Genomic DNA, 72089 nt, shown 5'->3' with positions numbered 1-72089 from the left:
TGCCCTTTGGAATGCTCGCTCCCTCTCTAACAAGTTCCTCTCTGTGCATGACTTCTTTCTCTCTCACTCCCTGCTTCTCTTTGCTATAACTGAGACCTGGCTCACTCAGTCTGACTCTGCTCTGGAAGCTGCCCTCTCCTACGGTGGCCTTTCCTTCTCCCACACTCTGCGCACTGATGGCAAGGGTGGAGGCGTGGGGCTCCTGCTCTCCTCTCTCTGTCGTTACCGAACCCTTCCTATTCCTCTCTCTCTTGCTTTTCCCTCCTTTGAGGCTCACACTGTCCAGATTTTCTCTCCTCTCCCTGTTCATGTGGCGGTCATCTATCGCCCACCTACCTCTACTCATCCCCCTTCTGCCTTTCTCTCTCACTTTGAATCCTGGCTCTCTTTCTTCCTCTCCTCAGACTCCCCTGTTCTTCTCCTTGGGGACTTCAATTGCCACATTGATGACCCCTCTCTCCCTTGGGATTCCCACTTTCTTTCTCTAACCTCTTCTTTTGGCCTTCAACAGTGGACTGCAGCCAGCACCCACAAGGATGGCCACTACTTAGACCTGATTTTCACTAAGAACTTCTCTCTCTCTGATTTCTCCATTTCCCCTTTTCCTCTCTCTGACCATCATCTCATCTCATTCTCTCTATCTCGCTTCTCCCCTTCTCCACCTACCCCCCGGTTCTGCAGAAACCTGTGCTCTATTCACTTACCTGACTTTGAGTCCACTTTACGCTCCTCCCTCTCCTCTCTCAACTCTGCTACAGACCCTGACAACCTGGTCAGGAACTACAACTCTGTCTTGTCCTCCTCTCTTGATCTACATGTCCCACTTTCTCTCTGCCGCACTCGCCCTTCTAACCCTAGACCTTGGCTAAATTCCCATACACGCATGCTGCGTTCCTCCACTCGTTCCTCTGAACGCCTCTGGAGGAAGTCTCACACTCTCGCAGACTTCCTTCACTACAAATTTATGCTATCCTGTTTCAACTCTGCCCTCTCGCAAGCTAAACAAGCCTACTTTTCTGCACTAATCAACATGCACAAGTCTAACCCACGCCGACTGTTCTCTGTCTTTGATACTCTACTCAAACCACCCTCAGCTGCCTCTCCTTCTTCCATCTCCGCTCAGGACTTTGCTGACTATTTTAAGGAAAAGGTGGAATCCATACGGCAGAACATCCCCTTTGTTTCTTCTTCCCATCCTACACCTCTTCCTAACTCTCCTCCTGCCTTCCTTGACTCTTTTTCCACTGTCTCAGAGGAGGATGTGTCGCTGTTGATCGCCACTTCTCCCTCATCCACTTGCCCTCTTGACCCCATTCCCTCCCATCTCCTAAAACCTCTTGCTCCTACTATAATCCCTACGCTCACACACTTTTAACTCCTCCCTCTGCTCTGGAACCTTTCCATCCTCCTTCAAACATGCAATAGTCATACCATTACTCAAAAACAGCAAGCTTGACCCTACCTGTCTTTCTAACTATCGACCTGTCTCCCTCCTGCCTTTTGCCTCAAAACTCCTTGAACGTCTTGTATTCTCTCGCTTGCTCCATTTTCTCAACACCTATTCTCTCCTAGACCCTCTACAATCTGGCTTCCGCACTGCTCACTCCACGGAAACAGCCCTCACTAAAATAACTGACGATCTCCATGCTGCCAAAGACAGAGGTCATTACACTCTGCTCATATTACTCAACCTCTCTGCAGCATTTGATACTGTGGATCACCCTCTTCTCCTTCACATTCTCCATACTCTTGGTATTCGGAACAAAGCTCTATCCTGGATCTCATCCTACCTCTCCCATCGTACTTTCAGTGTCTCTTCTGCTAACACCTCCTCCTCCTCTATTGATCTCTCTGTGGGGGTACCTGTCCTGGGACCTCTTCTCTTTTCTCTGTACACACTCTCTCTAGGTGACCTAATAACATCTTTTGGGTTTAAATATCACCTCTATGCTGACGACACACAAATATACTTTTCAACACCTGACCTTACACCTGCTATACAGACCAAAGTTTCTGAATGTCTCTTTGCTATATCATCCTGGATGGCCCTCCGTCGCCTTAAACTCAACATGGCTAAAACAGAGCTCCTCATACTTCCTCCCAAACCTGGCCCTACTACCTCCTTCCACATTACTGTTGTAACTACGATCATCCACCCAGTAGCCCAAGCACGCTGCATAGGGGTCACACTCGACTCCTCTCTCACATTCGCCCCTCACATTCAAAACATTTCTAAAACTTGTCGCTTTTTCCTCCACAATTTAACAAAGATACGCCCTTTCCTCTGTTGCTTGACTGCTAAAACTCTGACTCAGGCCCTCATTCTCTCCCATCTTGATTACTGTAACCTCCTGCTGTCCGGCCTTCCTGCCTCTCACCTGTCTCCCCTACAATCTATCCTAAATGCTGCTGCCAAAATCACTCTACTTTTTCCTAGATCTGTCTCAGCATCTCCCCTCCTGAAATCCCTCTCCTGGCTTCCAATCAAATCCGGCATCTCACACTCCATTCTTCTCCTCACTTTTAAAGCTTTACACTCTTCTGCCCCTCCTTACATCTCAGCCCTAATTTCTCGCTATGCACCATCCCGACTCTTGCTTTCTGCTCAAGGATGTCTTCTTTCTACCCCCTTTTTATCTAAAGTCCTCTCCCGCCTTAAACTTTTTTCACTGACTGCCCCACACCTCTGGAATGCCCTTCCCCTCAGTACCCGACTAGCACCCTCTCTATCCACCTTTAAGACCCACGTTAAGACACACTTGCTTAAAGAAGCATATGAATAGACACATGATACATAAAGCTTGGCCCCCTGCAGACGCACTTACCAGAACTCCCTCCTACTGTCTCTGTATGTTCTCCCTACCTACCAATTAGAATGTAAGCTCCTCGGGGCAGGGACTCCTCTTCCTTAATGTTATGTTTGTCTAAAGCACTTATTCCCATGATCTGCTATTTATATTATCTGTTATTTATTCGATTACCACATGTATTACAACTGTGAAGCGCTATGTACACTAATGGTGCTATATAAATAAAGACATACAATACAATACAATCGTTTTGGTCCTGCGGTATACAAACCGGGGACCTTTCTTAACACAATCTCTGAGGCTCCCATCCAAAAGCAAAATATTCCAATATTTCCTAATAATTTGTTGGACTTGCTGACTGCACTTATTTTATTGCGTAATTATGAGGGGCACATCCTCGGTGGTTTGATATTTATTACGATTTACATACACTTTGTTAGATAAATGTACTCTTTTATCGGCTGCATCTGCTCTTGGGTCAACCTGCGGGGGGTATAGTAAATCATCCCTGTTGACAGATGCCACTTCCTGAAGGGTGCTAGATAAATTTTTAATGTTGTACCCCCTCTGCTGGAATCGCAGGCTCAACTCCTCAGACTGACGAGTAAAACCCTCATTCGTTGAGCAGTTCCTCCTCAGTCTGAGGAATTGGCCTTTCGGGATACCCTTTATCACTGCAGGAGGGTGGCAGCTGTCTGCTCTTAATAACATGTTCCTAGCATTCGGCTTTCTAAAGACTTCTGTTTGAATTTCTCTATTCATATCAATAAACAACCGAATGTCCAGATAGTCAATGTGATGTTCATTAAAATTGTGAGTGAATATCAAATTATTGTTATTACAATTCATATAATCAAAAAAACTGTGCAACGTGTCTATATCACCTTCCCAAATCATTATGAGGTCATCAATAAACCTCCTGTAAAATGTGATAAACTGTCGATATGGATCGGTGCTCGTGAAAATGAAATGTGATTCCCACCACCCCATAAATAAATTAGCATACACCGGTGCAAAACTCGTGCCCATAGCTGTGCCCTGTTGTTGTAAATAGAATGTGTGATCAAATAAAAAATAATTGTGTGTGAGTAAATAATTAATAGAATCTAAAATGAACGCTGCTTGAAATTGATTGCTATCTGGACCCCCGATGAAATAGTTGACAGCCGCCACCCCCTGATTGTGTTTGATGACTGAGTACAAGGAGGTAACGTCCATGGTTACCCATATGGCATGGGGACCCCAGGTGACTGAACTAAGATTTTTAATAAGGTCCCCCGAGTCCAACAGATAGGAGGGCAAACCCTTCACAAATGGTTGCAAAAACCGATCAATATATCTGGAAAGACCATCTTCCAAAGATCCAATAGACGACACGATTGGTCTCCCCGGGGGGTCGACCAATGTCTTATGGACCTTTGGGAGATGGTAAAATACAGGAATAGTAGGGTATGGATTCCATAAGTAAGCACTTTCTGTTTTACTCAGGACTTGTGTGATTTCTCCCACCTCTAATAATTCTTTGAATGCTGACATAAACCCTTCTGTGCGCTATTTGCTGTTGTTTTGTTGCTGTTACTGGATTCATCTTCATGGCTGGCACGCCACTACTACCTTCCTTGGATTATATAGGAGTGGGTAAGAGACTTTATTTTTGACTGCAATAGTTGAGTACTTGGATGCTATTATTTGTCAGAGTGACTCACAGGTCAATCCATATATATACCCACTCCTTAGACCCAACATTGGAGTTATTATCTACTTAGAATTGTCCTATTGGATGGAGTGTCACTGGGTGGAGCACCCTATTTGTTTTTCTCTTGTTCTTGATACATGCTGACAACAAAGACAACTGCCATACGCCCCACTTCCTAGAAAGTGGTAAACAGGGTAACTTGCGGTGTATGAATTGTTCGGTGTGTAACAGTCTTACTACCGGGGACGTATTTTGTCATCCACATAGTGGTAAAAAAATCACTATCCATAATCGCATAACATGTAGATCTACATTTGTGGTGTATATTATCAGGTGCCCGTGTGGTCTTGTCTATGTAGGCAAGACTACACGCATGCTTAAAGTGAGATACATTGAACACAAAAGTGTGATACGTAAGGGTACGGACCCTACTGTACTGGTACAGCACTGTGTTGAACACAGACACAATGTGGCATCCCTTAGAGTGATGGGGATTGAACACATAGCACCAAGACAGGGATACCCTGATAGAGAAACCTTCTTACTGAGGCGTGAGGCTTATTGTAACCACACACCGCAGACAAGTAATGGCAGGGGTCTTAATGAACAACAAAATTTCAAATGCTTTCTCAACAGGAGGTAGCGGAAGGACTCTGTAAGGCTCTGTGCGTCTCGCCGTGGACCCCTGCGACCCATTATGTACACTATGCTCCTCCAAGGATTGCTGTATATGCATCTATCTATATGTATCATGTATCCTTTCAGGTTCTAATTCTATACGTAATGCTGCTAGCATAAATACAGTTCTCTACCATTTTTTATACACTGCATTAGGTGACACTGTGGTTATATAATTAATTTGTACACTTTATTTAATTATTTTTTCATTAATATATTGTTGTCTCATTACACTTGATTGTTTATGTAAGGGCTCTCCCCCCTGCACGATCATTCAGTCCTCCTTGGGCATCAGGCTGTCTTTTTTCCACTCCAGGGCAGGTCTGATGCCTGGGGCCCGCCCCCCCCCCCATCCCCCGTGAGGGCGTGATGACGTCACCAGGGGAGCCTCGGCTGCCAGTGAGGGGGCGGCTCCCTGAGTTTCCAGCTTCCTGCAGGACAGCCATCTTAGCCTGTTATAGGCATTGGGGAGGCTGTCTCCTCGTGGAGCCCTGGGATCCTCCCCTGGTGGCGCATGACGTCATCACGCCACGTCGCGCTGGCGCTCTGACGTCACGATGGGGGCGTCGACATCCAGGAGCAAGGCAGCAGTGATCGTGGGGGGGTGAGTACCCATTTGTGTATAAATTGTGGTATGTTTAGCATGTTCTGTAGCCCTCTCCTTGATAAAGGCAATCTATTTGCCAAAACGTTGGACCTTTGGTGGCACAATAAACTGCACTTTTAGAAAGACCGTGTGCCTGCTTCCATTCCTTTGCTCGAGTACTTCTGGGATGTCTGGACCTTCCTGGATACAGCGCACCGGCAGATAAGTACCCCCCTCCAGCACCTACCAGCGGTGTGCATGTGCTTCTATATATATCATGGAACTGATGAGCCATATAAGGGAACAGGAAGTACTTTCATGCCCCTAAAAAGATCAAAGAGCCCCTCAAGGGTGAAGCCAAGGGGGCGTTAGCTCCAAGGGTCAGAGAGACATACAGCACTGAGGAGGATCATCCTCCCAAGTCACCGACAGCCAAGTCCAGGACGTCCGGGAGAGCATCCCCTACCTACAGGGCCCGCATGGACCAAGCGGCCCCATCTGCTACAGCTGTGGCCAGAAGGGTCACTTCTAGCGAGACTGTCCAGGACCAAAAAAAACTCCAACTAGAACGTTCCATCCCAAGCCATGATATGCATGGTTCAGACCGCAGAAACAACCTCCCCGCCCTCAGAGTGCACCAGAGGCACAACTGGTTGAAACCTCAGCATCGGACATTTACCGTCGCGTAGGACCGGCTGCCATCATCCATGTCCTTGTGGGCAGCATATACGCCTCGGTCTTTCTGGACACAGGGTCCCAGGTGACCATTGTGTACCGGCCATTCTATAACATACATCTTAAGCATCTGCCCTTGCAGTCGGCCGACAAGATGCAGCTGTGGGGCCTCAGCAATGAGGTGTACCCCATCGATGGCGTGGTGCAGGTTTGGCTGGAAATACCCCAAGTAAACACTGGCAAGTCCCACACCATGGATGTGGAGGCGCTAGTATTCCCTGAGCCTCGGGATCACCCAAATTCTCTACTCATATTCGGAACTAACACCGACATAGTGCGGGCAGTCATCAGAACCTACTTGCAGGACGCTGGCAAACTACCCCTGCCCTAAGGGGAAGAGTGTTGCAAGGTGTCAGCCCAAGATGGGCATGGGATCATCTACACCCTCCGAGCAGGAGTAACGAGATTCCACCAGGGGGAGTAAAGCACATGGCCACAGTGTTTTCTTTTATCCGGGCCGAGACGAGACTGACCACATTTTCTCTCTAGAGAGTACGCCTGAGGATGACACCCACAGAGGCTACAGGTTGGTGCCCGAAGTGCGGGAATGGACTTCCAAGCTGCCGGGAAGGATCAAGGTGTTCGTCCAGAACATTTGTCCTTACCCCATGGCCTTCGATCATGGTCAGAAATAGGGGCGAATATATCCTGTCACTCCAGTCAAAACAATGCCCGCCCAAGCGACCACCGCCACGGTACAAGATCCACTGGCCCGGCTGGCCTTCGACTTTGGGGACTCAACTCTGTCCACCAAGTGGAGGGAGCAGCTGATGGCCAAGTTAGAAGCACGACGAGAAGTATTCTCCACTAGCGAGATGGATGTGGGCTGTAGCCGAAACGCCGAAGACACCATCCGGCCAAGTAATATCACCCCCTCCCGGGAATGGACCCATCACATTGCTCCCCGAGATGTAGAGGACATGAGACGTTTTACAGGAGATGGAGACGGACCAATATACTCTTCCAAGGATTGAAGAACTTCTGAACACGCTGACGGGGTGCCAATGGTTCGGCGTACTGGACCTGAGATCTGGGTACTACCAGGTAACGATGAGTATAGAAGACCAGGAAAAGACAGCGTTCGTGTGTCCCTTGGGCTTCTACCAATTTACCCATATGCCCCAAGATATATGCGGAGCTCCAGCAATGGTTCAACGCCTGATGGAGAAAACCATGGGTGACATTAATCTGTGGGATAGCTTGGTCTACCTGGATGATATCATCGTCTTCGGTAAGACCCTCTAAGAACATAAAGCATGCCTGCTGAAGGTGCTGGATCGGCTGGGCCAGGAAGGACTAAAGCTGTCCTTAGATAAGTGCCGCTTCTGCCGTGTGTCTATGACTTATGTGGGACATATAGTGTATGCGGAAGGGATAGCTACAGACCCTGCCAAAATAGAAGCCATGGTGAACTGGCCCAGACCCTAGAACATTGTGGAACTCCGTTCATTCCTAGGCTTCTACGGCTACTACCACCATTTTGTGGATGGGTATTCAAGTCGAGCCAAAGCTCTTAACCTCCTAAAAATATACCCTGGGAATACCAGGGAAAAGGCCACCTCTGCGAAAACAACATTTGGCGACAAGTGGACGGCCGCCTGAGAAACGGCCTTCAAGGGCCTGAAGAGAAGCTTGATGGATGCACCCATCCTGGCATACACCGACCCCGAGAAGCCCTACATTCTTCATGTAGATGCAAGTCTCAACAGCCTAGGTGCCGTCCTGCACCAGAAATACCCGGCCGGCCTCCGACCAGTGGCCTACGTCAGCCGCAGTTTAAACCCCAGCGAGCAGAATTATCCTATCCACAAGTTGGAATTTGTTCGCTCTCAAGTGGGCAATCGTGGATAAACTCCATGATTACCTGTACGGTGTAGCCTTCGAAGTGCGGACAGATAACAATCCATTGACGTACATCTTGACGTCCACCAAACTGGATGCCACCAGCACAGATGGCTGGCGGCCCTCTCGAACTACAGGTTTACACTGAAGTACAAACCAGGGCCCCGGAATATTGGAGCTGATGCCCTATCCAGAAGACTGGGACTGGGTACCAGCCCTGACGATGACCTCTGGGAGGAAATCCCTGGACCAGGGATGCGAGCTATGTGTAATACCGTGGCTACCGTAGAAGATCAGATGGCCTTATCAGGACTAAGGGTTGCGGATTCCTTGGGATGCCAATCCAAGGCCATTCCCACCGCCTTCTGTGGCCCTGAGGGGATGAACATCACCCCAGATAAGATCATCGCGTGGAAGGATATGGTACAATATCAAATACGAGATCCAGTTGCGTAATGACGCTCCATTGCGCGATGATGTCATAGGCGGAAGTGAATAGACTGTAATGTGTTTTCTGCCTTTCAACACAGGTGGTGATGGGGGTAAGTGATTAATCTAACCATTTATGGGTATTTATAGTTGTTTGCTTGAGTTCACGTGAGGTGTTTGGTCTGAGGAAAGGACCTTGAGTCTTGAAACATTACCTGTTCACTAGCTCTGATGCTTTGAGGATTCGCCATCCTGATGGCCGGAACTTACCTCCTCAGCTTGCTACATCTGGTAATCAAGAATTGCGGCTCCACTACGCACGCGCGGGCGACGCGCGATCAGCCTGCCTCTCCAGATCCGTCCCCAGTCTCCGCCCCCGCTCCGAAGATGGACATGCGCAGTGCGCGAGTGGTGCACAGTCTAGTCGTCCCCCCTTGACGTCAGTGATGCGTATAAGACAGGTTTCCCCCGGACCCGCCTCCAGGCTCCGTTCCCGATGGGCATGCGTGGTGCGAGAGTGGCGCGTGATCGGATCGCCACCTCCTGACGTCGGTGACGTGCACGGGTCGAAGCCTGACCCTGCTTCGTTCACTGGACTCCGCATCTCTCCAACTCTGACCCGGTTTACGTACGACCATCCTGATCTCTCCAACCCTGACTTTGGCAAAGTACCCCAACAATCTGCTACTCTCCAATCCCGACCTGGAGACTTTCCGTACTCCTGACCCAGTTTGCAAGACTAAGCTACATCCTAGGCGCGCCCGCGTGGCTGTGGGTTGGTGTTTCTCAATTCCCTACCTCAGCACCGCGGTCGCGCTTCATTTGTGGTGAGCTACGCATTACAGATGCTTTAAATATAGATTGAAGTTTTTTTAAACTCAACATAAGTCTTGTGTGTGCTACTTGTACCTGGCATGGTGTACCAGTTTTTGGATCCAGTTTTGGGACACCGGGATCATCAGAAGGTGAGCACCATAAGCATAAAATGCTTTATCTATTATTAGCAGTGGTGTGCCACTTATACCCATCTTTTCTCCGAGATCCAGTAGCTGGCATCATCCACCAGGCCGTCCAGCAAAACAAACCTGAAATTCTAAAACGTGCCCCCATTGACACGATACTCATGAGAGAAGTGGACAAATTTGAAATCGACAATAGTCTACTCTATCAGGTTGTGCAGTACCATAACCACCTGGATAGAAGACAACTGGTCCTGCCCAGGAACCTGCAACATATGGTCCTGAAATAACATGAGGAACATGGCCATCTCGGCATAGAGAAGACGTTTGGGTTAATACGAGACCGATTATTTTGGCCACGGATGCGCGAGTCAGTAGAGCGATACTGCCGCCGATGCTCCAGGTGCATCCAACGCAGAACCCTATCCACCAGAGCCACACCAATCAATCACCTGAAGAGCTCGGGTCCTCTGGACCTGGTGTGCATGGATTTCCTGTGCATTGAACCAGATGCCTGAGGCATCAGTAACGTGTTGGTCATCACGGACCATTACACACGCTATTCTCAAGCTTTCCCGACTAAACACAAGAAGGCCATCACAGTGGCAAAGATCCTTTGGGAGCGATACTTTGTGCACTATGGCCTACCCAACCGCCTACATTCAGACCAAGGCAGGGACTTTTAGAGTAAACTCATCAGGGAATTACTCAAACTCCTCAACATCACTAAGTCCCGAATGACCGCGTACCATCCAGAGGGAGACGCTCTACTGGAGCGATTTAACAGAATTTAACAGGACTCTCCTCAATATGCTCGATATCCTGAAAGTTGCTCAGAAAAGTGAGTGGAGCAAGCATGTGGAAACACTGGTACATGCATATAATTGTACCTGCCACCAATCTACAAGATTCTCCCCTTACTTTCTCATGTTCGGTCAAGAAGCTCGGCTTCCAGTAGACGTACATCTGAGAGTGTCAACAGATAGGGTACACAACACGACGCACTTCAGATATGTGCAATGACTCCAGGGAAGCCTGCAAAAGGCTTCTCAACTAGCCGAAAAGTCTTCTTCCCAGCTGAACGCCAACAGTAAAAGGAGCTATGACCATAAGGTAAGACATGCTGGCTTCTGCAAAGCCCTTCTTCCACTTCTTCTGGGACCAGATCATCAGCTACATATGAGAGACTCTCTTCAGTGTGGGACCCTCCAGCTGGACACCACCCAACACGGTGGCGGATTCATCGCTGACCACAACCGTCGCTGGATCAAGGAATCCTATCTTACCTTTGTGGCATTACCGGGTGCTGGAGCACCCGGCAGGTACCTCACCTCGACAAGTGCACCAACTGTACACACATTAGTGGGGTAGCGCTGTCTCACACATTGGGTTGGTCGCTACTTGTGGATACCAAGGTAGTTGGGTGCCCAAGAGGCCCTCAGTGCTTTGGGGACTATTTACCCGGTGTGGACATTGTGGTGGAAGGGCACGGTGAGGGTACGGCCGTGCGCTTCCTAGGTGGTGGGGACTGTATATGGTTACTCTTTTTAAGCATACAGTAAACTGTTATTATCATCAGTGTGTGTATTTCTTATATTATCCTGTGACGGGGTTATCACTTTTAGGATCTCGCAATGGTGGTGGCGCTGGCATCAGAAGGCTCAGATACACCCTAGGCTCCCAGCAGCGGAGGTTCAGGCCTCCTGTGAGCCGCAGGTATCGCACCACACACACAGTGTGCTACATCTGTATAGTCATTACATTACAATTCCTTACATGGGCAATAGAAATAATGTAAATAGTATCTCTAAGGGACCCACAATTAAAGATACAAGAGTAACAATTAGTATCACAAATGAATTATACGTGTCTATCCCTAGGTATTATGACATACCTGTTGTGACGGGAGCTTTGTGACAGGCTATGAATAATACACCACCAAAGATATACCTGGGTTGAACTGAACGAGACTTAGATATGATAAAATATAATTTATTCCTTGAAAAAGGTGAACACACGAGATATACAATTAACAGACAAAATATGGACACTTACTTAAAGGTTAGGACAAGAAAAGCCATCAGGATACAGGATGGGCCATTTCTTCCATAATTCAATTTGAGATGAAGACATCACAGCAATACATGAAGATCATGAAGACACATGAAGACATTTGAGTAAGGACTGACACTGGGTTAAATACCATTTCAAACCCATCTCTTAACCCTAGATGCCGAGTTAGCTAGAAAAAATCTCTTTGAAGCAGATTTTGGCTTCCATTGTAAGTGTGAAGTATCACACTTAAAAACACTCAGTTCCTTGGTTCCTGCCCCCAGTATAAACAATTAGGGCAGTTACCTTTTGATCACTGGCCTATGCTAATTCTTGCAGGATGCCCTTCCTGCCTTATTTAACATAGCAGATGGTGTCTGCATTTTTCAGAGCAGATCCAAAATTCCCATATACACTGTAAATAACTTCATAACTTCAGTTCAGTAGTACTTACTGGCACATGAGGCATATTAATACATTCCATCACGCAATGACGCTCCCAATGAGACTAAATACTACCGTGTAATACTAAAATTAAGAGAGATATTAATATCTGGCTCTTAGTACCGGCTAAACATCATGTGTCTGTAATCCTCATGTGCGAATCAGTCCCACGAATACACATATGTAGCTTTTAGCACGTTCAGCCGAGGACATCTCATAATATTCTTATATTTAATAAGGTCACTCATTCTGTAGCCCCACTCCTAAATCAGGGGCGTTTGGCCAGTCTACCAAATGGAGTGTCTGGCAGGATACTATGGTTTGTAAGTGTGAGTTATAACACTCCCAAACCACTCCAGCTTCCTAAACATTTGGTCGCATTCCTTTGTAGGCAGGCATCTTTGAGGGTAACTTAAACAAAGGGCTAGAATCACTATTCAACTATTAACCCTTGCCCTCCCGGATGGATCCCAGTGTTTGTGTGGTGCAGTCACTGGAACAGAAACAATACATTTTTACAGGGGAATAAACAGTTGGATGGCTGAAGCTAGGCAAAACCACATTACTGGACCCCAGTCCAGTTAACCCCTTGCTTCCCAGGTGAGAGTAGAGGGTGGTCAAATGGGGTGTAACCCCTTTAATCCCGGGCCAAATCCCCTCTCTCTTGACACCTGTGCAATAGTTCACTGGTATGAATGTTTTGGGAGGTAATTCGGTCTATTTGCACTCCTCATTACTATGAACATAACAGCTCATATTTTTATATTAGCACGTGATTACTAATAAATGTATTGTATCTAATATTAATAGGTCACTGCTCTCAGAGAGACAGGATTATTTCTAGACCAATAACCAATTTATATGAATTTCAGGTATATTAATGGCACTGACGAGGGGGTTTGTTTTAGCACTCTGGGAGTTTTCTTTTTGTCTAGTTTCTTTATTAATATAGCTTGATTGAATGTTTGGTTAATGCCCAATAACAAATTATAATCCCAAATAAATAAATGGTAGAATTCCAAGAAATTAGGTGTTCTGAGATGAATATTAAATAATCTATATATATAATTCTGAAAAATTGTTTGTCTGTGGGTTGTTGCTGATTGGTTGACTGTGGCTCACACTCTGATTGGCCTGCGGGGTGGGGTTACGTCACAAACAGGGCTACACACGCCCTCACCCTCACAGCCTCCTCACACCGCACAGCCTCCGAGAGCCTACCCACACACCCTGCAGCCACATCAGTGACCGCTCCCACTGCCGCCTCACACCCTAGCGGGACCGGGAGCACAAGGTACCATACACATGCCGCCTCTTACCCACCCGTACGCACCCGCCGCCTCTCACCCGCACGCACCCACCGCACACCCACCTGCCAACTCGGCTCTTCTCCTCCTCACCCCGCGGGCCCCGTACTTTACAAACTCGTCAGGGCCCACCGGGGATGGGGGGGGGGGGAGGGAAGGAGTGCCGGGGACCGGGGTGTACCCATGGGCCGATGAACTGTGCGGGGGTGTCTGGAGCTGTGCAGAAGGGGGGGGTGACCGGAGCTATGCAGAGGGGGGTGACCGGAGCTATGCAGAGGGGGGTGGAGCTGTGCAAAGGGGGGAGGGGATGTCTGCAGCTGTGCAGGGGGGCTGCGCCAGAGCTGTGCAGAGGGGGAGGGGGCGGAGCTGTGCAGGGGGGGACAGATTCAGGTGAACGGGGGGGAAAGAGAAAGAGGGGGAGACAGAGAGGGGAATGGGGAGATAGAGAGAGAGAGAGAGAGAGGGGAGCAGGAAAATTAAATCCTGGGCAACGCCGGGTGTATATCAACTAGTAACCAATATTTGGGGAAAAAATAATTTGTTTATATAGGAATATAGAGAATAAAGGAAAGACCAGAAAGACAAAACACAACACAAAGTATATTAAAACATTTTTATTGAACGTATACATGAAACTGTTGTGCACAGCACATTCGTATAAAAATAGAAGCATTACATTTTAGAAACAAATGACTGGATATTTCTATTTTCCTACAAATTTACAATCTCAATTATAAATCAGTACTGATCCAAAATATGAGGTATATTTTCTTGGTAAGAAAATTATTAAATGGCACCATTTGGTGTGCAAGAAAAGTGGAATTGAAAATAAATAATGAGGTATACAAAGGACCCTCTGCTTTCTCAAGTTTGGGGGTTCATAAGCTATTTGATGCCAGAGCTGCAACACATTGGTTTGTTATTCCTATGTCTGCTGCAAATGTTACATTAAGTATCAGTTGGGACAGCGTTCAATGCATCTCTGGCATCCACGGGGTTCATTAAGGAAACAATACTCCAGACACAGCACATGCTCATCATGGGGTATTTTTGACATCTATTATTATTATTTATTTATTTTACCCAAAGTATTAATTTTCAAAATAAATATAAAATATTCCATGGTAATCGCTAGACAATTATTCATTCCAAACCATCAAATAAATATAAATCTATTATTTGTCACTAAAGCAAACAGTCCAGTCTTCTGTTAAAAACGAAAATGATTGTAATTATTATTATTATTATTATGAAATAACAGTCTCTGGAACTTCCAAGGACCAAAATCCTTAATATTTGAGGTTCTGAACCATAAATTGGCATTTTACTGGAACAATTACTGATTTTTATCAGAGTATTCGCTGAATTGCATGGGGTCAATCAGTGTTACTTGGGAGGAGCGCAGGGTCTGTGTATTTGGGAGGAGCGCGGGGTCTGTGTATTTGGGAGGAGCGCGGGGTCTGTGTATTTGGGAGGAGCGCAGGGTCTGTGTATTTGGGAGGACCGCGGGGTCTGTATTTGGGAGGAGCGCAGGGGTCTGTGTATTTGGGAGGAGCTTGGGGGGTCTGTGTATTTGGGAGGAGCGCGGGGGGTCTGTGTATTTGGGAGGAGAGTGAAGTCTGTATTTGTTTTCTATAAAAGTGTATGTCTGCAATAAGGTCATGTAAAAATACCCACATCAACTGGCTGTGCAGCTATTTCCTTGGTAGAGCTGCATACAGAACATAGATGACACTGGAATTGACTAATTATGCCCTTGATTCCCAAGAGTCATTTTGTTAAGGCAAACCTGACCTTTAGTCTCTGCTGTATATTTTTAGTATGGCTAAATAAGCTGGGCATATTGAATGGCTTACAGGCATACAGATAAATGTACAGATCTGGGAGAATTCTGTACAAGCAGCAGAATATCCTTCATTTATTTGAATTGTACATTAATATAAATGAAATATGAATGAATATTGTTGAGGTATGTTTAGATTATTATTATTGTAAACCCATACTTTATACTCATTATAACATTTTATACCATATACTTAAGTGAAAAAGTTAATAAATGTTATAATATTGACAAATATACAATTTTTAACAAGATTTGCATTAGATTTTGGTAACTCACATGAAAATCTGTTAATAGCGCGTCTTAATAACACGCCTTAAAGTTTGACCAAAGCGCGTGTGCCGTGTATGGGAAAACACAGGTAACGTAACGATGGTGGTTTTGCTAACAGACTTTATTTATGCATATGATTAGCTTTGCGGATCCCCGTAAAATGAAGGAAAAATGTCTATGACCTAATTACATAACAGTTATTTGCCCTCATTTTGCACACTTCTGAGGATCTACCCCTAAGATACTGTAGCTTAGGCTCATGTTTAATATGCTGTATGATGTAAATCTTTCTCCTTTCTTAATATAACTTTCATTCTTTTTATTTCCTCCAATTTCCTATAATTTCTATCTCTTTGAGGAACAGGGTTATTCTGCCTGTAAATCTCTATGAACACAAAACATTGATACAGTATATAAGACAAATATAATTACTTCTAATGTCTGTGTTTAGATTGCGCAGGACACATGATGTTGTAGAATTCCACCTGTTGCGATAACTACATTCCGGAGCTTTCTTGCTAACCCAAGGTCATGGGACCATAGAAAGACAGACATGCTTTTTTTTAATACCATTACCAAGTATTTGAGACTGCGCAGCAGAGTACAAGAAAGGCCAGCATTGGCCTAACATGACCCTAATGTCATTGAATTGGTATCCCTGCTATTTCTGTGTCTGCTGAAAATGTTGAGACATGGACAGAGGATAGGACCTGACTCCTGAGTGATCCTTGTCGGTGTTATTGCTACATAGTACTTAAGAAGATTATTAAATCTAAAAGAGGTTTTAAAACAACCAAGACATATTTTCCATCTTTTTCCCAACATCATAAACACAATGTAAATGGGAATGCATTAATATGGAGCCATCTGCTGAAGGTGGAAATGTTCTCTGCGGGAGAGGTTGCCATCTTCATGCATTGTCACCTTTATGTGACTGGGGGAAATAACACTTATTTATTTATAAAATGTGTTACCAGGAAGTAAAACATTGAGAGTTACCTCTCGTGTTCACGGATGTCCTGGGCAGAGTTATGGTGGCAGATACATGGTTACATTAAGTGAACAAAGGTTTTACATTCAATGTACAGACATTTTATAGACTGTTAGAGATAATGATTATGAGCGTTGGTAACAGTTAGAGACTAGATTAAAATGTGACACAGCTTTTACAGCATGCTACGAGAGCCTGTTTCAATTACTACTCTCCACACTCATTATATTCAAATGATAAATTGGAACAAACGGAAAATCAGGTTTCTGCCAAATAGTACTTGTTCAAGAAACAATTTACTTATAGTTTCAAATTTGTTACTCAGCTCAGCTTACCCCGAATCATTGTTACTTTACCTCTCACCATACACATAGCTTCACCGTCACCTTTTCTAATCTAATTTAGACTTTGCACCTATTAAAACATTTCAGAAATTCACCTCTCGCTGCACTAAGTGATGTTGTGCATCTCTAAGTATTCTCTCACTTCTTTGTTAAATTCTCCCATGTGCAATATTAGGGCAATATTGGTGCATTAAACAGCACCAGACTTATTAAAGTTTTTTTTTAAACTTTAAATGGGATATTTATCTCTGATTCATCCGGTACGGCGACTTTGCACCATTCCGGGCAGTTTGATAGATAGTGCCAGTAGTGAAAATCCTTCATTCTCCATTCTAAACACGCCTAACTACCTTCTATTCTCGTACATTACAATCTGATTCTAAAATGTTATTTGTGGCAAATTCATAATATGGTGTTTCATAAAATTAGATTATTTCTTTAAATCCTTATTGCCAAACATTTGATTTTTTTCCATTTTGTGAAATCCCTCTTTCTTTCTCCTAAATCAAGCAGCTTACTTCCCCCGTCCATTCTATTCGAACTAATTCTCCCTTTTGTGTTTTATTTATTCAGACCTGTGCTGTGAGTAAAATAATTCAGTGGAATGGTATTCCTTCCATGTGCTTTTTGCTAAACAAATTTCTAAATTCCTGGAGTTACTTGTTATACCAATGACAGCTGTAAACTTCTCTGTACTATGTATAGAGCGTAAAAATAAACTTCGCAATTATATCCCAGTACTTGGAAGTCTGAACTTTTCTCTCATCTACTGCAGCCCTGGACCCGCTGCATCAGCATGGTCACTAATAACAGACTTCCAAATCTATTACATACATATGCAGGGGACTTTAATATCTTGTAATCACAATCCTACTTTCAGACTGAATACAGTAGTACTTTTACATTCTAAAGCATTTTAAAATACAGTATACTTCTAAGATAGTTATGCATGTGGCTCTGGCGGGAAATCCTGGCAGCATGCTTTTGCATAATATCTGGGTCTGTCTGGTAAGTTCCAACGAGAAAATGGAAAGTGTGCAACGTTATAATTATCACAGGCCTATTACATGTGACTAGGCTAAAAGTTATGTGTCTAAGTTCACAGAGTGACTAGTAACTGAATGCACAATGAAGGCCGATGCCTCCGCCAGTACACCCCATCTCCTCCATCCATAACATACTGATATACAGTATTAAGCCAACTATATATATATATATATCTCCAAACTGCATCAGCAACTTCTAGTTAACAGGTAAGTAAGAAGGTTACATCACGTCCCTATACCACGTCCTAAATGAGTCTTTAAAATAGTATGGAAAGTTCAGACGTAGGCTAACATTGTTCCCAATGATATATAATAATAATCATAATCTGATGCATTTGGCAATTGCCATTACCCCATTAATGTCACCGCCCTGGATCCCCCTGCTTCAGGACATACTTACCTCCTTATGGGGTGCCAGTAGCAGCTACGCAGGATTAAAGGCCCTAGTCACGCAGGCCAATACGAAGCTGCAAGGAATGACATCACAGCTTCCAACTGGCCCACGTGACACTGAAATGGTAAGCCGCCATTTCAATAGCCCCACACAGTCCAGCAGGAGCTGCTAGCCGCAACCCTTATGGAGGCAGGTATCTTGGGTTGCATGGGGTCCACAGAGCTGAAATTAACATAGTTCAACTGCAAAGACCCCCTACTTAATACCTATAACTATAAAATGTAATTAAAAAAGGAATGCAGCATTGCTGCTTTAAGAAGGAGGCCCCAGCTGTGCTGCCGCAGCCACGGTTACTGCGCACAAGTCCCAGAGTGAGGCCTGCGCTGCCGCAGCCACGGTTACTCCGCACAAGTCCCAGAGTGAGACCTGCGCGCGCTAATTAATGACATACAAAACAAGGTACAAATGCGCTCAGCAGACTCTACCCCATTTTGCAGCACAGAGCAGCTTTAAATGGATTAAAGGAAGACTACCATATTAAAAAACAAAGCGTGGCTTAGTGGAGCCGTCCCTCCTACTTGTTTGTTTTTTTAGCTCCCATTTTATTTACAGGGCGGGAACTGGGAGTCCGCCTAGGCAAAATGCCCGACTTTCAGCTCTGAGAATGCCCCCGCGCCCTGGTTTCTGAGATAAATACAGAGGTTAAAGCTCCCTCAGAGGAAAGAAAATGTCTGCCAAGTCTCGGGGGAAACACAACGCTGCAGTCCCATCACTTTGTGCTGCCTATCGGCTCACCAATGAAATCCCCACTAAGAACCAGGAACTAATACCAGGAACTTCACTAGTAAGTATTTCGTGAGCCGGGATACTTAAAATAGCGCCATTCAGCTCCGGAGGACGCCCGCTTCCGAACTTGTAAAATAAATAGATATTAGGGTGGATTTCTCCTTTAATAAATAGCACGAAGCCTTATATCATTTCAATGTTCCCAATTATACATTCAAGTGTAATAGTGCACCGTCAATCTCCACATTTTCACCAAAAAGGATCACTGATCTGTAAAGTACTATTAGTATTGCCACAAGTACTATTATTAAGGCCACTAGTACTAATAGTAATGCCACTAGTACCAATAGTAAAACCACTAGTACCAATGGTAATGTCACTAGTACTAGTAATGCCACTAGTACTAATAGTAATGTCACTAGTACTAATAGTAATGCCATTATAACAAATAGTCATGTCACTAGTTCTAGTAATGTCACTAGTACTAATAGCAATGTCACTAGTACTATAGTTATGCCACTAGCATGAATAATAATGCCACTAACACTAATAGTAATATCACTAGCACTAATAGTAATATCACTAGCACTAATAGTAATATCACTAGCACTAATAGTAATATCACTAGCACTAATAGTAATATCACTAGTACTGATAGTCATGCCACTTGTACCATTAATAATGCCGCTAGTTCTAGTAATGTCACCTTGACTGTCAGGCCCTGTTCTGGACGCCGTTGCACTCCGGTATCCGGGCAGAGTTCACCCCCACTGTGTTCACTAGGCAGGTACAGGCATTCCCCGCCAAGTGGGCCTTAGGTGGGCTGCTCTGGTCGGTATCCCCCCGTCCGGTTTCTTTTAACGTACACCTCACCTGACAGGGCACTGTTTTATGTTACAGTTGCACGGATTTCTTATTTATTTGTATTATAGTTTTTATGGAAAATAGCTGAAGCGCTCAAATGCAGGTATATCTCAAAATGATAATAAGCCAGACCACTGTACCAGGGTACTAACAATTGATATAGTACCTATTGTGTCATATAATGGGTACTATCCTCCTGAAGACAGGTGGTGTGTGGTGCAACCCACTCACCATCTGTCTCATCGGCAGGTTCCCCTGAAAGATATGCAAATACTCACATTCTGGTAGGGCAGGCAGGCAGGCTGTGCAGCTACTCAATGCAATACAGGGAAAAGGGAGACCAAAAAGCGCACCAGCACAAACGGAGCAGGAAGAAACCAGGACAAAAAAATGATTAAAAGGGCACTTTAATGTGGCAAAAGACCCACATTAAAGTGCCCTTTTAATCATTTTTTTGTCCTGGTTTCTTCCTGCTCCGTTTGTGCTGGTGCGCTTTTTGGTCTCCCTTTTCCCTGTATTATAGTTTTTAGCCTGTCCTGTTCTGGTCGGTCTTTAGGATCAACCAGATGTTTGCATCATTTTGATTTGCTGGCTTGGCCAGTCATTTATGTTTAAGGCTTTAAAAATAGTACTAATAATACCACTAGTAATGCCACTAGTACTAATAATACCACTAGTAATGCCACTAGTACTAATAATACCACTAGTAATGCCACTAGTACTAATAATGCCACTAGTAATGCCACAAGTACTAATAATACCACTAGTAATGCCACTAGTACTAATAATACCACTAGTAATGCCACTAGTACTAATACCACTAGTAATGCCACTAGTACTAATAATACCACTAGTACTAATAATACCACTAGTACTAATAATACCACTAGTAATGCCACTAGTACTAATAATACCACTAGTAATGCCACTAGTACTAATAATACCACTAGTAATGCCACTCCTGTATCTTAATAAGATCTTAAAGTAGTAACATTCTAGCCATTTCTTTTTATGAACAATTCCAGAACTAGGAGGCTCCCCTGATTAAAAATTACTTTGATCTTTCCTACAATAGTTCACTGATTTGCAAGAATTTTACTTCTTAAAGCAGGAACTTCCAGAAGCCTATATAGGGTTAACGCTTATACAGTAATATTAGTATGAAAAATGATCTCCAGCTTTGGAGGTTACTGGGAGAGCTTAGTGTTAACCTCCCGAGACTTAATATTTCAGACGCTTATATCTCCTGATTGGAGCATCAGATTTTAATATTGAAAACAGTATTGTAAAGAATAATTCAAGTGATTAGAGAGCCTGGCTTCTTTAAGGGGCTAAGGAGTTATGGTGAGCCACTCAAATGGTAAAATGTATTTTATTTCAGAGGAACCCCTATATAACGGTGGCAGTGTTGCTGGGGCCACTTTATATTTAAAGAGAAGCCCAAACAGTACAAATTGAAATCATGAAATCACTACAGAAAAAAAACCAACACTGGAAGTAACAGAGACCCACTGCTTCAGGAACCTCAAAAATAACAAGCATCTGGTCAGATTACTCTCTTAGTGTTGGGAGTAGGTCTAACTCAAAAAAAGACTTGTCCCTTTAAGAAGTATCATATATTTTGATATACTGAAGACTGCAACAATTCACAGCTGGAACACTTCCAGGAATAGGATATGTGCAGTAGAGGCGCTGGGACGATTTCACTGTGTTTTAAAAAAAAAAATATATAGGTTTTTATGGTAGTTTCCCTTTAAGAATATCTTACAATTCCTGTCTCAATATTACAAATATACAATGATAAAAAAAACTTTCCCTACATAGGATTCTAGTGCTACCAGAAGGGGTTAACCGAACCGCTCTCTAAAAACAGAGACAAATAATGACAATAACTTAATATGCAGATATTATTTTGTATATGTTGCATTAGGCAAACTAAAACATCTCTTATTTTTATTTTAGCTAAAATCATTTAGTGATGATCAAACAAAAATACTGTATGCCTAGAAAACCCAGATTTTGCTTACAATGTGCAATAATAATAATAATAATAATAACAGCATGTTCTTGTATAGCGCTGCTAGTTTTACATAGCGCTTTACAGAGACATTTTGCAGGCACAGGTCCCTGCCCCGTAGAGCTTAGAATCTATGTTTTTGGTGCCTGAGGCACAGGGAGATAAGGTGACTGCCCAAGGTCACAAGGAGCCGGCACCGGGAATTGAATCATATTCTCTATCTCTGACCATTCTTACAAAGTTTGAGGCTCCATGACGTTGCTTAACAAGTTTTTTTTTACATTTGACACAGATGCCAAAAGGAAAATAGTGCAGTGTATCAAAGAAAAGTTCTCTGTGTGTGGATACCTGTGGGACTGTTCATTACAGGGGCTCCTGCCACCCGCCTCTTCCCCAGATGGGAAGCAGTGGGTTCCCGGAGATAAACAGCATTCATTTCAGCTGTGGTTACCCACTGCTTCCGAGATGCTTACCAAGAAAGGTGCCACCGGTGCTTCCTGGTCACTAAAATTCCCCACATTACATGGACCAATCGGAAGCAGCCGCCACAGGTAACATGGCAATCACATGGGCCAATCGGAAGCACCCGCCACAGGTAACATGGCAATCACATGGGCCAATCGGAAGCACCCGCCACAGGTAACATGGCAATCACATGGGCCAATCGGAAGCACCCGCCACAGGTAACATGGCAGTTTCTTTTTGGCTTGTGTAAAGCAGGTGTTTTGAAGCACCATTTTGTTTCCCCTGTTGGCATGCTACCTGCAGCACCTTCCTCAGTATTTATCTCACAAACCCGGGGGTCCCAAGAGCTGAGATTAACGAGATTCAGCTCCAAGGATACACTGCTTTCAATATACAGTATATAAAAAAAGATAAAGGGGCAGAGGGTTAAAAAAAATTGCACAATGGGGACTGCCCCTTTAAAGTGCAGATTATTTAAATAGTGACCTGATCTGCACTTTTTAACCCCAATATATCCCTATGAATTATATTAAGACATTTTACATTTGTTATAGATCAGCTTAATCCCCTCAACACTATGCTGGTCTCACATGGTATTGGGGTAACCCCCAAACTCCAACATGAGAAGGCAGGCCGATCTCTCAGAGGTACGTGTTGTTGGATGATTGCATAGCATAACTGCCAAGCAGCTTGAATTGATACAGTACATCGTTAGACCAATGGGTAACTCCTAAAACAGGGAATCCGAGCGCCAGTCCTGCAGAACCTCAAACAGGTCAGGTTTCAAAGATATCCCACGTCACCACAGGTGGCTCAGTCAAAATGAGTGAGCCACTGATAGAGTCACCTGTGCTCAAGTGGGGATATCACTAAACCCGGCCTGTTAGGGTATATGAGGACTGGAGTAACCCATGCCCTAAAGGATGGAAATGATGGGTTTGATTGCACGTAATAAAGCAAACTGTGCAGTATGGCAGTATGGCTGTGTGGCAGTATGGCAGTATGGCTGTGTGGCAGTATGGCAGTATGGCTGTGCGGCAGTATGGCAGTGCAGCAGTATGGCAGTGCGGCAGTGCAGCAGTATGGCAGTGCAGCAGTATGGCAGTGCGGCAGTATGGCAGTGCGGCAGTATGGCAGTATGGCAGTGCGGCAGTATGGCAGTGCAGCAGTATGGCAGTGCAGTATGGCAGTGCAGCAGTATGGCAGTATGGCAGTGCGGCAGTATGGCAGTATGGCAGTATGGCAGTGCGGCAGTGCGGCAGTATGGCAGTATGGCAGTGCGGCAGTGCGGCAGTGCGGCAGTATGGCAGTGCAGCAGTATGGCAGTGCGAGGTCAGAACACACGTCTTGTGTTGCACCCAGTGTTGTTATTACCCCAGTACAGTGAATTACATACTGTAGCTCATCATTTTGATAAGTTAAATTGAATTATTTTCTCCACATTATTATCAGAATGCATATAGCTTCCTTTGGAGAATGTCATCCTTAAACGTTTCATATTATATAACATACATGCACATACTGTTTTAGAAGTAAAACAGACAGTTGTGTTTTGAGGTAACAAAAGTATCTAAAATACTTCTATAAGCTTTAAGGACTTTGTTTTCAGTTAAATGGTCGGGTCTCTTTGGAAAGCAGAGCCCTCGATATGTGTCGTCTGTCCGCCTGATACATTCCCTGCACTGTACTAAGCACAGCTCAATCTCTGTGTTACAACCTGCGTGTACGTAATACAGTAAGCAGATTACAGGTGGGAGAGGTCGTAGTGGATCAAGTACCAATATTTATATCCAAATATACATATATCATGAGATTGTATAAATACTTTACCTGGGAGATAATATTCACATGTGCAAAATTAAAATACACATTTTGCAGTAAGCTTTAATTGCTTTCATAATCTTGGCAGAAAGTGTGTCACAGTCATGGCAGGTGAGATTTTGGTTCCTCTTTTAATTCTTCCGTATTTGCTTAATCCAAGAAAAGCACCATGATAAAGTTTGGACTCGTATGCATTATAGTTATTTGCTAGCAGAATTTCCTTAAACTTGCATTCATCTTGAAAGGTAGGCTGAAAAAGAAACAAAATGTTGTTATGCACATAAATGTTACAAATCCTTTATTTTATGCCCAGAGAATGGATATTTTGATATTATATGGTCAAAACATACATTTTAGGAAGCCGTAAAGGTGCATTCAAAATTCAAAGCATCTGTTAAAAAAATATATATATCATGGATGGAAAACAGGGGTCTCACGCTTTGGACCAGGGGTCTCACGCTTTGGACCAGGGGTCTCACGCTTTTGACCAGGGTGTGACGATAGTGAGGGTTTGGCCCGGGATTAACGGGGTTACCCCCCAAGGGCCCCCTCTAACCTCACCAGGGAGACAAGGGGTAAACTAGGCTGAGGCCCAGAAATGTGATTTAACCCTTGTTATAACATGAAAATGCTTATTCCCCTGTTCCCCCATGTTTTATTGTTTCTGGTTTAATCAGTGTCTGCATAACACACCCACTGGGACTTAAGGGGTTAATATTATATGCAGTGCTGACTAAACGGTTCCCTGAAAACTGGTAATTTGGGAACGGAGTGCGCCAGCTCCCTGAATCTGGGGGTGCAGCCTCCGGGGAACCCCCCCAAGTACCCACATATTAAAAATATAACTTTGTCATAAGAGGGACATATATTTTTGATAAAGTGACTTTTTGCAGTTTTTAAAATGTCCATAGCCAAATGCTGTGACTCATTGAGTCTATTCACGTTTGATATGCAAGATTCCTCTATGGAAGTGCCTATCAAAAGGAAGGTGTGAATGGGCCAGCTGGATGCTAGAATTTAAGCCTGCTTCAAAAGGTTTTATTGATGGGGCCAGGGTGGGGCTACCCCAAGGAGGATATCTGAATGGGTGTCCTTATTAAATATAAGAATATTATGAGATGTCCTTGGCTGACCAAGCTAAGAATTACATATTAGTATTAGTGGGATTTAGCATATCTTTGGGAGTCTAAACACTGTATATGTAACTGCTGCGAAATGCCAGATAGTAATATCTCTATTAATTTTCATATTACACTGTAATGTTTGGTCTCTCTGCGAGCGCCAGGTGTGACGGAATGTATTAATATATCTCACCTGCCTGTATGTATTACTGAACTCAAGTTAGGGAGTGATTTTCAGTAAATATGAAATTTTGGTTGAGTTCTGAAAGACTGCAACCCCCCCCCCCCTGTTATGATAATGAGCAGGGACGAGGATGTTTTTGTAAACGTGGTAACTCACACTTACACACCAAGGTTTCCTGCAGGAGTGAACATGACAAATGTCCTCCCTGCTTCAAAGGATTTATTGATGGGGGGGCTACCCCAAGCAGGAAGGCAAAGGAACTAACCAGTTTAAGTGTGACATTTCACACTGTACCCTTGAAGTCCAAAAAATCAGCTTCAAAAGCTTCAAAGGGACTTTTGCTAGCCGTCGCGGCACCTAGGGTTAAAGAGATGAGTTTGACATAGTATATAAGTCAAAGCCACCCTTTACCCATTGTTCCTCATGCAAAGTTCTTCATGCAAATGTTCTTCATGATCTTCATGTCTGCATGTCATCAGGCCTGTGTCTTTATGCAAGGTCTTGGGATGATGCAGGTTTTGCTGTATAACTTTGCCTGTCTTGCTGTGATGTCAACTGAAATATATGGGAGAAGTGGCCCAGTCTGTATCCTGATGGCCTTCTGTCCTAATCTTTAAGTAAGTGTCTATATTTTGCCTGTTATTTGTACATATCTGTTGTGTTCACCTTTATCAAGGAATAAATTACATTTTATCATATCTAAGTCTCGTCCCAGTTCAAACCCAGGTATATATATATATATTTATATATAGTTTTGGTGTAAATTACAGCCTGTCACAAGCTACCGTGACACAGGGGTCTCACGATTTGGACCAGGGGTCTCACGCTTTGGACCAGGGGTCTCACACTTTGGACCACGTTCTGTTGAGCTCCAGGGACCCACTGGCTGCCGAGATACTTACCTGGGAAGGGGCCACCAATACTTCCTGGGTGTTTAAATCCCCTGCGTCAAGGGTCAATAGGAAAACATGACAGATGGCGCCATGAATTTCCATTGGCTAGCGTGACATGGGGGATTTAAGCCTAAATTTGGTTTTCCCTGGAGGGGAGGAACCAGCGGCACCTTTCACATTAAGTATCTCAAGGAGCAGGGGGTTCCCGATCTGAAATTAATTTGATTCAAGTCTAGGGACCCCCAAATTCCTACCCATGTAAAAACCAATGAATGGGTGTAGGAGGAAGGGGGGGACATTTCTGGAGGGGAACTGCTCCTTTAATATAAACATTCTGATCCATTGCTTTGTCATTTATTGCTGCCCCTTTGCCACAGAAAGGGTTAATAAAGAAGTAAGTATAGATGCAAATCTTAAATGCTCAATTTCTATTGTGTAGCCCTGAAAGGAATTGAAATGTTTAGCACTAATGTTTGGATGCAAAGTGTTAATATCGCTCTCCTGCGTCAGTATATTTTCTTTATCTCGTTAGATGTTAAATGATCCTGTAGTACTTTGTGTTTTACCTGATTACACCCAAGAAATCGCCATGAGACGGCCCTTTGCACATCAGATCTTTCCATTCATTTTTCTGCCCCACCCACGTTACCTACAGGAGATTGTTTCAGGCTTCCTCTAACAGCCAGTGCGCAAAGCCGGAAAGGGCCCATCCCGAGTGCGAGCATTGTGTTACTGAGAGGATTAAAGGGGGTTTGCTGCTTCACATGATATGAAGTGTTCATTTTATAGCTGGCTCCTCTGCACAAACCTTAACATATGCCGAGCCGTCGGCTGAATGTGGATAATCCTTAACACTAATAGCTAAAACGGTCACAAATAGCGCCTTCATATCTGTGTATGAGGTAAGGCATTGCTTATAGTGTCAACCAGAATTGCCATGACGAAGGTCCTTGCAAGGGGTAACACTGTATGCTTCTCTGCTAAGTGACCTGACCACTTAAGTACAGTATGGTATGATTGGGTAGCTTTACAAGACCCTTTAAACACGCATTATTTGTAAAGGATAAGAGCATGTTATGACAGACGGTGCCTGATAGTCTGCGGCCAGCAATAAATCTCTTTCTTCAGCTCCAAAGCTGGGAGGGTCAGGGACCACCTGGTGACTCGTGCCCTGAACTTGCTGATATACATTAACAAGTTGCTCTTTTATTTGGCAGAATATGGCTATAGTGCTGTCATGATAATGTCATGAGATATTGGGTATTTTTAATCCCTCTGGTGCTTAAGGGGTTAATGAGCTACACTTTTAATATATGTAGCCCCGAGGTAAATTTTCTCTTTCTGGCCCCTCTCCGCGAGTGCCGTGAGGTAGCGGGTGCCGCCGGAGGCTGCGACGGACCCGCCGGCACTTCGCGAGGTTGGGGGCCAGTGCAGGGAGCGGTGCAGGCTGGTTGCCGGGGACGCGATCGGGCCGTCGCTAAGGCCGCGATCGCATTGCCACCGGCTCGGCGGCTAGGAGAGAGTGCGCCGCCATTGCGCGTAGGTTCGCGCATGCGCAGGAGGCGGCCAGCGCGCGATAGGACTCCAGGGCTAGGGAGAGGTCGCGCGAGAGTAGGGAAAGTAGTAGAGAGGTTGAGGCGGCCATTAGGGGTTCGCGCATGCGCAAGGGAAGCGCGCACGCGGCCCCAATGCATAGACAGCCCCCTGGGAACTACAATTCCCAGGAGGCTTAGGGAGACAGGCATCAGGTGCCTGAGTGTGGCCAATAGGGCTGGAGGAAGCTCAGCCCGGGAATATAGATACATTTCCCGGGCTTTGCAACAGTCAGTCAGGGCAGAGCAGAGGAAGGTGTAGGAAGGGTGCAGGGAGTGCGTGGCTCCTGCATCAGGTAAGGGTCCTCCCTAGATTCCCAGGCAGGCCCCAATTCCCGGGTAAAGGGCAGGGGGTAACTGAAGAGGGACGCCTTAGCTAGGGAGGTGACCCTTGAGTGTGGAAGGTGCTGGTTTGGCAGTGTCGCAGCGGATAGAGCTGTGGGCACTGTCAAAGAGGCACAGTGTGCTAGCAGTGTGTTTGCTGCGGGATCCAGGGGCTGTGTGTGATTGCAGCGGTCTGTGAGTAGTGTCGCTGTATGTGCTGGGCGCAGTGCGTGCAGTGTGTGTGAAGTGTGGATCCCTGCAGGCTGACAGTGTGAGCGGTGTGTCAGCTGCAGGTGCTTTGGGAGTAGCTAGTTAATAGCTAGTTGTTAGTTACAGTTAGGACTGGGTAGCTGGGGGAAGGGGGGCAGGTTATTGTCCACAGGCCCTAGGAGTTTTCCCCAAGCCATCCCAGGTTGCGGTTCTTCAGGGACAGGCCCTAGGTTAGGGTTGCTGTCACTCTAGCAGTAGTCAGTGATAGGGATAGCGGCGGTTGCTGTTCCCATGCGGTTGGTGTTGCCGTGATCCGGTTGCAGTTCCCGTGAAACGGTGGGACCCTCGTTGGGGTCCACCGGCAGAGTACCTGGAAAGGATCAGACGGACGTCTGACCCTTTTAGAAGAGAGTTGCGGTCCCGAGCATCGGAGTGCTCGGAAGGTATCTTCAATATTATAAAGTGCACCAACTGGGCCCTAGCTTAACATAGTGACTGCGCAGTCACCCACGACCTTTCGCAGGATTGCGGGACATTGGGTGTGGGGTGATCACAGGACACTGGGTGGGGAATACCAGACATTGGGCTGAGGTGATGCGGATAGAGCATCCGGTTATGTTATGATGTTATGTACTGTGTTATGTGTTATTAAGTAAAGTGTTAGCTATTGTTTTATATCTACGTGTGTTATGGTATTTCTTACTCAGGGCTATCTTTCCTAACGGGGGATCCTGGGTAAGTGGAGGCGTTGCACCAGGTAACGTTAAGGGTTTCCCCAGGCTCCCAGCTAGCGGAGGCTCAGATCTCCTGGAGCCACACAGGTTATGCAGTACCAGTAGTCCTTTAGAGCAGGTGTGTTTCAGGGAAAGGGACCGGTTAGACCACGAGGGGCCAATGTGATATTGGGTGGGTCGGCCGGTTCACAAAAAGGGTTACATATATATAAAAATACAGTGCTTGAATTACAGAAAAGGTATTACAAAATAAACATACAATTACAATATAAGGCAGAGCAGCTTCTTAAAATAAAAGGGGTAAAGCAGAAAATCCTATACAGTACATTACCACATGCTATGGATTTTCCCCAGAGAGGCACTGGTTCAGAAGATGAGGTCTGCTATGCTTTCCAAGCATGCCCCTGGTCAGATCTGACTTGTAACAACCTGGCCCAGACTTAAGTACAATTCTTTCTTAGGGCACCTTCATGAGCCCACCCCTTCTACAAAATACCTTGAAGCGGTTCTCCCCCAAACCTGTCTGTAGACCTTGATTAATTCAATTGACACTTTGAGTGGCCATCCACACGGACACCCCTCCCCAAGTAAATCCCTTTGAAATTCAGAGCAGTTCAAAGAAACAGTTCTGACCTGTTTCAGACTCAGCATTTTGTATTTTTTTCTTAAAAGTGTAGCTCATTAACCCCTTAAGCACCAGAGGGATTAAAAATACCCAATATCTCATGACATTATCATGACAAGTGCATTTTATATTTGACAACATATACACGATTGGTAATTGGATACAGTACAAGTACCATGATAAATCTTATAGAATATTTAATAGTTTCCCAGGGTGGAATAATTGCAAACCTGCAAAGAGTAAGATAGATAGGTATCAAAAACAAATAGACAATACCGTTCTGTGGCTAACAAAATGCTTTTATTTGTGCGAGCTTTCGAGATGCTCTGATCTCTTCTTCAAAATCAGTGTTACAATGGATAAAGCAAGAAAGGTTTAACTTAAAAACAGTGCACTTGCTTTATCCATTGTAACACCCCCGGAAGAAGAGATCAGCCACACAACGGTATTGTCTATTTGTTTTTGATTATTATGCTCAGCTAACACAGTACACACACACACACACACACACACACACACACACACACACACACACACACACACACACACACACACACACACACACACACACACACACACACACCTATCTATACACACACACACACCTATCTATACACACACACACCTTTAAGTTATGGTGGGTGAAAAGGAGACAAAAAACCTGCACCTCCAACTTCATTCAATTCCTTTTTTACTTTATAGTATTTCAGTAGAAATACTGGGTTCCTGTGCTTATATGTGAATAAAACAATGTAAGTTGGGTTCAGAGGTATAGAGGAACAAATTGCCAGTGAATTGTTTGAAGTTTGTTGGCATTTTCCTAGTGTGATTTACGAAAAGGGTTTCCTGTCATTTTTGGACCGAATGATGCCTCCCTCCCTTACATACCAGCAGCCCTTACATTGCGCACAGGTGACTGAAAGGGTCGTGTTTGGTGCCATTTTTGTGTCTCCTCCCAAGGCACACGGTACAAGCAGTTTATAATAAATATTGGGCACGTTTTGGGCTTGTTTAGATAGACTTTGAGTGATTTTTTTAGACATTTAATAGTATACAATGTATTACAAACTTTGCAATTTGCTTAATTCACAATCAGGATAAGAAAATCCTTCCTATAACCAGGGCAAATGTGAAAAACAAGTAGCATGGTTGAATATGGGTAGGCTTCTTTTAAAGAGGGTAAATTTGGTCTGCTGACCCCAAACATAATAATTATGACCTCAAAGCCAGTGGCTCTAAATGCTTCAAATTGTTTAACATGGCGGCTTTATACAGTATTAGCTGAACTGTCCCATTAAATTCTAATGTTCTCAATAAGAGCATCCACATTATTTCTTGATTTTGATACTCTTTGGGAAGTGTTGATGATACAAAATGAAATAAAATTGCAGTAAAAGTCACGTTAAACTGCTGCCTTAGCAAAAGCTCTCAAATCTGCATAAAACGTGATGCCCCCCCCCCCGCCCCCACCCGCCAGAAAGATAAATTACGTGTGAATATAATGGGAATGAAGAATTGCATATCACAAACGTATGTAAAGTTTCAAGCATCCTGTTTTAACGCCAACAAGAGTATAAGGCTGCGGTCCCAGTCATCACTGTGACATGCGCGCCTGGCGGGGGGGGGGGCAGCGCGTGCACAGCGCTAACCGCGATCTGCGGTCTTCAGGAGAGAGGGAGCTTGCGACGGGTGGGGGCGTGGTCGGGGATTTGTGGGGGCGTGGCCATCACGTCACACGGCTGGTTCGCCCTCATTGGGTGAACCGCCGGCAGGAGCGTGGCCACGCCTCCGTCACAAGGTCTAAACTCAATTTCATTGAGTTTAAAAAAAACTTGCAGTACTATACAATAGGCTGCAACTTAAGCAGAAGTATCTAAAAAGGGATCTTTATTCAGGCAGCCACTGCAGATGTCATTACAGCTTATGCCTTGTATTGGAGAATGGGTCCCAGACCTCTGGATGGTGCAGGCCTTCTGGCAAAATTGAGGCCATGTGCTCTGCACAGATCTTGGCTACATCTCTCTACCTCAGGAGGGAGAGACCTTGACTCCACTCCTTACCCCAGGAGGGGAAGGACTCGACTGAAACAATTTAGACACTTTCTCTCTAAGGCCTCGTTCAGGGTGCTGGCTTCGGAGGGAAGGCGTGCTGCCATGCGTGCTGCCGTGAGAAACAAAGCATTCAATTTGAATACTGGTTTTCAGGGTAGCAACTGCCCTGTCTCCGAAGCCAGGAGTTGAAGCTGACTACAGTTTCAATAAATGAGAATTTCATTTTTTGGAACTGCAGCAGCGTCACACGGACCAAGGCAGCCAATGAAATCATTCTTCAGAATGATTTCATGACTGCAACTTGGATACTTACCCTGCCGTGTGTAACCCCGCCTCCTCCCCAACGCTGAAAAGTCTGCTGGGGGATAAACACATGTCGCCCAGCAAACTGCAGCACTGCCTCCCTCACGCCCTCCCTCCGAGTCCTGCAGCTGACACCCTGAACGAGGCCTAAGGCTCAGAGGGGAAGGGCTCAGGGTCTGCACTATGATTGGTTGTACACAGACTCCCCTTCACCTCCACCCCAGTCACTCAGAGAGGCAGCAACCACAGGATAGCCTGTCATGGTCTGTAGCTATCAAAACTTACGTGACAGGAAGGCAGAAAGATCGTCTGGACCAGCCATGGCTATATACAGTACCTCTCTTGCACGAGAAGGAATCGGGTCTAGCCTGCCAAATAAAGGGTGAACTGTTCCTGGACTCTGTCTGGTTACTGAAAAGGGTTTCCTGTAGGGACTACTCTCTACCACCAGCCTGTCCCATTGCTACTCCCACAACTATCCACGGAGACTCAGGCTTCCTGGCCTACTGCAGGTGAACTAACCAGCACCTGATACGCACGTAACATATGTATCTCCCATGAGGGGGGGGGGGGGAGAGAGAGAAAGGTTGTTACACTACATTTAGATGATTGCTGCTATGCATTATTCATTGGATTCACCAACGTTTTTGTAGCACCACTGAGGACTCGTGCCCCATTCTTTCCCTGCTAAATTAAGGTTAAGTTCTGTGTCACGTTAAATTATCCCACTCCCTATTTCTTCACCAATTGATCTTCAAATGGCTAAAATTGGTTCCAGATGTTGCAAATCTACTCAGAAAGGGAAATATACCACATTGTTCTCCAATGCAACTACAACACACATCACTGCGAAATGCTCCAAGAACTAGATTAGTCATCACTTGAGTCTAGGAGCAAAGTTCACCTTTCCTGTCTTGCCTTCAAATACTTTCTGGGCAAGCTACCCAGCTATCTGAACAAGCTCCTCACCCCTACCACATGCAGCACCTATCATCTGAGATCTGACTCCAAAAGACTGTTCATGGTCCCAAGGATCAACAAAGTATCCGGCCGCTCCTCCTTCTCTTACCGTGCACCCCAAAACTGGAACAATCTTGTAACAGGGGACTTATCCCTGTTCACAAATGTGCCTCTAATCCAGCAGTGTGGTGGTTAACTGCTGGTAGGCAATTAACTAACACCACCTGGCTGATTGCAGGTGGTAGAAAAAGCCTGCCTCTGAGACAGGAAGAGAGACTACTTAGCTCAAGTGTGAGCTGAACAAGGAAACAGAGCAGAGGTTCTTGAGTCTCCCAGGAGAGACTGACCAAGAGAACACAGATCTCTGGAGCTGACAAATAAGACTTCTAAACCTGGATGCTGATAATCCGGAGAAAAGGCAGCAACCCTGGAAACAGATAAGACTTTATTTTCCATTGACTGTCGTCTATATATATATATATATATATATATATATATATATATATATATATATATATATATATATATATATATATATATATATATATATGACTTTGGCTGATGAATAGCCTGGGTAGCCACCCAGTTAAAAGGGGCTGGAATAGAAGGATACATATATGTCAAAGTGGAGCAAGTTTTATTGGGCCCACTATTTCTCTGATGTTGATTTTTGCTGTGTTTAAAGCGACAGGCACAATAAAGCCTTGTTTTAATTTCACCTTAAAACAGTCTCCATTATGTACCTCTGCACATGTCCTCCTACAAATCTACCGGAGACTCTCACATCCACCACCAGTTTAAGTTCTTTCAAATCTAAGGCTGTCTCACACTTTAATCTGGTCTGTAACTGTTTCATACGCCCATAATATAAATTATCTTTAACTGTGCATGCAATGTCTTGTATATAATGTATACCCTGTTCATTTATGTAACTGTATTTGTAACCATGTATTATTTGTATTAACTCTGTGCCCAGGACATAGTTGAAAACGAGAGGTAACTCTCAATGTATTACTTCCTGGTAAAATATTTTATAAATAAATATACAAGAATAAATCTGTTTCCTGGCTCCCCATGGGAAAGAGCAGAATACCAAAAATGACCTCTCTCATGAACTGGTCTATTGGTAATATTCTGGAAACCTTTCACCCTTACAGGGCTGAGGGATCCAGCCTCACATTCCTACATTGCAGCGCTGCACATTCCTGCATTATTGCATTGCACATTCCCACATTCCTGTGCTGCACATTCCTGCATTACTGCCCTGCACATTCCCGCATTCCTGCGCTGCACATTCCTGCATTACTGCGCTGCACATTCCCACATTCCTGTGCTGCACATTCCTGCATTACTGCGCTGCACATTCCCGCATTCCTGCACTGCACATTCCTGCATTATTGCATTGCACATTCCCGCATTCCTGTGCTGCACATTCTCGCATTCCTGCGCTGCACATTCCCGCATTCCTGCGCTGCATATTCCCGCATTCCTGCGCAGCACATTCCCACATTCCTGGGCTGCACATTCCCGCATTCCTGCACAGCACATTCCCGCATTCCTGCGCAGCACATTCCCACATTCCTGCGCTGCACATTCCCGCATTCCTGCGCTGCATATTCCCACATTATTGCATTACTGCAAATTCCCGCATTGCTGCGCTGCACATTCCTGCATTACTGCGCTGCACATTCCTGCATTACCGGCCTGCACATTCCTGCATTACCGGCCTGCACATTCCTGCATTACTGCCCTGCCCATTCCTGCATTACTGCCCTGCACATTCCTGCATTACTGCTCTGCACATTGTATTGTATTGTATTGTATGTCTTCATTTATATAGCGCCATTAGTGTACATAGCGCTTCACAGTAGTAACACATGTGGTAATCAAATAAATAACAGATAATATAAATAAAAGATCATGGGAATAAGTGCTTCAAACATAAAAGTAACATTAAGGAAGAGGAGTCCCTGCCCCAACGAGCTTACAGTCTAATTGGTAGGTAGGGAGAACGTACAGAGACAGGAGGAGGGAGTTCTGGTAAGTGCGTCTGCAGGGGGCCAAGCTTTATGTATCATGTGTCCAGAATATCCACAGTGCTATTCATATGCTTCTTTAAGCAAGTGTGTTTTAAGGTGGGTCTTAAAGGTGGATAGAGAGGGTGCTAGTCGGGTACTGAGGGGAAGGGCATTCAGAGGTGTGGGGCAGTCAGCGAAAAAGGTTTAAGGCGGGAGAGGGCTTTAGATACAAAGGGGGTAGAAAGAAGACATCCTTGAGAAGAACGCAAGAGTCTGGATGGTGCATAACGAGAAATTAGGGCTGAGATGTAAGGAGGGGCAGAAGTGTGTAAAGCTTTAAAAGTGAGAAGAATGGAGTGTTAGATGTGGGATTTGACATTCCTGCATTACTGTCCTGCACATTCCTGCATTACTGCACTGCACATTCCTGCATTACTGTCCTGCACATTCCTGCATTACTAAACATTACTGCATTACTGCCGTGCACATTACTGCATTACTGCACATTACTGCATTACTGCACATTCCTGCATTACTGCCCTGCACATTCCTGCATTACTGCCCTGCACATTCCTGCATTACTGCACATTAGTGCATTATTGCCCTGCGCATTCCTGCATTACCGCACTGCACATTCCTGCATTCCTGCGTGGCACATTCCTGCGCGGCACATTCCTGCATGGCACATTCCTGCGCTGCACATTCCTGCCTTCCTGCGCTGCACATTCCTGCGTGGCACATTCCTGCGCTGCACATTCGTGCATTCCTGCGCTGCCCGTTCCCGCATCCCTGACCTGCACATTCCCGCATTACTGCGCTGCACATTTCCGCGCTGCACATTCCCACATTATTGCGCTGCACATGCACATTACTGCATTGCTGCGCTGCACATTAATACATTACTGCCCTGCACATTCCCACATTACTGCCCTGCATATTCCCGCATTATTGCACTGCACATTCCCGCATTACTGCGCTGCACATTCCTGTATTCCTGTGCTGCACATTCCCGCATTCCTGCGCTGCACATTCCCGCATTCCTGTGCTGCACATTCCCGCATTCCTGCACGGCACATCCCCGCATTACTGCCCTGCACCCCCCGCATTACTGCGCTGCACATTCCCGCATTACTGCGCTGCACATTCCCGCATTACTGCGCTGCACATTCCCGCATTACTGCGCTGCACATTCCCACTTTAGTGCTGCACATTCTTGTATTACTGCGCTGCACATTCCCGCATTACTGCGCTGCACATTCCCGCATTACTGCGCTGCACATTCCCACTTTAGTGCTGCACATTCTTGTATTACTGTGCTGCACATTCCTGTATTACTGTGCTGCACATTCCTTTATTACTGTGCTGCACATTCCTGTATTACTGTGCTGCACATTCCTGTAGTACTGTGCTGCGCATTCCTGCATTACTGTGCTGCGCATTCCTGCATTACTGCCCTGCACATTCCTGCATCACTGTGCTGCACATTCCTGCATTCCTGCGTGGCACATTCCTGCATTCCTGCGCTGCACATTCCTGCATTCCTGCGCTGCACATTCCTGCGCTGCACATTCCTGCATTCCTGCGCTGCACATTCCTGCGTGGCACATTCCTGCGCTGCACAATCCTGCATTCCTGCGCTGCACGTTCCCGCATCCCTGACCTGCACATTCCCGCATTACTGCGCTGCACATTCCCGCGCTGCACATTCCCACATTATTGTGCTGCACATGCACATTACTGCATTGCTGCGCTGCACATTAATACATTACTGCCCTGCACATTCCCACATTACTGCCCTGCATATTCCCACATTATTGCGCTGCACATTAATACATTACTGCCCTGCACATTCCCGCATTACTGCGCTGCACATTCCTGTATTCCTGTGCTGCACATTCCCGCATTCCTGCGCTGTACATTCCCGCATTCCTGTGCTGCACATTCCCGCATTACTGCCCTGCACACCCCGCATTACTGCGCTGCACATTCCCGCATTACTGTGCTGCACATTCCCGCATTCCTGCACGGCACATCCCCGCATTACTGCGCTGCACATTCCCGCATTACTGCGCTGCACATTCCCACTTTAGTGCTGCACATTCCTTTATTACTGTGCTGCACATTCCTTTATTACTGTGCTGCACATTCCTGTATTACTGTGCTGCACATTCCTGTATTACTGTGCTGCGCATTCCTGCATCACTGTGCTGCGCATTCCTGCATTACTGCGCTGCACATTCCTGTATTAATGTGCTGCACATTCCTGTATTATTGTGCTGCACATTACTGCTTTACTGCGCTGCACATTACTGCTTTACTGCGCTGCACATTCCTGCATTACTGCACTGCACATTCCTGTATTACTGCGCTGCACATTCCTGTATTATTGTGCTGCACATTACTGCTTTACTGCGCTGCACATTCCTGAATTACTGCACTGCACATTCCTGTATTACTGCACTGCACATTCCTGAATTACTGCACTGCACATTCATGCATTACTGCGCTGCACATTACTGCATTACTGCACTGCACATTCATGCATTACTGCACTGCACATTCCTGTATTATTGTGCTGCACATTCCTGTATTACTGTGCTGCACATTACTGCACTGCATATTCTCATATTACTTTAAACCATGACATTTCAACATAACCTTTTGCTTCTCCCGGGATGTAACTCTGTTTGCCACAGAGATTTCTACTACGTCACAATAGAATGGCCGTTTTTTTGTAGAAGAGATGGCGTTCTGTGCTCTTTCGGGGGAATTCTCCTTTTTCGTTCTGTTATCAGTGAGGTGATTGTGAATGCCAGAGGGGCCGTGGCACGCTAAGGGTTAATGGAAAAAGCTCTGTTCTACTATGTGTTCACCGTGATATTAAACATAATCAAATTGGTAAATAAACAAATCCATGTGTATACAATATGTTCATCACTTATATAGATATCCACCTATACAGGTATACACCTACAATAGGTAAACACCTATACACATATACACTGTATGATGACACCATCATGTTGCAGGGTACTTTGTCCCAGATTAAGGCAGGAAACCTTGGGGTTTGTTGGATTAAGGCAGGAAACCTTGGGGTTTGTTGAACAGGGTTTTTATTACTGCACAATAGTAACAAAACAATAGGGCCACTATCCTTTAAGGAAACAAAATTGTAAAATAAAGACATACTCCTCTTTGGAGACTGATTAAACATTACTCCAACCCTTTCTAACTTGTTGACGCCAGCAAAGCGGATTATCAGCCCAAACACCCGCAGTCCGGTTTACAGATATATCAAAAGTCCTTATATGTTTTGTGTGGGGGATTCTGCCCTATGAGAGTCAAGGAAATCCCTCTGTAGCTCCAATGTCCTGGACAGGACAGATATGCTTCCACAGCAGTCCTGGGGAACTGTGCCAGTCAGCTCCTCCTGGCGGGGGAAAAGTCTCTCTCTCCGCAATCTCTCCGCAATCTCTCCGCAATCTCTCTGCAAGAGTAGCAGCTCTCTGTCTGCCTTTTAAAACTCCTGTTCCTTCAGAATTTCTCTGCTAATTAGCTACACCTGTAGCTTGCCTCTGCCCAGGAGGAATTTGACTGTGTGCTGGAAACTACACTTGCTGCACTACTCCAGCAGATAGAAACACAACTTATACAGGTATACGCTTATACAGATATAGACTTATACAGGTATACGCTTATACAAGTATACACTTATACAGACATACGCTTATACAGGTATACGCTTATACAGATATATACTGTACTTTTACAGGTATACGCTTATACAGGTATACACTTTTACAGGTATACGCTTATACAGGTATACACTTTTACAGGTATACGCTTATACAGGTATACGCTTATACAGGTATACGCTTATACAGATATACGCTTTTACAGGTATACGCTTATACAGGTATACGCTTATACAGGTATACGCTTATACAGATATACGCTTTTACAGGTATACGCTTATACAGGTGTACCCTTATACCGGTGTACGCCTATACAGATATACGCTTATACAGATATACGCTTATACAGGTATACACTTATGCAGGTATACACTTATGCAGGTATATGCTTATACAGGTATTACCTTATAAAGATATACGCTTATACAGGTAAACAGGTAAATATCTGCTTTTCTATGTGGGAGAGACAGGTTTTGCTGTTTTTTTAAGAATGCTGCTATTTTAAACTGAAGAATTATAAACTGTCCAGCAATCCTGTATTTTATCTGACATTCCTAGAAACGTGATGATGAGAACTAATATTTTTCAAGTCGCGCAGTCATAGTCACTTAATTTAAGTTGTCTAATTGGGATGATCGGGGGTTTATCAGGCCAATAATAAAGGCAGTATGCTGGCTGATTAACCCTAAATCGTGTTGGGACAGAAGGGGTTTATTCTATGTACACCACAAATGTCATATTTTCCCCTACAACACCGTATTGTCCCTGTTTTGCAGTGATTAACTCTAAATCGCATTGGGACTGAAGGGGATAAATGTATGTGCATCACCCTGATGTGTTTTCCCCTACACCACCGCTATTAACCCTAATCCCTGCTGGAACAGAAGGGGTTAAAGTGTATTGTCATCCCAATATTATATTTTCCCCTCCATCATCTTTATTGTCCCCATTTTGCAGCTCAGTCCATAGCTGCAGTAAGAGCAAGGTATGCGAATTGGGCCAATTGTATTTCAGACACAAGGAGCAAGCTAGCACTGTAATGTGTGGAGTGCAGCAAGCTAAGGATGTACTAAGCCCATACATATTGTTTGGTGTCCCCCACACATACAGAAAGTATATATATATATATATATATATATATATATATATATATATATATATATATATATGAAACAAAAACAATGAAGTAGCGCCTCTAATATACCCTGAATTAAAGCTAATGATAATAAAGAACTATTAGACTAAAATTGAATATGCCTAGTGGGGCAGTATGATGGTCGCTATTACACAATGATAAGAACTTGTAATCTCGAAAAGGAAACAAGTGAATTATTCTAAAGAAATATATAATAATATAATACAAAACTATTTAATTTGAAAGAATAAAAATATAAAAAAATGAAAAAATCTGATTAAAGTAAAAAAAAACCTTAAAAAACCTTTGAAAAAACAAAGTCCTGTTCCAATGTCAATTGCTCCCAGGTGTTTGCCGCCCGTTTCAAAGGGATCACCAATCCCTGACCAAATCTGTGAAAAAAGAAAGAAAAAACAGGCGCACACCTAGTGCATTAACGTAATAAAATATATATTAAAGGAATATAAAATCAAACAAATGCCCACTCACAAGAGTACTGCAAATAATAAGCATTTATGAGATTGGCTCTCATGTGCCAGCGACGCGGTCCTCTCGGTCCGGCTCGAGGCAGCAGCGTCCTCCCGTGACCCTCCTTCGTATAGCCGAAAGTAGAATCCCTCCTATTGGGTGCTCTGCAAAAAGAGTCCCTCCGGGAACCAGCAACTGGAAATCCTCTATGCCGGTAGCAGGATCGTGGGAGACACAGGAGCTTACGTCTCACATCCAATAGCAGCAACGTTCATGGGCAAATGACGGCCACAATCAGACCACGCCCTACGCGTTTCATCATCCCACGATCCTGCTACCGGCATAGAGGATTTCCAGTTGGTGGTTCCCGGAGGGACTCTTTTTGCAGAGCACCCAATAGGAGGGATTCTACTTCCGGCTATACGAAGGAGGGTCACGGGAGGACGCTGCTGCCTCGAGCCGGACCGAGAGGACCGCGTCGCTGGCACATGAGAGCCAATCTCATAAATGCTTATTATTTGCAGTACTCTTGTGAGTGGGCATTTGTTTGATTTTATATTCCTTTAATATATATTTTATTACGTTAATGCACTAGGTGTGCGCCTGTTTTTTTCTTTCTTTTTTCATATATATATATATATATATATATATATAAATAAACTATATTTTAGTTATGTTTTAAAAGGTACAGGCAGGAAGCTTTTTCTGTCCGCCCACAATTAATTCCTTGATGTAGCCATCTGCTACAAATGCTGTGGGTATTTTCCTCTTTGCACTTCAAAGGGCCCCTGCTAAGTGGGAGCCTCTGAGTCTAGTGAAGTCCAGGGTTGAAAAGGCTCAGAGATCCAAAGTGTGAACATGGCTGGGATGTTGCTGAGTGCCAGATCCCGGTACTCAGCATGGGTCATTCACACTTTGTGGCCAAACCCCAGACTCAGGGTCACCAGGTAAGGGGCTGACCCTGGTATGCTAAGGAGTGCAGGTGTGAAGTTGACACATGCTCCGTGCAAACCAGGAGGCAGCCCCTGCCCTTTATACAAACTCCTGGCAGAACGGGGATTGGTGGGTTAAATGTTCCCACGGAGGGGATTGGGCTCGCATGTTAGGGATAGGACTGTAAACTCTATAACCATGCCGCCTGCCAAGCTATCCCCGGTGTGATTCATGACTTATCCAAGCTTTGCTCAAGATTCCTTTCAAGTACAGCGGCAGCGGTTCCAGAACGCAAGGGGTTAAAAACATCATAACCAAGGATTTACCCCTACTTCAGGAATTCGTTAGCCCTTGAGACTCCCAAATGAATCCCAATGAACTAGAACGAACTTCTTTCATTTGGTGGCAATATTAGGTTGGCAAGTTGCGACCTAGCCAAAAGGATTGCAATACAGAAACTTTATTTCTTCATATTTCGTTCAATGGACAATTTATTTTGTTTCCCATCCCAGTAAGTGATTATTAAGTGTATTCTGAGGTTGTCGTGTGTTTGTCTGAAAATAAATAAATGACAATTTATTTTGCCCGCCTTGTTATGCTCAATCGAGAATCCCAAAAATATAAAAGTGTTAATAAGTAGTGGTCCACCGTGACACTAATAAGTCAGGGGTGTGCAAACTGGGGTGCGTGTCCCCCATGGGAGTGCAAGATTTTCCAGGGGGGGGCAAGCGGTTGCAGAAGCCCCGCGCTCTCCCCAAAGGCATTCAAATTAAATGGCAGGGGATCGTGGGAGGCCTCTGCAACTTCCCTTACCTTGTCTTTGGCAAAGTGCCGTCATGGCAACGTGATGTCACGTGACCCCACTGAGTCATTTGCCGCTGTGGGGTCATGGGTCATGACATTGCCATGGCAACGTGACATTACATGACCTCACAGAGTTATTTGATGCTTGAGACAAGGTAAGGAGGGGGGCACGCACAGTGGGGAGAGCAGGCAAGGGGACGCAGAGTGAAACGTTTGCGCACCCCTGTAATAAGTCACTAGCTCTATGTATCAATGCCATAATTTAAGCACAGGGCCTATTTTTTGTCTATGTATTAATATTTACCTGCGACAAGCTGCGTCTGCGTCGGTCTGTGACAAGTTGAGGGATTTATGGGGAAAATAGAAGGAGCTTTGGGCAAATTAACATTTGCATATTGGTCTACGGGTCGGTACACAGGAGATCAATCTGAAACAAGGCAACTGAGACAAAGCAAGGCAGGACAAGGAACCATGAAGTGGGAGAACAATGCTAACTGGAACTATGCTCAGCCAAAGTGCAAGTGGCACATCTGAGCATATATGAGGGAGCATGACCAATGAGAGAGGAGGTGGAGCGGGAGACAGGAGACAGGGGGGCATGATAACGAGCGTTGACATGCAGCTTGGGAGCGGCACACACGTGTTACGGGTGCATGCCGCGTGAAGTTGATGCGCGTCGCAAGCGGAGGGTACCAGACATTGCGACATCAGAAAAGCTCCTGCAGGAGTGCGCGCCCCATAGGGATGGCGGGGTTGCGCGAGACATCAGGTAAGGAGGGAGTGCGCCACAGGGACGCGCTCCCCGATTCCTTACAATACCCCCCATTTGAGGAGCGGCCTCTGGACGACTCCAATATGGTTTAAGAGGGTACTTTGCGTGAAACCGCTTAATGAGGTTGGAAGCATGTATTTGGTGATGAGGTATCCAAGATCTTTCTTCTGGACCGAATCCCTTCCAATGTACCAAATACTGTACCACTCCTCTCGAAATTCTTGAATCAATAATAGATTGTACCTCGTACTCTTCTTGTCCTTGTACGATAGCAGGAGCAGGAGTAGAAGAGGTATCTGGAAAATGTAGACTTTGAAACACAGACAGAGAGATATGGAAGATGGATGGTATCATCATAGAAGAGGGAAGTTGAAGGCGGTATGCAACCGGATTAATCTTCTCCAGGACGGTGTATGGACCCAAAAACTTTGGGGCCAACTTGAGAGTAGGTGTCTTGAGTCTGATGTTCCTCGATGTTCCTCGAAAAAAGCCACACCCTGTCTCCTGGCTTGAACTCTGGTACTTTGCGCCGATGGCGATTTGCCTGAGATTTTTGCGTGCGAGTGGCCTCTCCAAGAGTCTTCTGTATTCTCCTCCAGGATTCTTGTAGAGAATTGATTCTGTTGTCGGTCGCTGGAACACCGGAAGAAGAGGAAGAGATGGGAAGACGTGCAGGATGGAATCCGTAATTAACGAAAAATGGGGCTTCCCAAGTAGTCTCATTCCTAAGGGAGTTGTGGGCGAATTCAGCCCAGGGGAGAAAATCCACCCAGTCGTCTTGGGCTTCGGAAATAAAGCATCTCAAGTATTGCTCCAGAGTTTGATTTGTCCTCTCGGTCTGATCGTTGGTCTGAGGGTGGTATCCGTATGAAAAATATAGAGATATACCCATCCTCTGGGAAAAAGATCGCCAACATTTGGAAACAAATTGTGAGCCTCGATCGGAGACTATGTTCGAAGGTACTCTATGAATGCGAAAGATTTCTTTGGTGAAGATATCGGCCAGAGTAGCTGAGTTGGGAAGACCTTTCAAAGGGATGAAATTAGATTGTTTTGAGAAACGATTGACAACATCCAGGACGTCGAAAGAATTAGCGGACAAGGTATATTTAGACGGAAGGATAGTCTCGGACTGAGACTCCGTTTTGTCTTCAGCTTTGAACTGGCGGGATAAGGCACCCGCTTTAAGATTTTTTTGACCCCGGAATAAAAGAAACAATATAATTAAAACGAGAAAAAAAGTGACCAATGGGCCCGACGGGCTCCAAGACAACGGGCGCTCTCAATGTACAGCAAGTTTTTGTGGTCTGTAATTGTGATAGGTTGTTCCGTACCTTCCAGGAGGAGTATAGCGAGTTTTATGGCTCATAATTCCCGATTACCGACGTCATAGTTCTGTTCTGCTGACGAAAGTTGTTTGGAAAAAAAAGCACACGGATGTAGCTTGGCCTGGGGTGTCTGTCTCTGAGATAATATGGTGCCGGCCCCGACATCGGAAGCATCCACTTCCAGAGTGAAAGGAAGTTTGGGGTCAGGATGGACTAAGATGGGAGCAGAGACGAACGTCTTTTTGAGAAGATCAAACGCCTGGACCGTAGCGGGTGGCCAGGAAGCAGCGTCTGCCCCTCTGTTGGTTAGGTCTGTGATTGGGGCTACTGTGGTGGAGAAATTTTGAATTAATATACGATAGTAGTTTGCGAATCCTAAAAAATGCTGGATTGCTTTGAGAGAGGTAGGTTGTGGCCAGTCCAGTGTTGCCTTCAGCTTGACAGGGTCCATGGCAAAACCAGAGTCTGAAATAATGTATCCTAGAAATGTGGTAGAAGTCTGATGAAACTGGCATTTCTCCAATTTGGCATAAAGGGGATTTTCACGAAGACGAGACAAGACAATTTTAGTGTTTGATATGTTCAGAAAGAGATTTAGAAAAGATTAGAGTATCATCAAGATAGACGATAACAAAAAGGTTCAGCAGGTCCTGAAAAATCTCGTTAACAAATTCTTGAAAAACGGCCGGGGCATTACATAGCCCAAAGGGCATGACTTAATACTCGTAATGGCCGTCTCTGGTGTTAAAGGCCGTCTTTCACTCGTTGCCCTGTCTTATCCGTACTAGATTATAAGCACCACACAAATCTAATTTAGAAAAGATGTTGGCTCCTTGGAGGCGATCAAAAAGCTCGGAGATAAGGGGAAGCGGGCGGGCGGTTCTTTAAGGTGATCCTGTTTAACCCCTATAGTCTATACAAGGGCGAAGAGAACCATCCTTTTTCTTAACGAAGAAAAACCCTGCTCCGGCTGGGGATGAGGAATTGCGGATGAAACCTTTCTTTAAATTCTTTTGAATATACTCCTATATGGCTTTGGTTTCAGGTAGAGACAGGGGATAAGATTTACCTCTGGGTAAGCCCGAACCTGGCAAGAGATCAATAGGGCAGTCAAAAGGGCAATGAGAGAGAACTTCGGATCGTACCTTATCAAACCTGAATTCAGCATAGACTTTGGGAAGAACACTTTTATCTTCTTTGGGAGTAATTAGGCTGCAGATCTGTTGAGTAGAGTTCAAGCAAGTCTTCATGCAATGGGGACTCCATTGGATGGTTTCTTTATCAGTCCAATCAAGTTGCGGATTATGTTGCTGTAACCATGGAGTCCTAGAATAACCCTAACAGGTGGAGTATGAATAACATCCAGGGAAATCTCCTCCAGATGGCCATCTGTAGTAAGAAGGGTACATTTGCCGGTTTCCAGAGAGATGAAGGCCGGTTTTAGCGGGCGTCCGTCTATGGCTCACAATCCGACAGGCACGGCTTTACGAATGAGAGGAATATTATGTTTGAGAGCGAAGCTATGGTCAATAAAGTTGCCCCCGGAACCCGAATCAATAAAGGCAGAGGTAGTGACCTGGAAGTTGGCCCCTTTGAGGGAGATGGATAGCATGATCCGAGTAGGTTGGATTTCTGGGGGAGTTAGGGAAGGAGAGATAGTGCCCAACGAGATTCCCTGGTATCTCCATTGCGCGCTGGCGTTTCCCGGTTTGAGCGGGCAGGAAAGGATTTGATGGTCGGAGTGACCACAATAGTGACAAAGTCCATTGGTACGTCTGCACTGCATCTCCGAGAAGGATAACCGGTGGCTTCCCAGCTGCATGGATTCTGGATCATCTAGAGGCGGAGGATCTGCAGGGGAAAAATTAAACGCCTGTTATCTGGCTGTAAGCGACAGAGAGCGAGAATGTTTCGCCTTCCTTTTGTGAAGGCGCTGGTCCACTCTAATGCAGATAGCAATAATTTCCTCCAGGTCAGCAGGACGTTCTTGAGCAGCTAGTTCATCCTTAAGAGAGTCCGATAAACCTTGCCAAAAGGCGGTCGACAGAGCCTCATTATTCCAGCCTGTTTCAGCTGCTATGGTACGAAATTCCAAGGCGTAACGAGCGACTGGGACGAACCATGGGAAAGGTGAAAAAGAGAAGATGCAGCAGTCACCTTATGGCCTGGAGTGTCAAAGACACGTCTGAATTCCATAGTGAAGTGGTCAAGATTCTGTGTCAGTTCCAGTCTCCGTTCCCAGATGGGGGAGGCCCATGCCAGGGCATCTCTGGAATGTAGATGTCAGGAATCGGCGTTCTCCACGCTCCCCACACAGAGCACTCACTCCCCGCAGGGTGCCCCTGGACACACAAAACAATCCTGCCTTACCGGCCTCCTTGGCTCCCCGCCCCTGCCGCCGTCGCGGGATCACTCCTCTCGGCGATTCCTCTGCTTAGCGCAGAGTTCGCCCATGCCCTCCTGCATGCACACCTGCACCATCCACTGGCTCGGTTCACGCGCGTACACGAGTTACGGAGCACGCTCAGTCTGCACACTCTTATTCCCGTCCCCCGGACCTCAGGCTCCGCCCCCGAAACCTGAACATGCATAGTCAGGTTACCAACAAGACTCACCTGGCCTGTTATGCCTGCACCAATCTGCAGTGTCTCCCTGTAGCTCTTCCTGTCCTGCCTCCATTCCTAATTGGACCTTCCTGCTTTATCTAGCTCCTCTCTGCTCTCAGTCTTTGCTCGACATAGTCTCTGTATGGAAGTACTTCTGGATTCTCTCAGTGTTTTCATAGGTTCTGACGCAGCTTGTACGACTACCGCCTGTGGCTCTTGATCTCGGCACTCCTTGGACAACGCACACTCTGGTAACCCCTTAAACACGGCTTGGACTACGACCTATCTCCACTCTCCACTCCCTGACTTCGGCAAGGCATCCTTCACTCTATCTCTACAACCGGTACCGGCAAGTATTGTCTACCTTACTACACCTGGCCTGGCAACGCTTCATACCACACTCCGGACACGCTCCCTTTGCTGTGGGTGCGTGTATTACCACTTCCCCCTTCAGCTCAGGGGACGGGTCTGGTCTGCGGGCAGCACTGGCGTAACAGTAGAGCAATTATGCATGCCACCTTGGATCTTGCAGAGAGACAGCGAGAAGGGGTTAACACGAATTGGATAGCACATTGGTTAAGGAAACCCCAACACCCATAAGGATCACCAGAGTAGCGATAAGGAGTAGGTAGAAAGGGTTCAGCAGAAGGATAGGTGTCTGGTGCCAAAAAAGGGGTCGCAGGTCTCAGAGGACTGGCCTGCTGGTGTTGCAAGGTAAAGGCCCCAATGGATTGCGCAAGAGAAGCAACACGAGTCTCTAGTTGGGAGCATCTGTCCACAACTGAGGACAGGGCCCGACCCACCTCAGTGGGGTCCACGTTTGTGGGGCTGAGCATACTGTAATGCCGTGCTCACCACAAACGAGATGGGACCCCGGTACTGAGGTGGGAATGGGTATAACGCCATCCACAGCCACGGGGGCACATCTGGACTTTGGATGGTCAGGCAGCTGGGTCAAGATTGCAGAGAGTAGAATGGTTAGGTACTTGCAGAGGTCTGAGGTAGGAGCTGGTAGAATGGACAAAACAAAAATAGGAGCGTATGAAAATGAAACCAGAAGAAACCAGAATTAATACATATATTTTTATTATGAAAAATCGTTCATCATACAAAAAAGGAGCTGGTAGAATGGTCAGTGTCCGTTTAGCCGTGGTCAGGGGTTAGAGCCAGTAGGAGTATAGAGGTCCGTTAGCTGTGGTCGGGATTGGAGAGATGTGGAAGGTCAGAGGTAAGCCGGGTCGGTAAGCCAGAAGTGCGGAGTCCAAAGTAAAGTCGGGTCGGTACACAGGAGATCAATCTGAAACAAGGCAACTGAGACAAGGCAAGGCAGGACAAGGAACCATGAAGTGGGAGAACAATGCTAACTGGAACTATGGAACTGGAACCCTAACTATGACCAATGAGAGAGGGGGGCGGAGCGCAGGCGCGGCCTCCGCGGAGGCACTAATAGGGAGACAGATGGGCATGATAACATGGCATGTGCACGCCGTGCGACGTTGATGCGCATCGCACACGGGGTGGAGCCAGACTCTGCGACGTCACAAAAGCTCCTGCGCTGTACGGACAGCGGGTTGCGCGAGACATCAGGTAAAGAGGGAGTGGGATACGCTTCCCGATTCCTTACAATTTTTGGGGCAGAATACTAGCGCAGTGCACACCAAATTCTACAAGACTAGGGATACTCCTAATAAATATGTTGAGTTTCAGACAGAAAAAATTATAATGTTTTAAATGCAAATGCGTACGCACCGACCACTTTCATGGGGCAACTAGTTGATGTAAAACTCATTAGCCGAAAAACTCAGGAATTCCATTTTTTAGGCACAAGACCAGCTTATTGTGCTGGCAAGATTTTATTAACCACATGCAACGAATAGGGCCCCGTTTCTGCGGCTTTGCCTATGTGCCACTTTGCAGATATTGTAGTAAAGTGGCAGTCAAGCTCTTAGCATCCTTATTAATGTGATTGTGTAATCTAAAGCAATATTCTCACAGTGCAATAGCTATAACAAATCCAAACTCAAACCCCCTAGTAAAAGAATGGTCCCAGACTACTTAGCAGGCTTTATATCTTCATTAAAAGGTGTTTTTACTGGGACATTGATGCTAAGAGAGGAATTTTGAATAAGTGTCTTTCAGTACCAATGTATCAGCCTGCGCACTGTACATTGCGGGAGCTGTGTCACATCAGCCTGCGCACTGTACATTGCGGGAGCTGTGTCACATCAGCCTGCGCACTGTACATTGCGGGAGCTGTGTCACATCAGCCTGCGCACTGTACATTGCGGGAGCTGTGTCACCTTGTGATTGAGGACGTAATTCTAGGAGTTCGGGAGGAGTTAAGCCAGGAACATATTATATTGTGAAATTATCAATCAAATCAATTTCCCTGGGTTACAGCCGTATAAAAGTGTTTAACACTAGTGTTTTTGAAAAGGAAAAGGGTGCAAAATACTAAGCAAATAAATATGTATTTAGCACCACAAGAATAAAACAATCAGCTCTAAATATAGAAATATGAAAGAGCGAGAATGTATCCAATGTCAGTTAGTATTTCAGCCACATTCCTGATCATTTCATAATCACTATACACAGTTTCTTGTTGCTACCTAGGAACGCAAAGCTAAAAGGTGCAGGAAATTTGTTACCCTTTGGTTCCCCCACAAAAGACTTGGGGTTTAATCGCAGTAACAGGTTTGTTTGATTACAATAAAAAGCTTTCAAATCACGAGTGGCTCTTTGCTGCAAAACTGTACAAAACTACCACAAAACTATAAAACACAGCACAAGTTTTATCAAAATAAGAAATACAACACAAACTACAATTTTTGGCAGTAAATCCGATGCTAGTTATTATTCAATATTATTTGTATGTTGCAGCTGGGAAAATTATGAAATACTGTATGAACCCCAAAGTGTTTCCAAGTTCCACGTTCTGTCAACACAGACACAAACAATGATTAAATAACAATGATTAAACATTATCCTGTGAAGGATGATACTCACCGAAGCATATATTCTCCCTTTGTTGTTCATTGCTACAAACAGGTCACTTTTCACACCAAACAAGCTAATAACCCCTCGTTCTACAGTTGAAATTTCTAACAGACCTAAGCAAACAAAACATATTCTTATTATAATGAAACGTTAGGGAAATACTGATATATCTATGTAATCATGGCTGATATACTTATACAATTGGATTAATAATGAAACTTACATTCTATCATAATTCTGTCTATTGTTAACAATAGTTCTATCATTTTATTGCAGCTTGTATTATCAAAGTCTTCTGACTACAATATTCTCCAAAACAATGTCAGATTAATCTATGAAAAAAATGCCATTGCTTACAATGTTTTAGCTTCCATACAAAGCTAGAATTGTAACAGGTTTGCATATAGGAGACTTTGCTAAATAAATAGTTCCCAAAGTAAGCTCCTCACTATTGTACAATATATTCTTTCCATAACATAGATATTTGTTTATAAAGTGGTCATGACTAATACATGTACTTTACCTAAACAATATTCACAGAAAAACACATTATCATCAGATAAATACATTTGTCTTTACAAAACACATCTAGACACTTTGGGCTCCCATAAAGTGAATACAGTACACAATATGGAAAATTAAAAGCTTTCGCAACTGTTATTTATTTCTAGCTAGTTAAATATACTGAGTAAAAATAAGTTGCTATCTAATTTTGTCCAAGCATTCATGTCATGTTTAAGCCTAAAGGTTTCTATTGCACATCGAACGTAAGAGCTTTTTCAAAGGCAACAGATGTAACTTTGCTTAGAAATATGAAGGAATAGCGTTGGTTGTAACATGTTGTAATTACCAGAGCTTGTTGCTTTTTATATGACCTCAATTCTATTACATTTCAGGATGTAACTCACTGTGTTGGTTTTCATTATGTACACCATTTATCCTTCCATCTGGGAGGACCTGAAGGTGAAATCCGATTCCCACATTGCAGTAAAGTCTCCGCTGTCTCTTGATTCCGAGCAAATAGTCGCTCTTCCACTTCGCATCTGATTTGTCCGCACCCATCCCAATAGACCTGGATAAAAGAGATTCCCATTTTCTTCCCAGTAAAGTTCCATTAGCTCTGTTTGGAAGAGGATACGATGAAACAATCCCAGCCAGAAAACCAAGGACAACAAAAGCAGGCAACGTCCAGTGAATTGTGGCTCTGTTGGACATAGTGATGAGTAGCCTTTGTGCAACGGCCATCCGGTTCACCTTCTGGACACGTGGTCAGAATTAATGGCCCTAAAAATACCGCCCTTCTTGTTTTCCTCCCTTCAGCATGGTGGCAGAGGCTTATTTTTGGAAGACAGAAAGAGATTGCTGACATGAAACTAAAGCCTGAGAGCAGTTGGGTAGAGAACAGATAGAGACCAGCAAACTTCAAAGTGTTGGGGACCATGTTTTGAAGCTCCGGCTTTCTGGTGGCAGCCCAGATATATTTGCTTGACCTATCTTTATAGTTCAGAGGCTGTCCTACTCCACAACGTCATTCTGACATCAACAACATGCCTAAGGTAAATTAGCAATACAGCAATAACTGTAACACTGACCTGCTATGCCGTCTGCTGTGAGTTGGTAAATGCTGTCACACAAGGTGCAACAAGGTTTCACTGGACAACTTTCTGTCATTATTACATGTGAAGGGGCCCTTCAAGGTCCAAATTGGTTGAATGGTCATATGTCTGGAAGGCAGTTTCCTTATTTAGAGAAGGAGATGTAAAAACAGTTCTTCACCTCATCAGTGAGCAATGATAATCCTGCAAGCCACTTCCTCATCAGTATGTTCCCGAGTTTACATTAGGATAACTGAATAACATAGTCGTGGCTTGGGGAAGCAATATGAAATGTCTATCCTCTCCTGCATGACTCGAAAAGCAACGTGACAATACATTCTTATTTGCAATTATTAGAAAAATGCAAATACATTAAAGGATTATTACACTGGATTCTCATCTCAGATTTATTTGATATGAAAGTAAACGTGCATTTTTTCAGCTGAATTTGCGGTTCACTGTACGTTGTACGTATTTTTATGTTGTATTATGCTGTGAAGTTGGAGATGAGACATAGTGTAGTGGTTAAGGTGTTGAAGTTGAATATTTAAGCTTATGTTTGATTGGTTGCAGCTTTAGTTCCACTGCATTATTGGGGAAATCAGTTACGTTCCTAGTATTTCTACTTGACCGCATGTAAATAGATAAGAATAATAATACACATATTTATTTATCTCTTTTTAGAGGCTGTGATATAGGGCAAGCAATATGCTGTCAGGATTCCATTGCAGTGTTGGCTCCATATCTGTGAAATGTATTTTTAAAGCACTTTCAAAGCAAATTGTTTTATATTAATATATTACTATATTAATGTCATTATTACATATAACCACAGATAAGTATTTTTAATTTTCATTATATTGCTTAGTGGATATATTCATTACTACTAATTTGTACATTGCAGTGTCAGTATATGCATTATTTTACACACTAGAATTTACAGGCAAAATTAACCCCTGCTCTGAAGTATTTACAATCTCATTGTAGTGCCTGCATCTCTGGCAGATAAATTACTTGTCCAAGATAATAATGAGTCTCAGACCAGGTTTCCCCAGTTAAAACATGGTGCCCTTTCTGTGATGCACAGTATTCCTAATGCACCTTGTAAGGCAATTTCCCTTCTTGACCCTTCCAATTCAGATAAGGACTTCCATGCAAGCTTTAGCCAGTATTCCACCTCAAGCCCACATCTAACAAGGAGTTGGGTCCACCAACTCCTCTGCCAGAGCGGTCTCCTTTTGGCTTCCTAGTCCCTAGCACCCTGCACACCAGAATACTCCTTCTTCCCGAACTTCACTTGGAAAGTTCTTGCTTCTTCTCACTGCCCTTGACTGAACATCCCAGGAGCTTGAGGCTCCCAGGCAGCCTGCACTTTCCCTGCTCACTCACCCCTAGGTGAGGGATGAACCTGCACTTCCCTAGGTGAGGGATCAACTAACTCCTTTTTGCAGAACCCACTTAGACATACAGCTAGAGGAGCCAAACTAACCTTTCCCCTCTTCTAGCAGCTACACAAGCCCAGACTTGTGCCTGTAAGTTGCTACACACATCAATTGCGGAGATGTGATGTCACTAGCTAACTATTAACCCTAGCACTGCCTGCTCTTATCAGGACGTATGTGCCGGGCTGTGGGGGGAAATAGTGAGGGTGCTACACTCTCCCTCTGGTGAAAATACTCATCGCCCTCACATGAGGCAATTATTTAGTTATAACATCACAAAACATACCAACAGGGCACAATTATATAATAAAATACAGTCAACTGTAGGCAGCATAGATCAGCACTGTAACAGGGGAGTAATCCCTGTTCAAGTAATGTGCCTTTAATCTGGCAGTGTGGTGGTTAACTGCTGGTAGTCAATTAATAAACACCACCTGCCTGATTGCTTACAAAAGCCTGTCTGTTGAGACAGGAAGTGACTCCTTAGCTCTGAATGAGAGCTGACCTTTGGAGAGACAGAGCAGTGTTCTTGAGACTCCCAGGAGAGACTGACCAAGAGAACACACATCTCTGGAGCTGACCGGTCTTGAGCTCTGCCCAGCAGAGCTGATTGCAAGACACCAAATAAGACTTCTAAACCTGGATGCTGATTTTTTCTGTGCATGCACGGGTGCGGTTCCAGGAGAGCAGAGAAGCTTACTCTACAGCAAGAAACAGATAAGACTTTCATTATTAAGAGACTGCTTATATCTGCTTATTTCATGCTATATGTTTTGGGGCTGAGAGACATGCTTTACTAAGGGAGATGTGAATTAATTGCATAGGATTTCACTAGAACTACTCCCAAGTGAATAGAAGCTTTGTTCCCCCCCGTGTGTTTGGATGATTTCCTGATGAAAAGGAAAAGGCACAATAAAGCCTATTATAATTTCACCTTATAAAAGCCTCCAATTGTGTACCTCTGTGAACGTCCGTCTACAAGCACCATGACACATTCTCAATAATAATGAGCAGTATCTGGCTTTGTGATCATCGTATCGCATTGTATTGTATGTCTTTATTTGTATAGCGCCATTAATGTACATAGCGCTTCATCGTACCCCTATGATCAGGAACATTAACTGAGTAGCATCGCTTCTTTCCGTGCTCACACACATATCCCACCCTGTCTAGGAAGATATTTCCTTCTGGTTCGACAGTCAAACTACTTTCCTCCCACCAACACAGAGTAGCTGTCCCTGGGTCACCATTGTCGGTACACTTAGAGGATACCACTGCTACAAGGTAAGACAAGGACCTAGGATGTAAAGGCTTGTTAATGGGAGACATAGTACAAGGAATGATCTCACCCACATTAAGACCAGGCATAATAGCAGTACTGTCATATTCTCTAGCCTGCTGTACCCATGCTTGGCCACCGGGACTGCTGCCACTCTCAATGTCTTGTTCTAGCCTGCAGTACCTATACTTGTCCACCGGGATTGCTGCTGCTAAACTAAGGAACATTCCAGACTCTGATACCTGACACCTCTGCACCTGTGCTCCACCTCCCAGCCTGCCTATATAAACCTCCCATTCCTGTTCCTCCCTTGCCTCTGTTTCAAGTCAGACTCCTATGCACATGCCTCTGATCCTGATCTGTTCCTGTACCTGTATTTGAGTCTGTTTGCAGTAAAGGCCCTTGCTGGTAATCTGGCTTGTCCCTATTTGTTCCCGTTCTCAGTCCCTGCTCCCAGACCTGTCCCTGCTCGCCTGTCCTGTTCGTCTCCTCGTTGCCGACCTCTGCTTGTTACCTGACTTTGCTATCTGCCGCCTGCCTCTGATCTCTGCTTGTGACCCCTACTACGCTCCTGCTGTTCCGGCCACCGAGATCCTACCCGCCACAGGAGTCTCCCGTGACAGAAAACAGAGGCCACTTCTGGATCTCGCTGGAACAGATTCTCTGCCTTCCTGCTTCAGCAGACCCCATCCGCTTGGAGGAAGATAAGTACTTTTTTTTATTTTTTTTTTAAATCCCAGTTGGGATCCTGAAGATTTTGTTGCTGCAAAGGTTTCTGCAGGTTTTTTTGTGCCACTTTCTCCCTGAGAAGAATTCCGTTTAAAAAAAACAAAAAAAAAAAACCCTCCCTGCAGTACCTGTTTTTGCCATTTTCAGACTTTCATTACCTGGACAAGGATTGTCTCTGCATTGTGGGTGGGCCACTGCAGATTTTCAGACTCACATTTCTATTTAAGACGGTTTCCTTGATTTACTGCTTTCCCTGGTTGGACCACTGCTGTTCACAGGGTCCCCATTTCAAAAGACAAAATTGCTCCCATTATTTTGTTACTGCATGCTGTGATTTTTCCTGCAATCTGTAGTTCTTCCTATGATGGTTCTAAGGTTTCAGGTTTACCTGCAAGTTCCCCTAAAGTGTGTTTCTCTGCAACCTGTGATATCCCTACGCCTGATATCAAAGGTTTCAGATTTAACTGCAGGGTTCTCTGTCTGATGTCAAAAGTTTCAGATCTAACTGCAAGTTTTCTCTGTAGTAGTTTCCTGCTGTCTATGATATTTATATGCCTGATTTCTATAGTTTCAGATTTAACTGCAGGGTTTCTTTGTCTAATATCCCTACGCCTGATATCAGAAATTTCAGATTTAACTGCAGGGTTCTCTTTCTGATATCCCCATGTCTGAAATTATGGCTCCCACTCAAAAAACAGTCTTGAGCATGTAGCCATGCATAATAATGACTGCATACATCTTCCCTGTTGGCCGTAAGTCCTGGTAAATACAGGCCTGCCAACAGGAGTTATGGAGGTTTTCCCTCACACCCTTGTGTGGTGCCCTGTGTAAGGAAGGGAGTGGCTGTATGCTCTGAGTCCCTGGATAGTGACCTCAGAGATGCGCCTGCCCCCTGGAGTATAAAGGGCACAACACTGACAGTTAGTGTTGTTGTTGGTGAAGAAATAGTAACCCGAAGGTACCGAGAGGAAGTAACACTTTTGTGACCCTAGTGCAGTAACTAGCGGCAGCAGAGTGATAGATTAAGTTTGTCTACGCCACACTGTGTCCAGGGACCTGGCACAGCGGTGATCTCCCTAGGAGAAAGGGAATCCCACTTCAGTACGGGAGGGCGTACCTGGCAAAGGGACATCACGGAGAGATGTGCGGCTAGAGCCGGCAGCTGCATGGGGCAGTCTGCTACATCCCTGTATGCAATAAAGATGTCCTTGAGAAAAAGAACCCCACTGTGTGAGTGTGAGATTACTCAACAGTGGATGGCACCAAGAAGGAGTTCCTCACCAGGACCATCTCCCTGCGGAAGCACAGATCCTGATGAGGTGGAGGCGCTGCACATGAAGTAAGTTGGACTCGCACCCACTACCTCAGCTACCTGTCCTGATGACATCCCCTAATAACACCAAGCGGGAGACTCAAGAGTCCTGTTACTTGCAGGTGCACCACCACACACGCCTTGTAATGGGGGGACTGGTTAGACTACACGGGCCAATATGAGATTGGGTGGGTCAGGCCAGAGGGAACACCCGTTACAATTGGAGGCGCTGCTGAGATACCTGTCAACAGGACAGGCTTTTGCTAGGCACACATTAGGAAAGAGAGAAGTGTCTGCTGCCACTTTGTGCTGCGTGGGACGGAGCCAGGGGTAGTCAGGGAGATGCTGGAGATGCATGCCGCAAAGACGCCTTGGGATCCGTAAGGGGTTAGTGAGTCTGGAGCCGGGGGCTATTGCTGTTCTAGTCGCCTTGAGGTAGCGCTAGCGGGGGACGCCTAAAGGGGTAAACTGGTAACTGAGAGCAGGAATTCTGGATGGGTCCGCACTAGGCTAGCCAAAAGTAGGTCGACGCCCAAAGTACTGCATGGAAGAGCCAGAGTACTCTAGTCTCCATTCCAGATCACTTACCAAGGAGCACAGACTGGAGGAACGTGTTACAGTAGACACAGAAAGAGTGAGCCTAGCCTGAGGTAGTGCAAACACGAGTCAGATCTACGTTAGGTACACAAGGTGGTGCACAAGGCATGTTTATTGTACAGATGTGGTAGCTGCCCCGCAGAGCGGAGCTCCACGTACAGAGAATCGGTGTTCAACGATCACGAGAGACCTGTCGGAATGGAGGATCTGTACAGAACAGAAGGTCCAGGATGGCAGGGTGAGCGAACCGTCAGAATGGAGGATCTGTACAGAACAGAAGGTCCAGGATGGCGGAGAGAGAGAACCACGAGAATGGAGGATCTGCATAGAGCAGAAGGTCCAGGATTGCGGTCAGACGAAGAACAAGCTACAGAAGAGACTTTTGTGAGTTTGTTGTGGAATGGCGTGAAAGCCGTGGCTGCGCCGTGTGTGTCGTGTTTTTGTTCTCGGGATGATACCCCTGAGAATAATGAGCAGGACAGTGTGCTTAGATGGGAGGAACGAAATGGACTTTGTTATAACTTAATTAACAAACAGCCAGACGCTGCCTTCAATGAAAGAAAGGACAATACTAATCAAAATGGCGGTTCCCGCTTCCCCGGGACGCCGCGTGGGCATGCTGCAAAAAGTCTTGCAACTTTGCAGTTTGCTAAATGTTGGCCAGGATTGGCGCCAACGAGAAAACTCCACCCCGCTGAGGAGTTTGGCGCGAAAGCTGGAGCCGCGCCCTCATGGACTATGACTCACTCCGCACCTGTGCTGGGTCAGCCTACAAATCTACGAGACATCCCCCTAGTTTCAACCAGGGGGAGTGGTTTGCGGTTACACCGGATGTCGACAGAGAAAATGGGAGGAAGGGTTGCTACATCAGCCCATGCCTTTCAGTTGCGAAGAGCCATTGATCAGTATAGACCTCTGAGACGAGTGCCTCCGCTGGTAAAAATGGCTGAAGCTGCTGACAAAGTGGACCAAGGTCCTGTGATTTCCACTCACCCTTATTCGGCTCCAGGAGGCTTCCTGATAATCCGTGTGGAGGGTGTGGAGACTGTGGCGTGTCTTTGCCTGCAGTGCAGACTGCCGGGCGGAGCCGTGGGCAGCGAGGCCCGATGCCCCCACTGCGGACTGCAGTACATGTGGCCAATGACCACATTCGTACCGGTGCAGGCTGTGGGAGTAGCCGGGAATGTCCCGATTCCAAGAGAAGAACAGCCGGGAGCTCTCTGGAACAAGAGTGCCAGTCCCGCAGAGTCGGAGCCATCATTAGTGCTTCCGATAGAGAAATCCAGTCATCGGAGAGGTGATCACCGAGGAGCCCATCGCCAGTCTCCTACCGGGATGCCTCGGCCGAATTGCAAACTGGAATCCTCGGATGAGGAGTGTGCAAGGCTGGCGAGTAAGACAGTCATCAGGCGTGATTGTCATACCATTGGTACGCCATGGAGAGACGAACTTCCTCGTGGTGTGGAGACGCGGAGTCGAGAGTCTCCCGTACCGCGACCTCCCGATCGCCGGAGTCCCACTGCCGTGGTGACTAGTGGATCGGAGGCGGGTCGATCAACCCCGACCCTGCGAGGTGCTAAGACACCGTGCCTGTTGCAGAACCGAGGGGAGGAAGAGCCGGAGGAGCGAGTCCAGAGCCAGACTGGATCGCGCAGCAGACGGGCGTTGCCGGATGTCATGGTGGAGGAAGAGATCTCGATTGGGGATCCATCCCAAGATGGCGTCGCAGCACGTGCGTGTGCGGAAGTGGTGCAGGCGGACCAGGGAGGCCCCGAGTGGGAGATGGTGCCGCCTCTGAGGTCAAGCAGCGAGAAACAATCCCCTACTACCAGGGGGAACGGACGTTTGAACTGCAACCCCAGAAGCTCCACTGTTGAGCATAAAGATGGACTTTGTGGCGACGTCAAGACAGGTATCGCTGGAGAGCAGGTCGAAACCCTGTCAGTACCTACTGTTCGGTCCCGTCCCCAAACCCCATCCACACCCAAGGTTAGCCCCAATGCCCTAGTTAAAGCCCCTGTACCCGTCACTATTTTATTTGGGTCCAGTTCCAGCTTAGGGTTGTCCGGGGAGTCACGGGGTCCTTCCGGTGATTGGACTGGAAGCCTGGACTTGGGTACGTCGGATGATGGGTCGGAGGGAGGAGGGAGTATGTCTAGGCAAGTGTCTGTATCTAGCGATTGTCCTAGTGGGCTTAGTATCACAGTACGAAACACCTCTCCGTATAAAAGAGTTAATGAGAGATCTGAGGGTACATCCGGGGTGTCTTCTGGTGGGCCTGATGAGGAGTCCATAGAAGAGAGTACAGATCCTAGCTCCGAGGAACGGAAGGAGACTAGGTGGTGGGCCCCATTGTACGAGGGGTATGTATCATGGTTCGACCGCACCCGCTTTATTTTAGAGAGGGAGGGGGTGGTTGATCACTGGTGGGCTGCCGGTGATTTTGACGACGAGTCATACCTTCGGGCCCTAAGGGTAAGGTGGGATCGAATCCAGGCAGGCCTTGTTATACCTAAGGGGTCCGCAGGGTTGGATGATCCGGTAGAAACGGATGAGCCCCTGTCATGGGTGTTGCCCAGAGCGGCTGGGCAAGGTGGCTTGACCAGGTCGTGTCGAGCTGAACGGGCTATTGCGGCGAAGTATAGGAAGTCCCATGGGCTTGATTACCCTTACGTCCCTGAACCTCTAATGCGAGAGATAGAGGAGAATAGGGAGAGATGGCTCAAAACTGATATACAGTATTATATCGTGGAGAGAGGGGGAGCCATAAAAGGGATACAGGCTGAGCAGAGGGTAGCTCAACTGATGAGGGTATGGAAGATAGGGCGCAGTGTATATATGCATAAGGTAGTATACTGCAATGAGCGAGGAGTACCACGAGAATACAGCGTGACTGTACATGATGCCGCGGGGCGAGAGGTGAAGAAGCCAGATCCTCGGCATTATTATTGAGTAGCCAATAGAGTGGTCTGTTGTTTTCTTTAACGCTCCCTGCTGGTCAGTGAGTGTACTGGGCTTACATTATTATGTCCATGCAATGATGTTTGCTATGTTATTTGTGTGTTCTTTTGCAGTGTTTCCTGGCACAAGGTACACCAAATTTAGGTCCCAGCCGGGACGGTGGGTATCAACCAGGGGGAGTATGTAGCCATGCATAATAATGACTGCATACATCTTCCCTGTTGGCCGTAAGTCCTGGTAAATACAGGCCTGCCAACAGGAGTTATGGAGGTTTTCCCTCACACCCTTGTGTGGTGCCCTGTGTAAGGAAGGGAGTGGCTGTATGCTCTGAGTCCCTGGATAGTGACCTCAGAGATGCGCCTGCCCCCTGGAGTATAAAGGGCACAACACTGACAGTTAGTGTTGTTGTTGGTGAAGAAATAGTAACCCGAAGGTACCGAGAGGAAGTAACACTTTTGTGACCCTAGTGCAGTAACTAGCGGCAGCAGAGTGATAGATTAAGTTTGTCTACGCCACACTGTGTCCAGGGACCTGGCACAGCGGTGATCTCCCTAGGAGAAAGGGAATCCCACTTCAGTACGGGAGGGCGTACCTGGCAAAGGGACATCACGGAGAGATGTGCGGCTAGAGCCGGCAGCTGCATGGGGCAGTCTGCTACATCCCTGTATGCAATAAAGATGTCCTTGAGAAAAAGAACCCCACTGTGTGAGTGTGAGATTACTCAACAGTGGATGGCACCAAGAAGGAGTTCCTCACCAGGACCATCTCCCTGCGGAAGCACAGATCCTGATGAGGTGGAGGCGCTGCACATGAAGTAAGTTGGACTCGCACCCACTACCTCAGCTACCTGTCCTGATGACATCCCCTAATAACACCAAGCGGGAGACTCAAGAGTCCTGTTACTTGCAGGTGCACCACCACACACGCCTTGTAATGGGGGGACTGGTTAGACTACACGGGCCAATATGAGATTGGGTGGGTCAGGCCAGAGGGAACACCCGTTACAAGCAGTAAATGTCAACACAGTACCACTGATTCTTCAGAACTTCTCAAAGCAAGGAAGAAGAAGAAAAAGAAGGGAGGTATTACTGTGGAAGTTGAAATTAAGGATGAACCTTTAACCCCAGAGCCTGCATTTGATGAGAGATATGCTGCAGTTTAAGGCAACTCACAGACTTATCCCAAGAATAGTGGATGAAAAGAACGATGTATTTAATCCAGGAAAAGATGCCCTAACTCAGACACTTCAATCTGCACGAAAAGAGATTGATTGTCTTCATGGACGTTTAGATAAAGCGCAAGAAGCCAAGGCTGCACTACAGAGCTGTCTATCCTCAGCAATTGCTAAGTGTGTTCTCCAGGAAAAAGAAAAGCACCAGTTGGAGAGTGACCTGGATGTCATGTCAGGTGAGCTGGAGAGGGCATATGCTGATGCTGCTGAGGATCAGCGCGTCGCTTCTAAAAGTAACGAATTCCTGGAAATCTCTATGAAGGAAATTGACAGGCTTAATACAGAGCTTAAAGTCTCCCAGGAGGAGATTTGCTACTTCAAAAAAGAGATGGACGTCGTTCGGGAGGAGAGATGCTACTTGAAAACAGAGATACGTTCTATGAGAGACGCCTCCGAAGAGCTAAATAGTAGGTTTGAAACTATAAACCAAATGAGTAAGAACTTCTCTGTCCAAGCCAGTGAAGGAGATAAGAGACTCCATGAATCAGAAGAGGAGAAGAGACTATTGATTGAAGAAAAGTCAAGGATGCAATTAGCACTGGAAAAAGCAGAGGGTGACTGGGAAAAAGAAAAATATCAGTTGGAGAATGACAGGGTGATCTTGTCATTTAATCTGGAGAAGGCCTACGCTGATTCTGCCCAGTACCAGACTTTCATGGCTGAAGTTGACGTAGCACTGGAAGCATCTCAGAAAGAGGTTCACAGGCTTACTAAAGAGCTGGAAGCCTCTAAGGAGAAGAGTTGCCACTTCAATACAGAACTATGTTCATTGAGAGAAATCTTCGAAGGGTTAAATATCAGTTTTGAAACTGTAACCCAAGAGTGCAAGAATCTCTATGTCCAAGTCAGTGAAGGAGATAAGAAACTCCATGAATTAGGAGAGGAGAAGAAACAGTTGGCCCAGGAAAAAATAGACGTGCAGACAGCACTGCAGGATACAGAGAGAGAGTGCTGCAAGAAGAACGTGTCTCCCTGGAGCAGCACACACAAGTAGAAAATATGCTACAGAGTCAGCTGCAAGAACTGCATACACATCTGCAGGACACGAAAGAGAAATGGGTGAATGCTGAGGAAAAGCAGCGAGTTCTGCAGGAAGAAAGTTTCCAGACTGCCTACAAGGTAAAAATGTTGCAAGAGTATCTGAGTACCCAGTGTGTCCCCAAAGAGCAGCATGAGGAGCTGAAGGCCACACTGAGCATAACCAGAGCCTCTCTGGAGGAGGAGCTTAGAGCCCAGGTAACCCTGTTTGAGAGGGAGCACAAGGCGGTCCAGAAACTGAAGCAAGATTTAGAGGAGCAGAGACACTGCTCCATCTCTAACAGCCAGTACACCCAAGAGAAAGAGACCTGGAAAAGACAAGCTGCTGAGATCATAGCAAAGGAATTTGCAGAGCTCCAAGACGTGATGAGGGATGCATGGAAGCGAGTTCAAAATGATCTCAGTGAAGAGATCAATGTCCTGAGAAGAGAATTGCAGTATGCACTTAACCAGGGATCTCTCACTGAGGAGTGGAAATTGCAACAATACCTAAAAAAGGAAGAGCTAAAGCTGACAGCTGAACACACATCACAGCATCTCACAGCGCTGCTGATCGCTGAGCTCAAGACACAGCTTGCCAAAAAAGAGAGGGAGGAGGTGTCCGTCCATCAAGTGGTTGGCCTGACACTGCGCTATCAGGTCAAGATGGCTGATGCCTGCAAAGTGTTGAATCACACAGCCCATGAGAAGGCCCGGCTGCAGCTGGAGCTGGACAAGGTCTGGGAGGAGTACCAGCAGCTACAGATCAGAAATAAAGAAAACAAAATACATTTAAGCCTTGTTCTAAGTCAGCTGGGAGATATGGAGTCGCGACTCAACTCCAAAGAAGCTGAACTGACAACTGCTTTGAGTGGGAAAAGAAGTGCAGAAGGACCGCTTCAAGAGCCGAAAACTCAAATAGCTGGTCTTTCATTCGGTGATGCCATGAAACGGCAGTCGCAAGAGGAGACCATGGAGAGCGAACTCTGTGTCCCCACTGACTCATGTGGAAAGGCTGCACCCGTCCTTGATGCCCACGTTCCTGATGTCTCTGCCCCTGCTTTTGGGTTGAGCGCACCCATTCAGAGGTTCCCTGCAGCACCCAATGTACCTGTGGAGTACCCTCTGCCCGCTGACAAACCACCAGAGGTGGGTCACCTTGAGTCCACTTTTCATCAAGGCCTCCGGGAAGAGCCTGGAGAACACTCTTGGGAGGGGGGAGTAATGTCATATTCTCTAGTCTGCTGTACCCATGCTTGGCCACCGGGACTGCTGCCACTCTTCTCAATGTCTTGTTCTAGCCTGCAGTGCCTATACTTGTCCACCAGGATTGCTGCTGCTAAAATAAGGAACATTCCAGACTCTGATACCTGACACCTCTGCACCTGTGCTCCACCTCCCAGCCTGCCTATATAAACCTCCCATTCCTGTTCCTCCCTTGCCTCTGTTTCAAGTAAGACTCCTATGCACATTCCTCTGATCCTGATCTGTTCCTGTACCTGTATTTGAGTCTGTTTGCAGTAAAGGCCCTTGCTGGTAACCTGGCTTGTCCCTATTTGTTCCCGTTCTCAGTCCCTGCTCCCAGACCTGTCCCTGCTCGCCTGTCCTGTTCCAGTCTCCTCGTTGCCGACCTCTGCTTGTTACCTGACTTCGCTATCTGCCGCCTGCCTCTGATCTCTGCTTGTGACCCCTACTACGCTCCTGCTGTTCCGGCCACCGAGATCCTACCCGCCACAGGAGTCTCCCGTGACAAGTACATTCATTGGTTACAGAACCCACAGCAGAGGATGGACTGGAGGTGTCTAAGTTACAGTCCCCTTCTTCTTTGGAAAGATATGGAGCAGTACAACATTGCCACGGGCACATTATTATCAAACCCACCCAGCACTATATTGTCCCTTTCAGTCTCTGAGGCAATAACAGTGTCCTGGGCATGGTCCTCTTTGGCACTAGGCCCAGAAATGTGTCCCAATGTCTCGCTTACTTTGCGCCGACCTCAGCCCATTACCGCAAGCACTTTGAGGTCAGTCAGGTCTTCCACAGCTTGTCGCTCGCGGGCCTTGCCATGGATTTTACACTACAGAGCGTATTTTGCCGGGAAAGCTCAGAAAATTATGGGGAATGGATTTTGACAGTTCTGCCAATCCCTAGTTAGCTGGTTGGCCTCTAAATACATGGTTGGAAGTGTGTGTGTGGGGGGGTGGGGAAGGGGGTTGATTAACTCTAGAGGTGTGAACTTGGCCTGTGTTGGTTCGCAATATTTTCACCATAATTGATTTGGGGAAAAATTGTGAATTTCCTTAAAAGAATTAAAGGAAATGTGGAAATGTCGCCATTTTTTTAAAAGTTGCCTTAAAAGTACCAAGGTCACATGACAAATGCCACCTGTACATTAGCCATGTGACTATGGACGTTTAGCAAAAAGTTAGCAAAAGAAGTCACGCTTTACCATGTTCATGCACTTTTGTGAAAAGTTTGCCCATCTCTTGTTGGCTCGGCTGGGTCAAAAGACATCTTCCTCTTCTGGTGACCTCAGGGTCCCCCTTTCACTGGGTCTACTTGGCTGGCTCAGTTGATTGAGGTTCCAAGGCCAACCATGGTATCTATGGGTTCAGTTATTTACAGCCTAGCCTGGCAAACCTGCATGTTCTGTTATGACTTATAATAGAAAAAGATTAAATTGAAAGCTGATAGATCTCTTAAATATATAAATAATGAAAAAATGAAATGTCGGGATAGGTTCCCTCTGAGATATAATTACGTATGTTAGTAACTCAGCTGGCGCTTAACACTTATAATTGTTGTGTATAGGATTAAAACAACCTCAAAGGAAAGAATAAAAACTTCAATACATAAAAATAATAAATAATCCGATATACATAAAAGTTAGGAGTCCAATTCAGTCTTCATATTGGTATGCAGCTTCTGAGACCCAGAACTAACTCTCAGGTCCACAAAAACTATAGAAACAAAAGAAAAGAAAAAAGCGCAAAACCCATAGTGTAGTAATATTTTTCCCATTTCTGTAAAATTTATAGTTTTATTCTTTTATGTGAAGTTTTTAGATTGTTATTTAAATTGCTTTGGATGTTTAAAATGCCAATTTTTTATTTTAAGTTTTATGTGAACTGTATCATCCATATTTTGTGAACTACCTATGGCAATCTCAAAAGCTTTAGTGTAATATTGTAACAAGGATTGCAAGTTACTTCTACTTCCACAATTTCTCTGTAGGATTATTTAATTTAATTCAATCCATTATGAAAAATCCTAATTGTTAATTATAAACTAAGAGATGATTTTAATGGTGAAGTGTTAAATATTGAATACATATGCAAATATTATTATCCTCTACATTCCCATAAATTGCATGTGTTAAATCTAGACGTTTTTAAGGTCTATATGTTATTACAATTTTATGTAAATTATTTCTTTCAAATTTTAGGAATTCTATTTGATGCAATCTCAAAAGCCTACATTTGCATCTGCAATTAGAATTGCAAGATTAGAATAAATCAATTATCTCCACAACCACTCTGCAGGATCATTTAGTTTTAACTCACCATGGAAGGTTTTTAGTTTGCCATCTGTAAATAAAGAGAGTATTGAGGTGCTAAATATCAAGCATTTATGTAAATTTTATCGTGTGACATGCCAATGATGATTTAGAAGTTTCTCAGGTGTGACAAGAAAAGGACTGTAGAATTGCAACACATTAATGCCGATTAGGTTATTTGTTAGGAAACAGCAAATTCACAGTTAATGTCAAGCTCGGAAGGTATAAAAGGTGGCTGCTACCCGGGATACACTTACGTCACTGAGGAAGCTAATGCGAAACGTATCTGATGGTTTTTGGTCATCACAGGCCACCGTAGTGAGGAAGTAAAGTTTTCCCAGCTTGGCAAGCATCTTGCCTGAAGCGCATGCGCATGCGTGACGGAACGGGAGCTGTGAAAGGAGTGTGCAAAGAGAGAAGCAGACAGAGAAGGATCCAGTTCGTGCACGGGCTTGTGGAGACTTCCCCTGCCGTTTGCTGAACTCCACGCACAATCCCAAGATTCTACCAGCTGGAATCCAGGCCACACAAGACAACCCCTGTTCTAGAGGGATGCTCTGTGGAGACTGGACATATCTCCTCCCTATGCCAATATTATTTGGCCGCTTGTGAGTTTTTAATCTCTGTTTTATGTTAATAAACGTTATTACACTATTTTTTCCCTTCTCTTCCCTATTTTGAGGAATCATCAAGGGGCCCTCCGTCTCCCCCCTCCTCCTCCCAGAGCATCAGTCATTCCATCAAGACCAGACACCTAATGTGAGTGTGTCTCCTCTCCTATTAATTATCTACCCCTATAAAGAGATCTAAGGTACCTATATGTGTTGAATTATTCCTCATTGTGGTCCCCCATCTCTCCCTTTTTTTCTTACGTTCACATATGTCCTGGAGCCACAAGCAGAACGACGCGCCTGAGGATCCCCCCCTTTCACTTTCTCTACAACAATACAGAGGTTGGCGAATCACCTCTGAGAGACTCGGGCAGCGAAACTGTACTGTGTGAAGGACTGAAGTCACGAATTTTACAGTAGGACTTTTTGGCGCAACTATTCCCTCTTTTTTTAAACTGTATTGTCAGTTTATATGAAAGAACTACGGTTAAAAACACTTACATAGGTAAGTTGTTATCAGGCACTTCAATATAATATCAGTTGGATTGTGGTATTCACAGAAAAGATCGCAGTCCTCTTGTCACTCTGCCGGGTGTTCCCTGTCCCTTGCTGTCCTCCTTCACTCGATTGCAGACGCGATCCCGCTTCCGCGTTGACTCGTGACGTCAGCGTGCGCGACGTCAATCGGGGGTTAGGCTTCAGCCAACACTCACTCCCCCTCCAGGTTAGACGAGCAGGATCTCCTAAGGTTGCCTATTAGCTGGGACTTTGCTGGGAGTACACGGAGAATACGGAGATCCTGCTTGTCTAACCAAGAGGGGGAGTGAGTGTCGGCTGAAGCCCAACCCCCGATTGACGTCGCACACGCTGACGTCATGAGTTATGAAACACGTGACACGGAAGCGGGATCGCGCCTGCAATTGAGTGAAGGAGGACAGCAAAGGACAGGGACGCCCGGCAGATTAACAAGAGGCCTGCGATCTTTTCTGTGAATACCACAACCCAACTGATATTATATTGAAGTGCCTGATAATAACTTTCCTATGTAAGTGTTTTAACGTATTTCTTTCATATAAACTGACAATACTACACTATGAGTTTTGCGCTTTTTTCTTTTCTTTTATGACTTATAATGGGTTAGATGTTTTTAAAACTGTGGCCGTTTTTTCCTTAAAATTAGAGTAGTATTATTATTGGGTTTTGGGTCTTCGGAGGGAGGATAGGGAGGTTTATAATAGGCACCTTTTTGCGGGTCCAAAGTCTTGAAGGTATTATATGGTTGAGGATTTTAATTTTATTCCGATATAAACATTTTAATGGAACTGCACTTTTCAGAGGAAAGATATGTGGGATGTGGAATGACATTTGGGATGTAGAGCTGCTTGTTATTATTGTACAGTGTAATATACCCAGAATTTTTCCCAAGGCATTTCAGTGGCACAATACTTCATATTTAAAGATTCCAGAAGTATCATAAATTAATTCCTTGGAGAAGCAAAAACACATCATGAACCTAAAGCAATGAAGAATGAAATACGTTTGAGTGATAGGTATTTGTAATATTCCTTTGATGTTGGACACTATTAGAAAAACACATATGTGACACCTCGCAAATGCTTTGGGATCATTACAGTAAAATTAGAACTGAACTGCGGTGTTCTGTATTGCCAGCACTACACAGAAAGACACAGGAATAGCTTCGTCTCCCGAGTAACAGCACATTTTACCTTAGCGTTGAAGTTAGCTGTAGTTTTAACCATTTCATTCCAGACTAGAGATTAGTAACATATTTTAGTAAATTAAATATATTAGCATCTTGTGCATTTTCCTCTAAATATTGTGAAACTGCCTCTCACCATCTGTGTGTCCAAGGTCCTTAGATTAATATTGCTTTGCTTACACCTGTACATCAGCAGCGGTATGGGATAAGTCTCTAGAACAATTAAGGGGGAGGGGGGGGGGGAAGAAAAGGTGAGAGATACTTGATGAACAGATTTTAATAAACATATTTTTGCATGATTTTCCATAATTGTTTTCCAATTTGTATGCATTGATTCAACCTCTGGGCTAGGATGACTGATAGTCTATCCCTCGTTACTGGGCATGTGGAAACAATGCAGCATTTGTTCTTTGTTTGGATCATTATACTGAACTTGTCACGAACAAAAGACGTATTGTATATAGTGCAGTATGTAGTGTTCTGTTGTAAGGAACTTGACTTTCAAGACTGAATGTGAAATATTATGTTCTTAAATGATGAAGATGAGAAGATCCTGGCAATTTAAGGGAAGGAGCCTGTGGGTTAATTCTGAAGGGGCTTTTAGGCAGCAAGGGATTATGGTCGGACATTAGAAGGGAGGTAGAGAGAAGGTTGGCAAATCTGCATGAAAATTTGAAAGGGAAGCTTGTTACTTTGCTCCAGATGATTAAGTATGAATAATGAAGTAATTAAGGTTTTTCTTGCTGTTCATGTCGTCTATCGAAGGATACATAGGATTAAAGCAGGCGGTCTCCGGAACCGACCCCATTAATTTCATGGGGACCGCCTGCTCCCAGATATACTTACCTCCATAGGGGTGCTGTTATCTCACTGCTTTCTAAAGCTCCCGCGTCACATGGGCCAATAGGAAGCCGCACCAGATGATGTCAGCTTCCTATTGGCTCACTAGACGCGGAAACTTTGAAAAGCGGCCATTATGTGATCCCTGCTAGCGAGTCGGAGCGGCCGCCGGCACACCCTGTGCCGGAAAGTATCTCCGGAAGCAGGGGGTCCCCAGAGTTGCATTAATAGGGTTCAGCTCCGGAGACTCCCTACTTCAAACCTATGTAACCAAAAACAATAATAACTCACCTGCTCGGCTTACCACTTTAATTAGGGTCAGATACAGCAAGCCGCGGGAACCTAAAAATGTGGGATTAGCTAAAAAAAAAGTGCCGTATTTTTATCACGCAATACATCAACGGTGCACCGCCAACAATACAGCACTTTTTATCAGATCCATTAAAAGCATCTGATCTGAGAAAAAACAGGCATAATAGCGTATTTTTAGGAAAAAACGACCATACATCAAGTTTATCAGAATGGGACGAAAGGTGGAAATACTGCAAATAATTCATCACCTAGTCTTGGCTGTCGTTAGCCCGGTCGTTCTTATGTATATGTAGCCTGCCTTTCAACCATTATCACCTCGCATACAGGATGACATGCAAATGAGCACACAATGTGTCACCTTATGCCTGGAATATCCATTCGCATGGAGCCCATTTAAGCTGATGTATCGCCGTTCACACAGCTTTTAAACACAGCATGGGACTAGCAAAGCAAGTTTAAACCACTCACAGTCATGTTTCAAGCATGTGAATGGATATTCCAGGCAAAAGGTGACACAGTGTGTGCTCATTTGCATGTCATTTCCCAGAATCCCTTGCTGCAGTGGGAGCACTGTATGCGAGGTGATAATGGTTGAAAGGCAGGGGTGCAGACCTGTCTAAGACATGTGAATGTTCTCACAAGTGATATTCTTTATTGGCTATATGTATATTCATATATATATTATATATATATATATATTTTTTTTTTTACATATTATATATATATATATATATATATATATATATATATATATATATATATATATATATATATATATATATATATATATATATATATATATATATTGGCCATTATATATTTATTTATAAAATGTTAACCAGGAAGTAATACATTGAGAGTTACAGTACCTCTCGTTTTCAAGTATGTCCTGGGCACAGAGTTATAATTACAAATACATGGTTACACTAAGTGAGCAGGGAATACATTATATTATTAATAATAATTAATAATACATTGTATTATTATTATATACAATAGACATTGCGTGCACAGTAAGAGATAATATATATTATAGGCGTATGTAACAGTTACAGGTAATATATATTATAGGCGTATGTAACAGTTACAGATAATATATATTATAGGCGTATGTAACAGTTACAGATAATATATATTATGGGCGTATGTAACAGTTACAGATAATATATATTATGGGCGTATGTAACAGTTACAGATAATATATATTATAGGCGTATGTAACAGTTACAGGTAATATATATTATTGGCGTATGTAGCAGTTACAGGTAATATATATTATAGGCGTATGTAACAGTTACAGGTAATATATATTATAGGCGTATGTAACAGTTACAGGTAATATATATTATAGGCGTATGTAACAGTTACAGGTAATATATATTATAGGCGTGTGTAACAGTTACAGGTAATATATATTATAGGCGTATGTAACAGTTACAGGTAATATATATTATAGGCGTATGTAACAGTTACAGATAATATATATTATAGGCGTATGTAACAGTTACAGATAATATATATTATAGGCGTATGTAACAGTTACAGGTAATATATATTATAGGCGTGTGTAACAGTTACAGGTAATATATATTATAGGCGTATGTAACAGTTACAGGTAATATATATTATAGGCGTATGTAACAGTTACAGATAATATATATTATAGGCGTATGTAACAGTTACAGATAATATATATTTTAGGCGTGTGTAACAGTTACAGGTAATATATATTATAGGCGTGTGTAACAGTTACAGATAATATATATTACAGGCGTATGTAACAGTTACAGGTAATATATATTATAGGCGTATGTAACAGTTACAGATAATATATATTATAGGCGTATGTAACAGTTACAGATAATATATATTATAGGCGTATGTAACAGTTACAGGTAATATATATTATAGGCGTGTGTAACAGTTACAGATAATATATGTTATAGGCGTATGTAACAGTTACAGATAATATATATTATAGGCGTATGTAACAGTTACAGATAATATATGTTATAGGCGTATGTAACAGTTACAGGTAATATATATTATAGGCGTATGTAACAGTTACAGGTAATATATATTATAGGCGTATGTAACAGTTACAGGTAATATATATTATAGGCGTATGTAACAGTTACAGGTAATATATATTATAGGCGTATGTAACAGGAAACTGCCACTTCCATGCAGCCTGAGAGGAATTTGAATGCGAATCCGCAGTTAGAGCCGGTCTGCTGGCACCAGGAATCCCTCGTCACTGAGGCCCTCTATGCATGCCGGAGACTTCTTCTCGGAACGATCAAGGGCACTGTCCCTATCTACAGCATAATAAAGTAGGGGGCCTGGACTGTGCTATTCCTTTATGAACATACCTATCTAATCTCCCTGAGTGTCCTCTCCTTTTGTCCTCCCGGAGCCTAACATTCTCCAACCTTCTCCTTCTCTAATATACTTTCCGTGATGTCATAATCCCATGGCAACAAAGGGTGGGGCCCGATACACTTCAAACTTCTAGTAACCATTTAGGAGAGGGGGTTACACTCCTTTCATACTCCATGCACTCATACCCCACCCCCCTCCCCTCTCTTCCCACACACTCCCATTTGCCCAGGCTCACACTTATCCCCTTCTCACACATATACCTCTACGTACACACACCCCACTCAGCCCTTCTCTTACTCCACTAATCACCCCCCCTTCTCTTAGGCTGCGTCCAGGGTGCCTTCTCCCGTGCTGAGGTGCGCGGAGGCTGAGG

General features: G+C 44.9%; 1 protein-coding gene across 1 annotated transcript; it reads right to left on the bottom strand.

The window, feature by feature from the left end:
* Positions 1-20871: 20871 nt before the first annotated feature.
* On the bottom strand, positions 20872-51902 carry FGF6 (fibroblast growth factor 6). The gene is made up of 3 exons (XM_075603082.1): positions 51041-51902; positions 50142-50245; positions 20872-24629 (listed from the first exon to the last, which is right to left on the bottom strand). Exons 1-3 carry the CDS (start codon positions 51375-51377, stop codon positions 24453-24455), a joined length of 618 nt encoding a protein of 205 aa, XP_075459197.1. The 5' UTR covers positions 51378-51902; the 3' UTR covers positions 20872-24452.
* Positions 51903-72089: the final 20187 nt, after the last annotated feature.

Source organism: Ascaphus truei, chromosome 5 (assembly GCF_040206685.1).
Source record: "Ascaphus truei isolate aAscTru1 chromosome 5, aAscTru1.hap1, whole genome shotgun sequence".
Lineage (NCBI taxonomy): Eukaryota > Metazoa > Chordata > Amphibia > Anura > Ascaphidae > Ascaphus > Ascaphus truei.
The sequence above is the reverse complement of the archived record's forward strand: the minus strand, read 5'-3'. Positions and strand labels throughout refer to the sequence as shown.

Excerpts from the sequence above, each read along its gene's own strand:
- FGF6 (XM_075603082.1), bottom strand. The coding sequence starts at position 51,377 with ATGGCCGTTGCACAAAGGCTACTCATCACTATGTCCAACAGAGCCACA. Across the intron at positions 50,246-51,040 it reads ACATAATGAAAACCAACACA|GTCTGTTAGAAATTTCAACT; the intron begins GTGAGTTACATC and ends TTGTTTGCTTAG. Across the intron at positions 24,630-50,141 it reads AAGGGAGAATATATGCTTCG|CCTACCTTTCAAGATGAATG; the intron begins GTGAGTATCATC and ends TTTCTTTTTCAG.